The following is a 72089-nucleotide window of genomic DNA, read 5'->3' as shown; positions in this document are numbered from 1 at the left end:
AAGCAGATGCACAAGCATTTTTGCTGTAGATAAATGCAGTTTGGCTGCTGCTGAATGTAAAATACAGAAGACAACTTTTTTCTTCTTATTCTTCGTCATGCTTGATGATCTTGCAGCAGTTTGGGATGTTAATGAAGTAGCAAACTCATGGAAATTAATGTTTTACCTAGTTCATTTCCAGGATGTGACTGTATGGGTTAGAATCAAGTATTCCTGTTGAATCCCTATTGTCTGAAGGATACTATTGCTATAAGCTGAGAAAAGATGCAGGAATAATAATTCTCCACATTTAGGATATAAGAAAATTTTGGGAAGGGTGTGGAGAGGTTCTATACTAAAGACCAGTAACTAGCAGTTATCATCATTATAAAAAGAAATAATAACAATAATAATTTTCTTTGCTTTCCCTGCTTTCCTTGCTTTTACAGCTCCATTGTACACATTGTTCCCTAGCACTCTTCTGAGGATGGTTCAAGATCTCACAGTTTTCTAGACTTTTGAAAGAAAAGTGGATAAATCATTCTAGCACCATAAAAACCTATGGAGAAGACAATTTCCTTTCCCATTCCCAGAAATTTCATGTGCAGACTACACCGGGAATAGATACTTTGAGGAACTGCTGACATCTTGGTGTTTGAATTTACTATAGATATTCACAGTATCTGGAGTAAAATATAATCTTTCTCACTCTCTTCACTGTAACTATTGGATCTATAACTAAAAAGTGGTTAAGCCATAGTAGCTTTCTTCTTCTCTGGCATTTATACTATGGGACATCCCAAGCAGAGGCAGGATTTGGCTTGTTTCAACATTTGAAATGCAAGAAATTCATTGTGTGCTGTAGTAGTGGGAAATTTTAAAAGTAGGTATAAATCCAGAGATGCAGCCTATGACATGATGAAATACTCAAGAACTATTTAAGGCTGACTTTTCTGATACATAGCAAAAAGGGGATTAAAGATTTGGTCTGTTCTTTGTTATTGTTGAAGAGACACTAAAGAGAAAGCAAACTTAGAGCCAGACTGTAGCCTACACTGGCAATTACGGGGATTGTTTTTATATTGTTTGCAAGTGTTTATGTTTGAACCCCAAATTAAGTCTTGAGGTGAGGGGCTTTCATTGACTCTCTTGTTGTCTGATGAGGCTGTCCAGCATCTAGTGCATCAAGAACTCAGCTTTCCCCCTGCGTGACTGGTGGCAATATGCTGGAAGAAAGGTACAAGCCGGCAGAGGCAGAGTGCTTCTGTGTGCAGAAAAAGAGTGTGGTAACATGCAGTTCTCTGAAAGGCTGTATAAATCTGACCATATTTTTAATTTCTTAGCAGCCCTTGCAAGGGGAGCAGCATCAGAATCTGAATAGAGGACACTGCCCTGTCTTCCTGTGAAAAGCTTTGCCAGTGCCACCCACAGTCCCTCCGAAAATCAGCTCTGAATCACTCATCTTGCCAAAAGCATCCTTTTCTCTGCAATAGTCCAAACGTTCCCTCTCTCTCTCCTTGTCATTAAGTGAACATTACAAGCCCATTCAGCACTTTCTATTGTTCCCAGAAGCACATTTCTACTACCGAGTTATACAGCAGCAGAAGTACAAGTAGCCACATGTTCATCAACCATCTTAATTTACACTGCCTCCAAAAATAGCACATTTCTGAAAGCTCATCAGTTTCTAAAACAAATTACACATCACTTCTGACTTATATCAAAATTGAAGCAAAGCTCAGCAGGACTCATCAATTCTCAGCAAAGACTAAATAGCATAGTGAGAGTTCTAATCCCTGTCTAAAGGGTTTTTTAAAATATGCATATGAACACCTTGAACTAACATATTTCATCATCAGTAACTAAAGGCAAACTGCAGTTGTCAAAATCAGAGAACAAAGAACATCTTTGTGATAGATAAATGTTTTGTGATAAATTTGCCACTAGTACATATTATATCTGTCTTATCTTTCTGATATTTCAGGCCAAACTGTACCATATAGGAGCTTAGCTCCATTGTCATTCTTTATGCCCCTTCAAGTGTCAGGAGAAATCTGTCCTGCTGCTCTGGGATACGGAGAATTTTTAAGTTTCTCGAAATAAAATGAAAAAGAGGGAAAGAGGAAAAGAGCTCTCTCGTGGTCTTTGTGCATGTATTGCAAAGAAGAATCTGCAATTTGGATTCAAGATACTGCCTGTCAGAATCAGATGCAACTAGAAGCAAAGTTCAGTAGCTCTTCCAAACATTACCTACTCTGCATTTTCTCTTTTAAAAAAAATCTACCTTAAAGCATCAGTGGAACAAAAAGATATAGAGCACACATATTTAAAATCGTGTCTCCACAGAGTCAGCATCCATTCCCCATTGTCTATACTTTGACATTAGAGGTCTCTATTTTCCTTCAGTTTTAGAGTTACCTTTAGACTCTTCAAACACTGATAGAGGAGGCTGAGAAGAGGAAATTTCTGCCTGTTGGAGATGTTCCAACCAGACTCAGTCATAGGAACAAAGGATACCCCTTCTAATGTCCTTCATCTCTTTCCCGGAATCTGGTGCTTGATCTTCCAAAAAGGATGTTTTTGTCTTCAACTATACCCCTGAATGATGCTACTCCAAGGCACAAGCCATTGGGTACAATTTGGATTAGCATTTAAGGTTACAGTAATTTGGTGATTACACCTATATCTGTGAAGTGTCATTCTAAGATGGTGGGAAAACCTTCCATCTAACATCTAACCATTTCTGCCCCAAATTTACGTTTTTAAGCCCATATTCTATAGGCAGATCTGAAAGTCAAGGCAGGAGGATATATGCATGCGCATGCCTCTATAGGCACACACAGACTGGATGTAACCCCTCTTATCTGAGATGATCTGTTAAATTAAAGATTGTAGTTTTGTTCTATATGATTAGGTTCATAAAAGAAAAGGCTAAGAAGTAGCTACAGTTCATTTGGGTGAGACAAAATCACTGCACTTTGGTCCAGGATTGTGTAACCAATTTACATTGATTGCGCAACCAATTTACATTGATTGCGCAACTTATATTTCACAGATGTAAGCTGCTCTAAAACCCCCGAAGTCAAAAGAAATCTTTCCATTGACTTTAGTGGCTTTGAATCCAGTTCACACTCTGCAGTACAATCTGTATTTCCCCCTCAGATCAATAAAGTGCAAACCAAAATATTCAGTATGTAATGTAATCCATCCTGCTCCAGCTCTGTAGCAGACAAATGAGATGCCCTTTATTGAAGCTCACAACGAATAAATGAGACTTTCTGCAAGTTTTATATGTTCATCAATGTTCATTACTTCTCAATTGATTTTCTAAGGTCTGAAATGTTCTTCTACCTGCATGTAATATATGCCCTTAGTTTAGTTTCTTTGACTGCAATTGAAAGTCTCCTGGTTCTGATTCCAGGCTGAAAGTTCCCTATTTTTTATGACTTGAAGATGAAATAATGCTAACTGCATCCTTCACTAAAGAAGGGTAGATACCTTATAACTTATCAAGAATTTATAGGCCAATGAATGAATTTACAGGCCAATGAATGAATTTACTGAATTGATTATCTCTAGCAATGAAAAATTTCAAATTAATATTACAGAATATACACAGAAAACAAAACTTGAATCCAAAATTAAGGCTGCATTTTAGAAATCCCTTTCTGTGAATTATGAGCATTGAATCAGGGAATAAAAATGGCAGCACTATGAGACACACAGATAATTTAAATTATCTTGACATTTCAAAGCCAAACATTCAGGATGGCTATCTGACTTGTGCTCTTCAGACCAACGTTTAGTCACAAGAATTATTAATTAATTGTTTTGAAAGATAAGCTAGTTTCCACATTTTCATCCACTGTATAGTTTGTGTCACTAATGCATCAGGATATCAGTAAAGAAAATGACACGTTTCCATATGAAGTATGTGAATCTTTCGGGAGGGTATGTGGTAGCCTGCAGACAGTCAAGACACTCACCACAGGTCTCCAACAGCTGTTCCTGCCACAAGTTGAAATATCTGCAGGCATCTTACAAAATCCCAATGCTGCTGCTTGCTGAGGGTTGTGTTTCAGCCAGTTGCCCTCCTGGAGGTGCAAAAATTTTGCTTGAGGGACCTACCTGCAAAACACTGGGCTCCTCGCCCAGCTGCATGGTGCTGCTCCTGGTTCTGGCTGTGACAAAGCTCAAACCTTTAAGACACTAGGGATGTGATTTCACACTGACTTCAGGCCTTGACTCATCCTAAACAGGAGCCCTGCTGAAATCTAATGACTGTGGGTTTCATCCTCTCTGGGATTAGGTGCCACGATGTCCTGAGTGCACAGCAGCACAGATGCGAAAATGTGGGCACACGAGAAGGTGACTGAACACGTGGCCACTGCTTGATGGGAACTGACCCTTTGTCAGCAAATGAAGATTTAAGCTGATCACGGGACTAGAAGCAAGAAAGATGTTGCAAGGTTGAGCCAAAGCCACTGGGAGCAATGCAGAGGCTGGAGGTACTGCTCAAATGGAATTTAAGCAATTGCTGCAGAATTACTAGGGGAGTCTCCTGGGCCTGTTAGGAGTTCAGACTATATTAGAATAGATGATTGTTGCTTTAGACTCTGATTTTTGAGTTTTAACATTTTCCAGGGCCTCTGATTCATCTGGCCTGGAGAGCAGATATTATTTGGGACTGGCAACAGCTGCCGTGAAGGGAATATCTGCTCTCTTCAGTAAGGGGTCGCAATACAGAGACTGAGAACTGGAGAACTTTGACTGGAAACTCCACAGCATAGAGGGACTGGAAATTTTCAGGGGCTCGCCTTTGCTGTCAGCTCAGTGTTAGCACACTGGAGTCCTAGTCACGGTTGGAATTCCTAGCTGTGATGAATATACAAGTAACTATAAAATATGTGTGATAATACAATGCATTAGCTGCAGCAATGCAGCTGGTGCCAGTTCTCCCCTGCCTGCTTGCTGGTCTCTTGCTGAAATGGTCTGGGCTGAGAATACTCACTTCCCAATCCCTTTATTGTGTACTGCATCTCTTCAATGACTCAATTTCTCATGCAGTCCTGGAAAAATAGTGTATTAGAGCAACCGAGGTTGTGGACATGGGTATGGTGAGCAGGAGCAGGAAGCCAGAGGTAAAGGGAGAACTATACGTCATTACACCCTTGGAAACAAAATCTGCCTCAAGAAATCAAGGAAGACCAGAGGCCCATTTTGTATATTTTCTCTTTCAGCCTGAAAGCAATTTTTCTCTCCGGATGGTAACTAATTAATACCAAGTAAATACCAATAAATGTAGCTAAAATGCTTTTTGGAGCAGTCAATCCACACGCAAATCCCCCTTTTCTCTTCATCTAACACTGCTCTGCTTAGAGAGCAAACCTCACTACAATCTTAATTATGAAGCTTTGACTGGAAACTCCACAGTATAGAGGGACTGGAAATTTTCAGGGGCTCGCCTTTGCTGTTGGCTCAGTGCTAGCACACTGGAGTCCTAGTCACGGTTGGAATTCCTAGCTGTGATGAATATACAAGTAACTATAAAAATATTAATTTCAGTAATAATGGTACCCTTATTCTGATTGACCTCAATCCAAGAATACAAGTCCCAAAGATACCAGAGGAAAATTTAAATGCTCTTTTTAAAACAGTGCTGTATTGTCCCTAAAATAGACTCACACAGATACTGAAAATACATTAATGTGGCATAATGGTCAACAGTTTGTAGCATTGCTTTGTGAATAATTTTAGCTATACTGCTGACTCCTAAAAGTGAAACCGAATTAGTTTTAATTTTACTTCATTTTGCTTGGAAAGATTTTTCAATATAAGGTTTGGAATTTTTCTCTTTTTTTCTTTTTTTTTGTTTAAAGCACTGCTGTTTCAGATTTTGCTGGCAAATAGTGCTGAACTCATTCAGTCTGTTTGCCTGAGTTAAGGTCACTGCAGCTTTAGTTTTACAAAGAACACCATTTTTCTATTTCTCTGTTAATCTTGGCCTGAAAAGACCACACATTACCCTTCCCAATTGAACAGTTTAGCCTTTGTTCCTTTGTTTGGGTTATACTATTAATCTGCTAGGTCGATAGCAAAAATGTGTGAACTGCTAGTGTGCCAGATGATTGACAGGCAATTAGCAGCTTCCAGAGAACCATGCTTTGAATTCTGCAGATATGTGACTGCGTTGGGAGGCAGAGGCTGCTGATCTGACTTTTTGTAAACTTTTGCTGCAGTACTAAAAATGGGAACTTTAAAAGAACTAGTGTAACTGTTCTCAGGAGCTTCAGCTGCTGGAGATGCACAAAATTGAATCAGAGGTGTGAAGAGCTTTACTGTAAGCAAATAACTAACCTGTATATATTCAGATCTCTCAGAAAATAAGGTTTGCAAAGCAGCAACAGCTTTAAACTTTACCTGATGAGCAAGAACACTTCCTCACTGAAATACAAATTTGAGAAAATATTCTTCTCCAATCGCCAGTTTCTGTGGAGATGTGTAGCCCATGAATAATGAAACTTTCAGCTTGCTAGTTTTTTGTGAAGTTCTCATTTTTTCTCTCTGTTCTTAATTTTTTACTAGAATGGCCACCTACTTCGTCCTCTGTTAAGCTGTGCTAAATAGTAATAGTGTGAACAGCATCCTAGAATGGTGTCCCTATACTCTCCATTGATATATATTCTGATTTTTTAAGTTTATACATTGAAAGCCTGTGTGTGTGTTTGATGGTTTTCCATTTCTCTGTATATAAAATAAGTCTAAGATATGAGAGTTACGTATCCTTCCCTGCCAACATTATAATATATTTTACTTCCTGGGAAGATTTTGCCTGTGCAGAAAGCTTCATCATCTTCAGTGTGTGACTGTAGGTCAGTTATTACAGACACACATGTGCACCAGAGCACTGCTCACTTCATGACAATTTCTACATTTTTTAAAGAGGTTGGGGCTTGGTCAGCCACCACCAGGGTAGCTGATTACAGCTTTACTTATTTACGTTTTATGCACAGAAATCTTGACAGTCTCAAGCAGGGAAAAAATCAGATACTTCTTAGCTCACAGTTGCTTTGACAGCATGAGAGCAGCTGGTCAAAGCCCTTCAGTAGTAGCGGTGCTGGACTTCACAGCCCTCTGGTTTGGAGAATCGGTGCCCACAGACACACACAGGTTTGAGTATAACTGCAGGGAGAGAGGGAGAATTTGTAAGAAAATTGAAACGGCTCCCTCCCAGCCCGCCCTTCCCATGTCTGCTGTAAAGTCTTCTTTTGTATAGACACAAAACAGTCAAAATCTTAGAGGTTTAGCTTTTGTCCAAGAGACTCAAGAATCGCAAGCGACAAATAGCATCAAATGCACTTTGTCAGGATGAAGGCATGAGTTGAGTGTAGTCTGGATTTGCACCTTTGGTTCCTAAGAGAACTGGCATTTTAAAACCTGAGGCCTAAACCACCATGTTCTCACACTCTTACGGCTTTAAAAACAGCCATAAAAATAAGCGTGTTAGAATTACAAGATGTTTGGTAGGGAGTATAATGGCATTGCACTTCAGTCAGGTAAGGGTTGTTTCAAATAAATGGAGTGCAATCTGTTCACATTTAGCTGCTCAGCTTCTCTTTGCCTGTTCCTTCTGCAAGTTGCATGATCTTTTATGTTAAAATGTCCATGTGTTAAAAAATTCAGAATAATTCTGTAGTTTTTCTTTTAATCCAACAGCTGCAAAGCTCTTCAGATGTTCTGCAGTGAAAATAATTTTCTCCAGCTAGGGCTTCTTATTTTGTTACATGAATCTCTTTTGGCTTCCCCTAAAGCAAATTTATTGATGTAATAATTTAAGTTGCTTCCAATTAGGCCTTGGAAATTAGGTATTCTAAATATTTCTATTAGAAATTCTTGATATTAGTTTAACAAGTACTTTGTTATACAGCTTTACAGCAGGCATACTTACTTCAAAAGATGATAACCAGGACAAATCCTGAAATAAATGTTTCTTTTCTTGTAGCATCAAGGGAAGAAATGGGAACAGACAGAAACAAAGTTTGTGTGTGTAGGAAAGAGGGGCCATATTTCTCAGTTGCTATTCATTTAACTTTTTCTCAGACATTCTCGTTACTGAGCTGTCAGCTGATAGAGCTGAAATTAGTCGTCCCCCCCCGAGTCCTGTTATTCCAAAATAAGTATAATGTTCAGCCTTGCTTTCCTATTCTCTTAACTTCCATGTGGCTCAAACATTTTAGCTTTCTTTTTCCTATTGGTGAGAAAAATAGATGAGCAGTTGAAAGGGAAAAAAAGAAACCAAAACCTAAACCAGACATAGCAGCTAAGAAATTATTTTTAAAAAGTTGAAGTTTCACAACCTGAATACATTTAAGTATTTTAAGTAATTCTAATATTATAAAATTCTCTGAGAAAAACCATGACTTGTTCTCAATGAAAAGAATTTAAGATAATGGTTCTGATTCTGCCTCCTGTGATAGCTCTTAGAACAGCAACCTGGAGACAAAGGTAAGTATTTAGGCCCACAGCAGCTCTGAGTCACTCAGAAAATATTCCTCTTATTTAGGAAGGCATTTATGAATCCATTCATCATTGTTATATACCAAGGCTTGTCTGCTACTGCAGAAATTCTTTTGTACCCTGCTGTATCGTTACGATTTATCTCAGTTACAGCTAGTTTCATATTCACCAAGGCACACAGCTGTCTGCATCTAATCTTGAACTGTGGCAGGACTGAGGACCACCCCAAATCCCACCATGTCCTGCGCAGCTTAAGTTGCATTGCACAGTGAGCCACACCTCCCTTCATGACAGGGTTTTAGTTATGGTGCACAGTACAGTACACAGAGATGCTCAGAAGGTACGTAGTGACCAAAGGTACCTACAAGAGCAAGAGCAGCACGGGAAGCTTACATTCGGTGGGAATGTGTTCAGGGCTTGAGCTGACAAAAGCCTCCAAACCTGCTTTGCAGTCCAGCACCTCTCAGGGAGTTGAAACTAAGTCTACAGGTCTTTTGGGTCTCCTGTAGTATTTGTCACCCTTGAAGCTTGTCTCTGGGTCTGTTTCTTCTGCAGGAGGGAAAGTCACTTACTTCTCCCAGGTGTCTCTCATCTTGACATGGGACAACGGGCTCCCTGTTTACCGCTTACGCATGCTCTCTCTCTCTTTGTTCGTTTTACCCTGAACTACAAAACCTTATCCACTTCAAGCATGCCTGGTCAACCCCAGGAAAGGGCAGTCTCCTTTCAGAAGAGGATTGGATCCCATCCAGAGCACAAAAGGTAAACAGACAACTCCTCTCCCTGCTGCCCTGTTGTACAACCTCTTCAGTGTGACATAACATGCACAGTACTACTACAGTAACCACGATCAGATACGCAAAGCAGTTCTGATGCCTGTTCCAATACTCACACTTACGTGTTTCAGGCATATCACTCTTCAACATCTTTGACAGAAAAGTGCCAAATTATTATCTTCACTCTCATAGGTGAGGGGGAGAAGGCTGCAAGGCAGAGGATCTGCAAGGCAGTCAGGAACCGAATTCAACTAAGATACCATTCCTGAAACACAGAAGTCACCATTCATCTGTCCTAGGATACGCTGCTTCCACCAAGATGAACCCATCATCAGTGATAACATGCCCGACTCCTGTCCGCCATGAACACCTGCTGTTTAGCTGTGTGCATTTAGATATTCTCTTGCAGTGGCAGGCCTAACATTCATTCATTTCTGTATTAAACCTTATAGTTCAATAGTATATCATCATGGGTCTGAAAAAGCAAAAGAAAATGGACTGAGAAAGGAAGGCAGAAGTAAAATAAGCAATAGCAGATAGCAGATACTGTTGAATATACCTTTTGCTATTTTGCTATTACAATTCAAACTCAGTTGAATGCCTGTATTTCACTCACTAACAATCCATACACTCCTCATAGAAATTATGAGTTTCTATACACCAATCAAACCAGTCGCTCTAAGAGTAGCCAGTGGCCTACTGGATCGCAGACCCATCTGTTAGGGGTTATTGTGGGGGAACTATGTACAAACCATGCTCTTAATGAGACACAACTACTGTTTTCCACCTGGTTGCCTGCATCCAGTGTTTCTCCTAACAAATAAAAAAAACTTGGTGTAAGTATTAACTGAATAAAAGAAAAATCACAAAACTCAGCCTTCCTATATGTTGCAATGCTTGTTACATCAAATTCCAGACACTTGGCTTTTTTGGATACCTGGAAGATTTAAAGTCCTCTTTGAAGTTACTGCCTGTTGGAAAAGCCCGAGTACTGCTTTCCTCCAAAAGAGTTTCAGGAAGTCACTAACACAGCAGAAAAATCTTCCGTATCTCCAAAATCCCACTGGACCTATACATTTAACACAAAACACTTTGACTTGGGAAGTACTCCTTCAAGGTACAAAAACAAGCAACCTGTCCACCAACAAAACACCAAAATATCAACTTAAAAGAAGATTTTGTGAAGTCCCAAGAGTTTTGCTTTGGCTATGTTTGCCCAAGTTGGTATGCTGGAGTTTTCAGCTTCACTTGCAGACCTCAAACCATTTGTTTCCACCAAGTGCTCTTTGGCTTGCTCACATTCAAACTGCGTTTTCGCAGGAACAAACTTGGGCTCCTACACCATCTTCCACTCATTTTCTCTTGTTCACAACGTGCTGTACATCCAGCCACAGTTCATCTGGTTCAGCAGCAGAGTGCAGGCCTACTTTTATGGTGGATACCAAACATGTTGTGAGATGCCGCTCAAGACTGTCAAGTCTGCTGAGATGTCCTTGGTACACCGAGGGCATGCCAGCTCATGCCAGGCCAGTGCTTCTATCATTCAGCATGTTTGGATAGACAAGGTTTGAGTAAAGCACCCTCACCCTATACTTAATTTCTTCCCCTGGTGAGCCAGTGGGCCCCTCTGACCTTGTGCCAAAACGTAGGCACACAGATGACCTAAATATTTGGGCATTAAGCCCAGGTCAAACCCTTGGGCAATATGGCCCCTAAAGCCACACCCACTACCACCAGAATTTTCATGCAGATTTCAACAAATATGCCTTTCATCACCTCTGGCTTGCTCCCTCACCCTCCAGTGGCTGTGGGTTCATAGTTCCCTATGAACTTCCTCCCTCGTTCTACTTGCAGTTTAAAAGAAAACAAATCTTCAGACATGCCCTGTCCTTCCCCCCACTCCCTGCTGCCCATCATACTCACTTCCTGCTCTGAATGCCATTACCTGATTTCCACTCTGTGCACCCCACCCTTGTGCCTGTACTCGCTCATTGCAATAGTCCGCTGAAGCCAAGGCTTCTGCCCTCCATTCTCCTACCATTTTTTGCTGGCAGCCTCTGCTTCACAGTGCTGCCTGCTCACTGAGAGGTACCCAGCGATGCAGAGGATGACAGTACATTATCAAACAGTAGAAACAACACAGTATCACATCTTCAGTGTTTTAAACACGCTTTTCCATTTTTGCAACACCATGTTTGAGGTTCAAAACCAGTATCTGGTTTTTTCAGGGTGAAAAATAACCTGGCTTTCAGAATCAAAATGTTAAAAAGTATTAGTTATTGGATATGTGAAAAAGAAATGTGTATATAATGAATAAATTTTCCCACTGAACAAGGTGCTCAGTATAGATTCCCATTTCAACACATGGCCTTGTTATTTACCACATTAAAAGCAATTTGGTTTTCTGATGTTACAATAATCGCATTTTTTATAAAGGCGTTATGGGCTGTGTGACACCCAGACCTACCCTGTGCTATTTATTCTATGGCCAGGTGAGATGGAGGGGTTACATCAGCAAGATCCTGCATCTCTCCCTCTCTCTCTCCCCCCGTATATTTTGATAAGATTCTTTTAGTATGGTAACTGAATACCAGGCATCTTCATTAGCCTAAGCATACTACTCCTTCTCAGCCTGCCCAACAGAAAACCAGGCCGGTTTCAGCTGCGTACATATATATTCCACTCAGAGCAAAACAGGCACATTTGGTTAGTGTAACAATTTTTTTTATTTCAGTTACTTTTTCACATATAACTTTATGTAAGCTACAAAAATTGTGAAATGCAGAAATGACATTAAAACTGCAAACTTAAAAGTCTTGATAAAAAAACCACGTGTCTTTCCCTGCTAACAATGACCATTCAAAACGAACCATATTTTGATGGATTCATTTAATAAACATACCACACACTTCTCAAAAATAAATAAAGAACAACATCAGAAAAACCATCAACAACATGAAGCATTTAGTTTTCTTTTTTTTTTTTCCTTTAAAGACAGAAATGAAATTTCTAGGCACAGTTTTAGGCATTATAGAGGACACAGAGGCAATAGGTTAGTGTGCACTGCTCTGTACAAAAATACAGTCTGAATAAATTACATTGCTAGCCATAAGATTAGACTTCACTTACCAGTCAGTTCATTGCATGTTTAATAATATACAGTTACATGCTAATCCATATATATAATTTATATTTCAAACACATAGGTCTCTCTCTATTTGTTTTTAAAATTTACAAAAGCTAAACGAAGTTGTGCAAGAAATCCAGAAGAGGTGCTAGGTACTTGTCAGCACCGGACGGTATACTTTAAGCTTAAAAAATACAAATAACTAGCCCTGCTTGCAAGTTTGCTATATATATTCATATATATTTGGAAGAAAAACAATGTATTTGTTGTGTAAGAGAATCATCCTGCCAGTGAGATAAAGCCAAACAACTGAAATAATGGTGGCATGACACAAGTACAACATACAAAATGATTAATTTGTGGTACGTACACGCAAGACACAGATATGTACGCTTTTCGTGGCTAGAAAAAAAAAAATCAGCATAATGTATTTACTTGTAGTTCAGTGCTGAGAAACAGAATGCTTGCCAAAATTGGCAACAGTAAGGGGGAAAAAAAGAAATGTAGCAACATAAGCTAAAGGTAGGTATCTAAACCCATATACTAGATGTCCAAACGCAAAGGACCTGAGGAGTTTGAGAGGTGTGTCCTAATAGATTGCTTTATCTTCAAGAAAAGCAGGTGTTGAGACTGAAAATGAGATCTCTGACTCAAATATGAATGAAGAACCTTGTCTTTGGGCATTCACGTTTGTAGATTTTTTGCCTGATGTCCTTCATATTAAGAGCTGGGTGACATTCAGAGTGCGTGCCATTAATTTGCATATGCCTTAGGCCTGACAGTAGCTTTCACTCAAACTCTACATAAAGAAAAAAATACTTCAAAAGTTAGTAGATACGATATGGGTTCAGCACTGTACCTTCCTGTCAGCATAGGCGAAGTGCCATGCAATGTCAGCACCAAAACACTGTCCTCCTAGAAATGTACAGAAATCTTCTCACAGTGAGCTTCTCTACGTTAACCTAATTCCCATGCCAAACTACAATGTTCTCCATGCTGCTAAATAAAAGCAGAGCTACACAGCTGTTCAGAAAGATACACAGTTAACTATATACTGACTATCCACCTTAAGTCAGTCTCAGGGAAAAAAGCAGAGTTACAAACGCTCTCTGGAGCCAGTGGAACAAGTGGACATCATTTTTCCTCCCCCCCTTTTCGTTCTCCAGGCATTGCCACACAATCTCTTCCAAGCCAAGCTATCATTTTACTCAGTCTAATCTAATTAGTCACCCCTGGTCCTGGAAAGACTGCTGATACGGAATACTCTGCCATGGCAGTAAAGATTTAACTCCACAGAGAGCCCCAGAGTTTTATAAACCATCTCCGTATGTCAGCAACTTTCACAACCACCTCCTAAGGGCAGCCCTGTGGCCCCACAGCCATTGCAGAACCTCTGCGCCCTGCCAACGGTAGCACAAGCATTAACACTGTAGGTGCGGTCTAACATCCAGTAATTCAGCAGTCTTTTCTGTGGAACCAGCAAAAGCATTTGTGTAGAGGTGGATGTGTAACCCCAGAATAATCTGCTTTTGCAGAGGTCCACATAGAATATATTTTAAATTTTTCCATTAAAAAAAATAGTTATTTCTAAAGATTAGAATTGTATAAAAATATGTTCATAATTAATTGAAAATATCCAAATAAGCAGATCGTAATCAAAAATAAAAGTGATGCGGATTAAATTCATGTGAAAGTTCTCCCTATTTTATCTTGGGTTTCATTTCATGTGCACAGTCTCTGGATGTTTTAAGTGGGAAACATACTAAGCAAGGAGTAATTAGATGTACATAATCAGCAGCCACTCCATTATAAACTCAGCTTTTAAAAACAAGAGTTTACCTCCTGAAGTGCTAATGTTTTAATATGGACATGACAGGGTCTGAGCTGTATTCTTGATCATCAGAGACGCTCGCAATCTAACTACATTTTTAAAAAATGGCAGTTTTTTCTTTGCAACAGCCTTAGAAAACAATTTTTAGTAAGTACTAGATTACACATGGAATCGCAAGTAGCTATTTTGCTCAGTTCTACCTTAACTTGATGTGAACTTTTAAGCATTTCCCGTAACACGGAGTCTGTACAAGGGCATATACAGAAGACAAACCATTTTATGTTTATTTTGTAACACCAACCAAAATTGGGGGTATCAATCCAAGACTCTCAAGAATGTGTACGAAGCTAGTATTTTAACCACTGCATCACAGCTCATATTACAATTTTAAGACAAATTGTCTCTCTCCCTCTGCATTTATATTTGTACTATAGATATTCATTTATACTAACAAATACCTCTCAAAAATATAACTGAACTTGTTCCATATGCATTCTTTTCATGACGATGTTCGGAAGTTAAATGGGTACTTAGGAAAACCGCAATTCATTCATGCATTTTAGATGCCTCAAGGACAGATGAGGTCTTTTTCTACTCCCCCTTATCTCCACCCTCCCAGCAAAATACTCAGAGCTGAGACAACTTCCAGCTACAGAGTCAGAAGCACACGTCTCCAGGTTTGGACTTCCTTCAACAATCTGCTGCAGCTGGCACTGTGATGTCGATTACCAATTCATGAAATCCTGTGTGGTTGGTGGCTTGGGTTTTTTGGGATTTTTTTTATTATTATTCTTCTCCCAGAAGACTGTTGAATGCAGATATTAGACAAGTCATTAACCAGTTACATTCACTGCCCTCAACACAGCCACTTGCAACTAATTCCTTACGAGCTTTTTTGAGTAAGTAACACAGCCTATTGTACAAGATGCCACTGCCTGCTTATCAGACATTTGAATCCTCTATGATACAGGGAAACTTCTAAATGGATCCTATACCAGCTGCTCCCCTGAAGGCAATAGCAGATGCTGGCGTTGCATTCTCATTCCAACTAGTTTTCTCACAATGATCGCTGTCATGTAGATCCTTTTGATTGTTGTCAGGAAAAATGAAGCTTATGTATCAGCAGGTTGCAGCATCTGCCTATGTGAGATCAGCAATCCTAGTGTTTGCAGTTCTTTTAAATGGTTGTAAAAGCTGGTTATAGTGTTCACACCCAAAAGGCAAAGGCTATTTTATCAACAGAGCAGACTGTTTGGTGCTCCACAAGTGTTCTAAAAAAACTGTGAGTTAGAAAAGATGGGGTAATCCTTTTGTTATTTTCCTTTTCATTAAATGATTCTAGTAATAGTCTTCATAGTTCTTAGGGTTCAGGCAATAAAGAATGGCACCCCCAAATGAAAATATAGTTGCACCCCAAGCCAGGCCATAGCCCCAGTTGAACTCATGGTATATTTTCAAGCTGACCGTTTCGATGAACTTGATTGGGTAAAGGACTAAGCTGCACACCTGAAGAACAACTGAAAGAGAAAAAAACCCAAATGTCAGAAGAAACCTTAATTCATTTCCATAGACCAAGAAAAACATCACATAACCGAAATTTACATATAAAATGCTCTTGGTGCATTTTTAGCTTGTAAGTACTGCTCTTTTTGAAAAAAATCATCACCTTCATTTCATCCACAGAGAACAGAGCAGTTCTTCCATATTCCCTCGTTGATGAACAAATGTTATTGCTACGTTGTGACGATGATCCTTCAAATGGCCAAGAAATAAACAGTGAAAGCATTCTTTTCCCAACTCTTTTCTGTCTCTCCTTTGTATTTTAGTTTGCAGTCATTATTCCTTCCATAATAACAAAACTAAGATCACTTGTTCTATAGCTATTATAAACAAGCCAAAACAAGAAGAATAAACGAATTTTAAGAAATATAGCTCAGAACCAAATCATTTACTTAGCCTAGAAATAATTCATTGTAGTAGGTGATACATATTTATGTTCAGTAGAGACTCATTGAATTACATATTTCATATGCATTACTGTGTGCTGTAATCAGAATTAATGATACTTTTACACAGAATACCAAGGAATCTATAAAGTTTGATCAGTCACTAAAACTTCCAGCTGGCAAAACATTGTCTTGTATTAAGAATTTAGGGGGTGGGTCAGACATGCTTCCTGATGGAGAAAAGCTAGTAAGACAGATCAAATCCAAGGCAGTAAAAAGCTTAAAAATTATTACTTTCTACAGCACTGTCTCTGAGAGCGCCAGATCTCCTGCAACCTCATCCACACGTCTACGGCGGAATTCAGCAAACCTGTTAATTATTGTGCTACATCAAAAAAACCCCACATACAGTAACCTGGAAAGGAAAATACACAGATGAAGAAGCCCAATTTTCATGAGAAGATTTCAGTTTCATCAGCATCCATTCTGTTTTAAATTCAAGCACACTGTTAACAGAAAATTGGGACAACAGTTTCCAAAGTATGCAGGTGAAAATTACACTTGGTTTGAAGACAAGAACAAGCTGTATGACGTAGTGATTCTTCAGGCCTCTAGTTCTGCCACCCACAAGAGACTAAACATCACAGGAATGTACAAAACATCCTTTTTGCCCCTCAAATATATGATATGGCCTTATTGCCATAGTGCTCCCTTCCAGCATTTAACACTAGCAATTTTTAAAGACTTCAGCACATGACTGCCTCTGCAAACTGCCCCAGCCCCCTGGTTACAGTCAGGGTGGGCACATCCACACAGTTAAAGCACATGCTTAAGTATTTGCAGGCCTGAGACACACCATGATGAAAGTTCAATGGTATGCAATGTAATGCAATAATAACTACTTTGTTTAACATTGACTGGGTCATGTTTTACATTTATTAGGTATTTATTAGGTATAGTAAGAACACTACTTAGAGAATTATTATAAAGTCAACGCCAATATAAAATGCCAGTGGATAATAGAAAGGAAGACTATTTTGGATGACAGAAGCCCTTCTGAAATTACGCTGAGAAATTACAAGAAAATATAATAACGTTAATTATATTCTCCTACTGCTTGAACACTTCACACACTCAAAATACGTCATTTGCTTTTTCAGTCCCACACACCCTCTTTAGTTGTCAAACTGGCACCTTTCATTAGCCCTGGAGACTAATGCTCTCCTGTCCTCTGGATGGGGACTGGTATGGGGAAATTATTTCCAATGTTCATTACACACCCTTGGTGATAACACTTTACAAAACACGCATTGGAAATTTCTTCCCCCCCTACCCGTCCACTTAGCCTACAGACTAGTCTTTGGACCCTTACTTGAGACTGACAATCTGAATAATGTTTGGATAGTGGATTTTCTGATGTGGATACCAAAATCCACAGGATTTTTTAAATCCTAAAGTTATTGAAGTGTTACTTTGTGTTATTCCATTTTAATATAATTTTTGTCTGCCAGCTCACAAAATACTGTGCAACAGTGGAGAAATTTTGACAGGGTACACTAGGGGAAACGCCTACACTTATGAAAAGATTATGCATTCCAATTCTGTATAATGAGAGCATCATTACACCCAAAAATACCTCAACATATGCTTAGCTTTCAGACACATCTTTAAGACCATTCAAAGTCAAAAAGGGTTTCCTAAGCTGAATGGATATAAGCAAGTTCTTCAGTGGCTTCTCAAACTGGGGCTGCAGCATCTCTGCTGAGTCAATACAGGAATTACTCTGTGTGTGTGTGCATCTATGTCTGTGTGAAGTTCTAAGCAAGGAAGCTCTCCACCTTCCTGCAATCTAACATATGAAGTACGCTGAATTTTAATCTACAGATTGGACTTGTCAAAACAAAACAAAAAAGTGATTCCATTGGAAGAGGAACATGTGGCTAAAGGAGCAACACCCACAACAGGTATTTTAGACATTTGTATAGTGAGGGTTCATGCTTTTGCTACTACTGGTCTAGCTAGCCTATTGTAAAACTCAAAGGAAGTGCTGGAACCAACTGGCCAGCGGAAAGAACCACACTGCATAACGCTGCCGTCGCTTTGCACTGGTTTTGCCTCCTGTCATCGTTTCCCCCTGCAGACTGGGAAGGGACCTGTGTAGGCTTGAAACAACAGTTAGTGAAGTTACGAAAAATGACCGGTATGACCCCAAAAGATGTTAAAACCAATGCTTGCAACTACTGATCTGTTTCCAATGAATTTAAAGGAACTCCACGCTACATTGACTTGCATATGGGAAGTATGTGTACTACCTTTCTTCAGAAGGCTAGTCTTTTCCCGTAGAAAAAAAAGGCTGCAAAAGAAATCTAAAAGAGAAAAAACAAATTCCACTTTAAAATGCTACTCAAAACCCCCCTAGTCATCTCAAACTAGACTATTCACTTCAAGTTTAGACCCATTTTTATGACTAGCACTATATGATTGCAAGACAATTGCACAGGAACACTGGTTTTATTCCATTTACATGAAAATATATGCAATTATATGTACTCACTATATTAAACACACAGAAATCACAACAAATGCTTTAAAACTAGGAAAATATAGTTTCAGTCATCTTTTTAACTTGTTCAAATGTTTGACTATAACAGTTTGCTGTCCAAAATAACCCTTATGGTGTGGCTTTCTAATTGGTCTGTATTTATGAAAACGGTGGTGCTGGCTAGTAAGTTCTGTATTTCTGTTCTCTACACCATTCCTCCTGCTCATTCACATGACTAAAGTACTTCATTAATAACCAACGGGTGTTGCAGTTTCAAAGATTAACACGCATGCAACTGCTGTCTAGGAAGTTGTTTGTACTTAATACAACATGTGCAATTAACTGGGAAGCAGCGTGAAGGAAAAGGGGGTCCGTGCTGATTTTTAAAATATTTCTAGCTCAAGAACAGACCACCCTGCTACACAGGCAGACCAGGAATCTCAGCAGGAGGACGAGAGGGCCAAACAGGGAGTTTCTCAATGAACGTGCGAGAAAGGAGCACACAAGAGCAGGAAACAAGGACAGACAATGACAGGGGAGTATAAAAGCACTGTTTTGATACTTAGATACAAAAGGAAGTTTGAAGCCCAGCTGGAGCCTGACATTAAGCTAGGAAATGACAAAAAGGATAATAAAGAAGAATTTGCACAGGTGCATTAGTTGCAAAATGAAGTTCAGAAAACATACTTATACACGGACAGGAAAGCTAGTCTAGTGACAGATGATGCACCTGCACTCAGCACTGGTGAGGCCGCACCTGGAATACTGTGTCCAGTTTTGGGCCCCTCAATACAAGAAAGACATTGAGGCACTGGAGCGTGTCCAAAGAAGGGCAATGAAGCTGGTGAAGGGTCTGGAGCACAGGCCTTATGAGGAGTGGTTGAGGGAACTGCGGTTGTTTAGTCTGGAGAAGAGGAGGCTGATGGGAGACCTCATTGCTCTCTACAACTACCTGGAAGGAGGTTGTAGTGAGGTGGGTGTTGGTCTCTTCTCCCAAGTAGATAATGATAGGACAAGAGGAAATGGGCTCAAGCTGTGTCAGGGGAGGTTTAGATTGGATATTAGGAAAAATTTCTTCACGGAAAGGGTAGTCAAGCATTGGAACAGGCTGCCCAGAGAGATGGTGGAGTCACCATCCCTGGAAAAGTTCAACAAACGGGTAGACGTGGCACTTTGGGACACGGTTTATTGGGCATGGTGGTGTTGGGTTGATGATTGGACTGATGATCTTAGAGGTTCTTTCCAATCTTAATGATTCCTAGTTTTTACTTTCATTATAAATGATCCAGCCACCAAGCCAGGAAACATGAAATTGCTACTCTACCCTTAATTGTTTTAGTGGCAGACTTGGTAATGTTAGGTTAATGGTTGGACTGAGTGATCTTAAAGGTCTTTTCCAACCTAAATGATTCCATGATTCTATGACGCTTTCTCCAAAACCTCTAAGTGACATGGTTTGGGAGGGTGTCAGCAGTGTAGGAACAAGTTAGGGATGACTTAAAATGGCATCCGTATCTATGGGGACAGATGGGATTGACTTGGGTCAATCCCAAGGTGATGAGAGTTGGCCAATGTGATCATGAGCCCTCTATCATCTATGAAAAATCACAGTGACCAGGAGATATTCAGATGACTGGGAAAAGGTTGATGTTATGTCCATCTTTAAAAAGGCTAGAAGTGAAAACTCCACAGAATTATAGGTTGGTCAGCCTCAACTCAATCCCTGGAAACATTATGGAGTACATCCTCTTGGAATCCACCTCCAAGCACACACAGAACAAAGTGGCAATCAGTACTGAACATGGATTCACCAACTAAGGACAAGGGTCCAGAGAGCTGCCAAGACAATAGAATCCTGGAGCAAATCATCCTTAAGAGAAGGATGAGGGAACTCGGTTTATTTAGACTCATGAAGAGGTGACTAAGGAGCAATTTCAAACCAGCCTACAGTTACCTGAAAATGTAGCTGCAACCATGATAGAAAAAAAAAACCTCTTCTTTGTAGTGCCAGGCAACCTAAGATAATGGCAATGGACACAAATCTCAGTTTCAGAGATTCAGGATGGACATCAGGAAAGAAAAAGATATGAGGGTAGTATGGCACCAGGACAACATGCCTGGAGAGGTTGTGGAATCTTCATCCTTCAGGTTCTTCAAGACTGGTCCAAAGCTGCAGCTGATTGACCTAGCGTTAGCGATGGTCCTGCCTCAACAAGAAGGTTGGATTATATGACCTATAGAGTATTTTGGCATCCAGAGGGACCTGGACAAGCTCGAGAAGCGGGCCCATGTGAACCTCAGGAGGTTCAACAAGGCCAAGTGCAGGGTCCTGCACCTGGATTGGTGCAACCCCCAGTATCACTACAGGATAGGAGATGAAGGGATTGAGAGCAGCCCCACAGAGAAGGACTTGGGGGTACTGCTGGATGAAAAGCTGGACATGAGCTGGAAATGTGCGCTCACAGCCCAAAAGGCCAACCATATCCTGGACTACATAAAAAGAAGCGTGGCCAGGAGGTCGAGGGAGGAGATGCTGCTCCTCTACTCTGCTCTGGTGAGACCCCACCTGCAGAACCACGTCCAGCTCTGGAGCCCTCAGCACAGGAAAGACGTGGACCTGTTGGAGCGGGTCCAGAGGAGGGCCACAAAAATGATCTGAGGGCTGGAACATCTCTCCTCTGAAGAAAGGCTGAGAGAGCTGGGCTTGTTCAGCCTGGAGAAGAGAAGGCTCTGGGGAGACCTTATTGTGGCCTTTCAGTACTTAAAGAGGGCTTATAAAAAGATGGGGACAATCTTTTGAGCAGGGCCTGTTGCAATAGGACAAGGGGTAATGGTTTTAAACTAAAAGAGGGTAGATTTAACCTAAGAAAATTTTTTCACAATGAGGGTTGTGAAACACTGGAACAGGTTTCCCAGGGAGGTGGTAGATGCCTCATCCCTGGAAACATTCAAGGTCAGGTTGGACGGGGCTCCGAGCAACCTGATCTAGTTGAAGATGTCCCCAGTCATTGCAGGGGGTTGGACTAGATGACCTTTAAAGGTCCCTTCCAACCCAAACCATTCTGTGATTCTATGATCTTTCCTATCAATATTTCTTTGATGCCATGACTATTTTTGCTGCCCTGTAGCAACTTGCACTACATCCTACTGAAATCAGTCCTACTCTTTCAGACTATTCCATCAATTTCTCAAAATCAAATTCTGTCCTCCAATGTATCTGCAATTTTTTCTAGCTTCACTGTAAAATTTGACAAGTAGACTTTTAGTCTATCTTTCACATCATTATGAAAATAGGTAATAGCACTGAACTCAGGATGCAATCCAGATGGACTGTGCTCTGACTCTCTGTCAGAGCAGATACATCCTCTAAGTATTCTCCAAATATTATCTGCTGTCATTTCTTTTACTCTCACCTATAATACTTTTCACTTAGCCACAGCTTCCCTAGCTTACATGTGAAAGCATCCTGTGAAATGTGTTAAAAGCTTACTAACCTCAACAGGTTATTCTTCTAAACATTGTTAAAACATAGCCCCAGAAGGCAAACATCTTTTAAATTACCTTTTTTGTTTGCTTTTATGGACTTTCAACAATTACACTTTCTCTTTCTATTGCTAAATTAAGACTCAGTTAGCACTCACTTATCTGGTAACCATAACGTGAGACTCCTACACTGAGAAGTTTGTGAGCTTGTACTTTGAGGATGTAGCTTTCAGGGCCAGTTTGGTTCATGAGCACTAAGACACCCCACCAAGTACGTAAACTAGTGACCTCTACCAGACCAAAAATGCTGGGAAGAGCTGCATGAGCCAAGGTGGCTCCATGCAAGAGTGTCCTGCAACTGCCTCTCTGTATGCTCCATGTTTTTGCATTAACTGAGGTATTCCTGTTCCTCTCCCCATTACACAGAGCTGACAGTATATATTTTAAACATATTCACAGCTGTTGATCACTTGCTGGCTTATTCTCAGTACCTAGGTTGAATTATTTTTGTCCCTTTGCTTTCTCATCTCTTGCAGTCCTAATCAGTCAATCTTCTTCCTCACCTATAGAATCACTAACTGAAACATGAAGCTGAGAAAAAAAGAAAAAAATAAATCAAAATAAATCAAGACTAGAAGAAAAAAAATGCCTGGAACCAACTGTTTAGACTCTAAAGTGCCTGGAAACCACATTTTCTCCTTTCTCCCACACAGTGACGTTTTCTACCTGACACCCACACAGATCATTAAATGTCTCTGGGCAATTCATCCTGTGTCCTTCCAGAGGCAGCTGGTAGACTCCTAAATGGAGTCATGCAGAATATTTGATCTTGTCCGCAGATTAACAGGTCAAGGCAGTGTTTATCCTCAAAGATCTTCTGTGAAATCCACAGATGAAGGTTTGAATCCATGGACAGCTGCATAAGGCACAAACTCCACTGTGCTGCAATCTTAACTTTCCGCTCTTCAGTAGGAGACTTTTCCCATAATTCTTTCAAGATACACCAGTCCATACTCACCTCTAAAAATAGCTGACATGAAAGATAATATCTGTAGGAAATGACACTAACTATGTCAGCATCAAATCCCAAAAGGATTCTCCTCAGATTTGCCATATAAGAATGAAGCCTCGGCCTCATCATCTCTCTTCTCATATGCTTCAGGTCATGGCTATTTAAAATGCATGTGCATATACACACACAGAGGCAAAGGAAAGAGGTGAACACTGCTCATGAGCTAAAGCACCAATGCATTTTTCTTTTTTGACACAAGTAAGCATTAAACCTCCCTTCCCCCCCAACTTTTGCAGTAAAGACTAGAACTAATCTTATGCAGAAGAAAAGAGATTAAGCTTTAAGCCAAACAGCAGGATTTGGGGAATACTTTTCCTTTGTTTTATTTTTAGTGCAAACTTAACTATATACTAAATGAGCAATATGGCCAGATAGGCAGTGTATGGCTGAACAATTACTAGGTTACTACACAATGTTATGAGAAATTAGGTCAAAATCCAAATCAGAAACCACTACAGAAATTCAATAATCCCATTTCCAAAGTTAATTGCCCAGCATGCTTTATAATCTCAGAATTAATACTAGATTTTAAAATAATGGCACCAGCGCCTTTATTCAATCAACCAAGCGAGTAATGCAACACACAGAACAAAAACGTACGATTTCTGCTCAGGGAATCTGATCCTAGGTTGCATTCATTTCCTAAAAGCAGATGAAATATAACCTACCAGTGCCTCTTGAGCAAATAAAGGTGCACCTTGAAGTGCTGCGGCTCAGTCAAGGTATCATTAACAGCAGGGGGCAGCAGGAGCCTTCCCCGGAGCTTTGTTTCATTCCCGAATACCCTGCAAATTCTGCGCTCTTATCTTTTCATATCCTTGTAAGTGGCTTTTTTTTAATACACCCCGAAGACTAGGCTCTGTCATCCTCTTCATTATGGGCTATCAGAAGGGGCTTAAGCTGCTGGCTCCAATGCAGATATGAGTGACAGGATAAACGCAAACCATGCTTGGCGACTCTCAGGAGAAACAGAAACATCCGTGCTGACTAAGCCCCGAAACACCAGAATGTACAAAAGGAGATGATTTGATATTGTAATTATACCTCACTGGACCAGTCTTATGGACAATTCAGATTCACAGGTCTCCCTTAAGATTTTGTGGTAGTGTATATAAACTGTTCCATTTTCATGTTTTTAAAACCAAACAGGGACTACACTGTGACAGCTTGTTAAATTAATAACTAAGTAAGCAAGCTGACACAATGAAATTAATTCCTCATGGCACAGGGGCATATATAAACACCTTGCAACATAATCCTATTTATTTTCACACATAGGGCTTCAAGGGTTCACATCTGAGCATTAGTTTTCCTGTTTTAAAATTGTAAAAGGAAGAACATTAAAATAACAGAAATGGCTTTGCATGAAAAATAAAAACGGGGACATCAAGCAACACAAAGTCACAGACTAAAAATGGTACTTTGAGATTTATCCTCTGTAGTTTCCCCTGCTGCATGTACTTCACAAAACAATAAATATCATGCAAATAAATAATTGTTTATGAACCAATAATAGCGCAACTGCAAAAATGATTAATGCTGTGCAGAAACAGTATCCTGAAAAACCTCACCGGAGTTAACGTTGAAGTAAACCAAATGCCTCTGAATTAGTATGCAGAACAAGGCATGTCTTCCTTCACAAACATGAAGCTGCTCTCACGAAATTTTCATAATGCTGCCAGTAAACTGCTTACCTGCAGCAAAGAGCATGACTGCAACTGGTCTGTAGAACCGCCTCCGAGATCCCACGCAGATAGAGATCAACCCAACCAGGAAAGCTATGAGAATGATGGCAGCACCACCCAACAGCAAAGCAAGAGTTGCTATCTGCCAGTCTAAGGGGAAAAAAAGAGAGGAAAAAAATAGTAATACAATTCAGTAAAACAAGCCCATAGGGTTGACAGAAACAGCAGAACGTGAGGAACGCAGAACCTGCACCAAAGCTGGGGTAAATAAACAACTGTGCTTTGGATTTCTTTTCTCCTAATTAGTGAAACACCTTTATACAACAAATGCAACTCAGGAGCAAAGTGCTGCAACATCCCAGATTTTTCAAGTGTTAGTTGGCCTCGTTGGGATTTTGGCTTGAGTAAGACTGAATAATTTGGTCCCCTGTTTTTTGTCCAATTTAGAATGAGAAATCGAGGCTGGGTCAGGATTAGCTAGTGGGTGTTAGCTGACCCCCAGTCTATCGTAACTTTCTCACAAAAGAGAATGAAAATCAAATCTCTGCTTGAGCTGATTAGGGTGACATAGGAAGGGAAATGCATGGAGGCTCATCATATATACCTGTCACTTGGGAAGTACCAAGGCCACATAATATGAATAACAAAACTAAGGTAAAGGAAGGAGATGCTCAAAGGAATTAAAAAAAAAAAACAAACAAAAAACGCAGTTACAAACCACATCCTTGCAGGCTTAAATCACATAAAACAAAATCCATTTGCAAGCTGATGGCCATCATGGGTCTATACAACATCCAAGATCTAACTTAAGAGCTTCTGTAGGATTTTAAAAAGGCACGGGCTTTGTGCTGTTGCTCTTTGGAGAAGAGTGTATAAGACCTCATCTCTCTCCAATAATGGGCATCCAGAAAAAGAACCTGATCACTATTTACTGTTTATCACTACTATTTAGTAGTTCAAGGAAGATGATCTAAAATCAGCTTGTGGGAAAAGGACGTATGATCCAATGCATCTCTCATTACTTCGAAAATACTAGAACTCATATGATATTCAGAATAAAATGTCCAAATGCATTACATAATTCAAAGAAAATAAGATTATTTCCAAAATAATTTTAGGGATCTTACTGTTATTAAAATAAGAACAACCACCAAAATCCACATTCAGTTTTTGGAAAGAGCAAAATTCAGTATTTTAAAAACCAGTACATCCCATTTCAAGAGGGATCTAATCTGCTGAAGATACTGACAGTGCGGCTGTGAGGTTTGGGTATGGAAGGCTAGCAGCTATTATCACCAAAAAGCCTTCACATATTGTATGAAGAAGGATGAAGGAGATTAAAAGAAGAAAGTGAACAGAAGATCTATAAAAGCATTGCTAAAAAAGAAAGTTATTTTAAAGGTGTGTTTGTGCAAGTACACAAATTTATTTTCATTCAAAATCCCAGGAATGCTGTTTACTAATACTTTAATTACGAAGTCCTCAACCTTCCAAGCTCTTTCACTCCTTGTTTTCCTATTGGACCAAAACCCAAGGCTGGGAACAATCTCTCATTCTCCTACCTTCAGCATGCAATCTCCAAAGTCAGTTTGCTGCGTGTCCCACCACTTTACTATCATTGGAATGGAAATACAATTTTAGTTATGGATGGGAATGTTATGAAGAGTGGTTTTTAATGTTGACATGATCCTTCAGAAACACCAACTGGTTAGGGTACTGATGATTTAGAGAGTATTCTTCCAATATCAGAGTGCATTACAGATATAAAATACAGAAATAAACAAACAGAATGGACCACTTTGGAACAACATGAAAGGAATCCTTGCGCTAGAAAATTACACAGATACAAAGACTAGACACATAAATCCATATCGCCCCAAAGTTAAAAGCCATACCAAATTGATTAAATAAATCAGCGCCACATAGGAAAACTCAGAAACTAAGACTTTTGAAAGCCACTACAAATAATAAAATATTAAATGTTATCTTCGCATTGATTAGACGCAAAAGTCTAATGCAAACGAAAGGTGTGCAACATTGGAGTAGCAACTAAATGGAAAAAAAAGTTGAGTATCCTACTGCTTTCCAAAACCACATTGGCAAGACCACCAAACAAGTGAAAACAACTAAGGCAAAGATGATATAAGCCTGGGGTTAGAATATAGTTTAACTTCCAGGACAGATATATCTGTGGATTTTGGAAAGGTTAAAAAATAAACAAACTACCTTACTATAGTACTGACGTGGGAGGTAAAAGGACAAATCAGTGTTGGAAGACACCTACACTCCCAACTGAAAATGAACTGACTTTAGTTAAACAAAATTAATTTCTTCAGTAAAAGAACCTACTCAGTAATGTTGACAGTAGGACAAAACTGAGGCTCTTTCTGTTCCTCACTACTAGCTGAGGATCAGGTATTGAATGCTGTGCTCTGGGACACAATGTCTGGAATTGCCCCTTTATTTTAGCTCCAGCCTCCATTCACAGGAGCATACAATGCTACCAGACCTTACCTTGAGCTGCAGCTGAGAGGGATTCTGGTTAAAAGAATATCATGAAAGTCAGACATTAGTGCACAAATAATACTGGACTGAATTTTTCTATATTGCCTGCGACAGAAATTACATGTTTCAATTTCCTTGTCATCTCAGAAAAACCTTAACTTTCAATTCTGAAAGCTATTTGATCAGGTGACAAAATAAGACTTATGTTGGATTAAGGAAGTAAAACCTTCTGCATAGGCCTTCTACTTAACAGCAATTATTTTTTAAGAAAAAATCCAGGCCACTGGACTTTATACAAAAGAAAAGAAACATCCAAAGAAAATTGAATCACTGCTTCCGAAGGAAGAACACCCTGTAAGTTAGATAGCTACAACAATATAACCACATACAGCAAACACAGTTTCCTACAATAAAAATCTGTAGTTTTCCTCAGACTACCCAGGAGTGAGTTATAACACACAGCATCAAAATGGGAACAGCAGATTGCTCTGTTACATAGTGTTACTGGTACACAGAACATAAACATCATAAGCCTACTTTAGAGTATCCAAAATATGCTTGCACCATTTCTAGGCATGCACCAATCTTACAAATAAGTTACTATACTAATTTCAGGAGCCTCAGCAGTTCAGTGAGAATGTTTGTTCTCATAGAGATAGGAACATGCATAAACATGAGCAAAATGGGACCTTATAGAGATAATTATTAGTTTCATGGATTCAAAACACAATTTGGTTACACTTTAAGAATGCACATCAGTATTTTTCACTGTACATCACTACAGTTTATTTACACCACACATTCACTATCTAAGAAAAATGTTAGGAACTAGTAAAATTGCACTCCCACAAATCTTAATAAACTTTTAAATTTTAAAAACCACTGTCATCTCACAGTCATGCCCAAATTAAGTTGCTTCGTTGGTCTACTGTAGGGTCAAAAGAAAGCATAACTAGAATTTTTCAGTGTTCCATCATTTTAGCAATATGTTAAGAATTACACTGATAATGCCACCAATCCCATCCAAACAACCAGAATTAAGGCATTTTTGACCATCGTTAAGTAACTCGAGACAGATTTCTTAAGAAAAGCCTCACTTAATGTATACTATTTTTAGGTCTGAAAATCCAAACATGTTTTTGTACTGCACAAGAAGCATCACAATGTCTATAACTATGGGAAATATACACTGCAATTGTGACAGTGATTCTAGTGTTTGCTAATATTTATTATAACAATCTGCCTATTAGTTTAGGGATGGGGATTTCGATATTTGGAAATATATATAAATATGAACCTACGCACTTAACACATTTTCAAAACATATATGGTGTAAAATTTATTAAAATTACCACCTTCGGTAAAAAAAAAAATAAACAAACCCCCAAACTATGATGATGTTTCTTTTCAGTTAATTCCTCATGCATAAGTCAGTGCCTTTTTGTAAGGACAGTTTGGTCTCACTGCTCTTTGGAAATTCTGCCTGTTTCTTAATGAAGTACAGTGTTAACTGCACATTGAAATGCATGACTCTCCTCCCTTCTTCCCCCCAAATGAAATGACTTAAAGTTTTAAGCTGTATATTCATTTTTAATTAAGAGCAGCTCTAGCTGCTCTATTTCTTGGGCAAAATAATATTTCAGTACTAGGATAAAATCAGGAAAAGCCATAAAAGAAGAAGAAAACATCTCAAAGTTCTGAAATGTTTATTTTAATAACTAGGTCATTTTTTAACATGAGAACGAGCAACACAAAAGGCTAGCATTGTCATAGATTTTATGTTTTCAGCAAGTTCTGCAAAAATTAAATATTTTATCTACATGGTATTCTACAGTAAAAGAAGTGGTGGACATAAAAACATATTGTGGAATATGTGAAACATTTGTGCATAGGGCTCTTTTAGGTAATGCAAATTAACTGAATTAAGAAACAATCAAATATTCCTTTCTTTCATACAATGGTTCTCCACCAAGTCCTCTCCTCAGAGGCTGAAGTAAGAACATGCATGCAGGTGTTACATGATGAAGGTAATGACTGACCTTCTTCTAGCACTAAACAAAACCTTGGTAAGAAACAACACACAACAACGCTCTTAGGTAAGTTTTTCTGATTCATTGCAAAGCTGCCACTTAATCACGTACCTGCCCCCAGCCAAAATATTCTTAGAAATTGTAATATAGCATTTAAATTCAAGAATAATGAATTTGAAAGAACGTGTCAAGTAAAGCACAGAAAGTTGAGGCACCCACGCATAAGAAATTAAATCTAACCCACTGAATGTCATAACAATCAACTAAGATAAATAAGATAGCTAGAGATATTCCTAATTGCTTCATATTCAAAACTATTTCTAAGTTTATAAACACTCATCAACTTAGTCATCAAATAGGCAACAAAAGTTTAAAAAGTGTAGTGATTATATAAAAAGACAAAGGCAGAGTCTAGTTTCTGAAAGTACATTTGTTGCACGATCAGTAACATTTCCTCTTTCTCCAGCACGATCAGATGCACACACTCCTGTGGAAGGCCAAGCTCCATTGAATTCAGTGGAAATACCAAGAGAAGTACTGCAGTCGCCATTAAATTCTCACATAGAATTATTCCACAAAGAAGTCAGCCCTTTGGAACCTCACCTGAGCCAAAATTATGTTTTTTTAAGAAGTTGCTCAGATGAATTTTGCTCTGGCTGAACAGGATATTGGCTAAAGCTGGGAAGCCCAGTGTCCATAAGTTACTTTGTCCATACTCCTCTGCTCTTCTACAGCCAGCACCACACTTACAGTCTTTTGAAACTCCACAGCATACACTTCTGCATGCTGCAGAGAGAAGCGCTTTCTGGCAGTATCTATACCAAGCCTTCAGTAAGTTACTCTGGACACAGCTTGCCACAGTGCAGCCGTGTACAAAAATCGCAATAAATAAATATTTTCTGCTCGTCAGTTTGTATAGTATGCTTATTACTGCTAGTTGCTGCACAGACACACTCTGGCTTCTACATTTTCTTTTTATTTTATGGATTGAGAATAAGATTTTTCTAAAGTATGAAAATGACTTGTGCATGTGGATCCCCAAGTCACACAGACACTTGAAAAGCGTTACCAGAGCTGTGGGAACCAGCCAGCTGTGGCTGAATGCATAATTTCCTTAAGAGAGAACTCAAACACTCTACACCAAAGCTTTCTTCTGAAAGCCGTGAATTTGAACACAAAAAATAACTACGTGAGGTCACAAATACTTTAAAAAGAAGCTGTTTTCTGTGGAAGAGACAAAACAATTTTCTGCTTCTTCTCCAACAGGAGACTTATGTACTGAGCTATTCCCTAAGAAGTCGGTCTTCATCCACACACAGAAGCACACGGGACAAAGCCCCGACAACCCAAGTCTTGCACAATACAGGTGGGCTTAACAGGGAGGCTTTCTCATAGCTCTAATTCACCAGGATTTTGACAACACACAAACAGAATTTTGAGCATTTGATGCTGGGTGCCAAAATCCCTAAGTGCCTCCTAAGGATAATTCAGAGGCTCCACATAAGGCACCAGTCACTTCCCATTTACTGTACAAGATGCTTGTAAGATGATTTAGTGTTCCTGATGCCGAGTGAAGAGTCATTTAGAGCCAGTCAAAGAAAAAGAGAACAAGCACAGAGACATGTCTAAAAAACAGCTAACTGGGGCAAACCCAGGTCCGCCTGCGTCTTGCCAAGACACAGAACGTTAACGGCTAATGGTGGCAGCTGACTAATGAAGGAGGAAAGGCAAGCGCCTCCTTAGCTGCAACATACCAGGGGCTAGAGGGCTTCTCAGAAACTGCAAGGTCTTTGCTTCCCAGCTCCAGCCTTGAACCTCTGCTCTCAGTTCCCAGAAGAACTTCTTAACCACTAGGGTAGACTGAAACCATTCTTTTCTTCCATTTGCTAGACCCAAGCTGGAAAAAGATAAACATGAGAACTATGGGGTCTGTGAACAAATAGGTAGGAGGGAATCCAAATCTGAGTCTTGCTTTGAAGTGCCTCTTACCTAACTGGTCCCTTCCAACTTTCCAGTGCTGTTTACACGCCTTTCCACTGACATACAAAAATATTTGAGTGTTACCGTAAGGCAGCCCAGACTCAGGGGTCTCTCAGCATTGAGGGAAAAGTCTGTGTAGTCACCTACAGAGTTGCATCCCTCTCGCTCAGGCTCCTCCTATGGCTTTCCTTTTCTCCACAAAATAACCATGATCAGAAACGAAGAGGCCAGCTCCATTCCAGGCAAGATAACAGTCTGCTGGCAGGATGCTCCAGGCAGCCGGTGCTCTACCACCTACCCTCCTCAGCCTGGGAAGGACGTCCTTGCTAGGTCGGGGGACTCATTAAGCAGCCACAGTGCAGACTCCACTCACCTTCCAATGGTGTTGTGTCTTAACCCGCAGGCAGCTAAATACCACACACCCGTTCGCTTACTCCCCCGCAGTGGGATGGGGAAGAGAATCAGAAAAAAAGTAAAACTCATGGGTTCAGATAAAGACAATTTAATAGGACAGAGAAGGAAGGGAAAATAATAATGATAAAAGAATATACAAAACAAGTGATGCACAACGCAATTGCTTACCAGCCACTGACCGATGGCCAGCCAGTTCCCAAGCAGTGGCTGCACCCTCCCTGGGCAACTGCCCCAGTTTTTTGTTCAGCATGATGTCATATGGTATGGAATATCCTTTGGTCACTTAGAGTCAGCTGTCCTTGTTGTGTCCCCTCCCAGCTTCTTGTGCACCACCAGCCTCCTTACCGGCAGGGCAGTATGAGAACCTGAAAAGTCCTTAGTATAAGCACTGCTCGGCAACAACTAAAACATCAGTGTGTTATCAACATTATTCTCATTCTAAAACCAAGACACATTATTATACCAGCTTCTAGGAAGAAAATTAACTCTATCCCAGCCGACACCAGGACAAATGCCAAGTACAGCTCTCCTGCCTTCTACCCGAAGACGCCACTGAGCATGCGGGGGACAGTCTGGCTCCCAGAGAAGCAAGCAGCACGCAAAGAAGAACTGGTCTCAGTTTCTCAGGACGATCTCTATGGCAGTCTCGCATAAGATATGGACTGCATTAATCTGCCCAATGTCTCTGTTTCAGCTGCCATGTTCATCAGACTATGTGTGGCCCTGAGACTGCTGGACTCAAACTTTTTGTGTGCTTCAACGCCACTGCAAGTTTTATCTCCCATCTCTACAAGAGATAGGACTGAACAACAAAAGCAATAAAAATATGGTAAGCAGCTCTGCTGTTGTGCAAAGGAGACAGATTTTGCAAGACAAGACGATGGCCTAATGCCTGGGGGGGGTACAGATGTATGAGCAACTTGAAACATAGCAGGTGCTTGCTCATCTACCCACGACACATATCTCTCCTAAAGATTAAAGCTTACATTCCTTATTTATACAAAATATATACACTTTGGGGGGGGGGGGGGGGGGGGGTTTGAACAGCTGCTCTCTGAGCCGTGGCCTGCCTGTATTTCTAAAATCAGAGTAAAATCCTTTAAATGAAGTGCATCTTCAAATAAAGAGTTAAGTGCTGCCATTATGTAGATCTTTATTTTATTATTTAAAGGCAACATGCATTGCACATCACTTTTGCCAACAGAGGAATTCAAGACAAGCACAGCATTACAAAAAGTCATGTAATCTATAATTCATTCACAGAATAGTACAGCATGTACTCAGGCATTTCTTCCATTGGATACATGGCATTCTTCTGAGATTAGCTCACTACTATGCCATTTTATTAATTGGATATTCATTCATTCAAGAGAAAAACAAAACACACACCCACAACTCCTAGAACCTCACAAAAACCTGGAAATCTTAGAATTATGTCATTAGGAGAGAAGTGTGGGAGATGTGTTATACAAGCTTTTCAAGAAAAGCTCACCTTTTCTGACCTCTTCTGTATATGCTACTACATTTTAGCAATCTGAAGAAGGAAGAAGTACGCTTTGCGTTGGAACAGGAATGTAATTATTTCCCACAGTTACCGATGTTCTTCAAGCAAACTGGCAATCTTCTACAATTTTCAAAACTCATTCCATTGTTCCTTGAGAAAAACAATTAGCATTTAAAATAGTTCAAGGAGTACTTCCCATCAAAATGATGGCCTTTATATTACAGAAATGGAACAAGTAAAAACACATAAAGCAATACCACTGGATAGACTTTACACCTCCTCCTGCATGTTACCTTGAATCTTGTGTGATCATCTTTGGCCACAAAGGTTACTCTCTACGTGATGCTAAATATAAAGTCTCATAAAATATTTAAACCACTTATATTATCCCTAACACAAGGAACATCTTTTAACTTACTGGTGCAAGACTTTTTTATTAAATAAAGAAGACTTAAAGCAACAGGATACATTACTGATTTTAAAAATCACAATGAACAACAGCAGTAACAATAACCCACTAAAGCTAGAAATCATCTTTTTTTTTTTACAGAGTATTATCAATGACAAGGCGTATGGTGCTCTTGATCTGATCAGATAAACTCACACAAACTTCACACGCTACACACGAATATGCTGTAACCACATCTCTTAGCTGGTTGGACAAGGGTGGCTGAAATGGTAGCCTCCATCACACTATAAGGTCCAGACTACTGAACAGGAGTCTTAGATCTGCTGCTCCCACAGAGCATGGCCTGCAGAAGTCTGAGGCTAAAATAGCTGGTCCATTTGTAAAAGAAGGAGCATACCTTAAAATATTCTATCTGGGGCTACTGTGAGTGGTAGTTAACAAGTTCAAGGCATTTTGAACACATTGAAGGAGCCAGGTAGACATCAGGCACAAATACAGTACCAGTCATCAAAGAATCACAGAGTAATTTTGGTTGGGAAGGACCTCTAGAAGTCATCCAGGCCAGCTCCCCATGGAAAGCAGGGCCAATCTCCAAGTCAGACTCAACTTCAAAGTTAGATCAGCTTGCTCAGGGTCTTAGGCGGTGAGTTTGAAGTAGTATGGCTTTTGATTTTATATCCACCTTCAGATAATGTGTTGGGGACAATTATTAAAGACCGTAACATGCAAACCAACACACTACAGTTTTCAAAACCAGAATGAATGTTTTATGAATCACTCCTTACATTGTATGAGCCACTGTCTTCAGTCTTAGTAAAATTATACTTGTTCTTATTATGTTATTCTATAGCAAACTATCAGCCTTGCTGAGGTTTTTACAAATATGTCTCAACATCAACTCTGAGCAATGATCCAGATCTTTTAATGAGGAAGCTGCTTTTGAGATAGCAATTTCCCCTTGGAACAACCCCTTAGATTGAAAACAAGCAGATACCATCCAAGACTACTGAGCCATGTTAATTCAGATATCTGCATCTAATGTATAATTAAGGTTAAACCCCTTCAAGTGCTACCAAATGAGCAGCCTCTGATTTTTTTTATTTTAAGAACAAATTAGAACAGAATTATAAGCACAAAACTAGACTGAAGTTGTTTTACTGCACTATGCTCTGTTAAGCTTACCTTTATGGTTTGTTCACCACTAAGTTTAAACATGTACAGAGACCCTGTTGCACTTAGTTCCTTGAGATTGTTTTGTCTTTCAAACATTCATGGACAGTTATTACAGTATAATGATCTTACAGAAAACTGAACATTACATAAACAAATACAGAGGTTGAGAAGTAACAGTCATATGCCTCCCATAAACAAGAATGAATACAGTTAACCAGTATGAAACCACTCAAACGTATTTTTATATACGCTATTTTCACATTAAACTGAACTGCTGTGAAGGAGCCATTGTTTTCTATGAATAGCATACACATGTACTGAAGCCAAAATGCACAGTGTTTACCTGCAGATCAGATTCTGTGGAACCATTTATGTCTTCTACATCATATTTGCATATCTTTGATTTAAAGAACTATAATGGCTGCAGTCTATTGCATAAATTCAAATTTACTGTTATTAATTCTGCAAGAAGACGACAACTACCTGTACAGGTACAGACACGCCACGCAGTTGTACATAAGATGCATTTAATTTTAGGCAGTTGCTATGGTAGAAATATTCATACATAACTCCTGATAAATCTGCAAATGAGCCATCAAAAATCAGAGATAATCCACTTCAAATGAGGTCTAAAAAAATTTTTGTTTAAAGACACCAAAGGAACACTCCAAACTCTGTAAGGTGGTTTTTTGGGTTTTGTTTTTTTGGGGTTTTTTTGGGTTTTTTTGTTTGTTTTTTTTTTTTTTTTAGTTTAGCGCAAATTTAAAATACAGCTGACTTAAAGACTACTTGTGCATTAGCCAAGTTAAGCTTTGATCGTAGAAAATAATTTTATGCCCAGACAGCTGGTGAAACTGTAAAGCAGCATTGCTGGATCTCAAGATTTTATCACGAAGCTTTCCATACTGGCAACTTTTTTAGTTTTCCAGCTCCTGAAGTTGCTATTACTGGGAATTTTAGAATTTCATCAAGGTAAAAGGGAGACGAGGGATATGCAAGAATACCTTTCTAGCTCCTGTCTAGCTTTTGCAGTTACAGGAAAAAAATCGAACAGGTGATTTACATAGACCCTGAAGACTCAAAAAAAAGAAAATCAGATTAAGACGAGATATTTTATAATCTTCAGATTTCTAAAAATTAATTTGACTCCCTATTTTACACACTTGAACCAGCAATATTGTGAAGCACTTACACAACTTTAAAAGCAGCATGAGAGCAAAGGATTGCTTGCAAGCTATAAAAAAAACAGCCCTCAAAACAGTGAATGAATGAATGCAAGAACACATACTCCAAGCACTAGCAATGCTGAAGGAAAATCGTGAAGGATTATTTCCTGCTATAACAGCCAATGTAATCATGCTCTGTACATTTCCTTCTGCTCTCCACTACTAAGTTGCCCTTTTGATAACAGTCAGGGGTCCTACATCTAATTACAACAAAGGTTTTTAATTAAACCTCGAATATGCTTTAACAGCTTCTAGCATGAGCTTGCCCTTGATGGTGCCACTTGAGGTGCTCTCCTTCAAGGGATGATGAGGTAAATCTCTTAAAACCATGGGTGAAGATGCCTTTTTCCTGTGTGTACTACTGCTTTTCACAGCTAGCCAGCTACAAAGCTGCTTGCACTGGTATCAAGCTCAAAGAGCTTTCCCTGTGGGAGCTCTCCACCATCTCCAAAATATACCACTTGCTAGATTCTTGATGTAGGAGGAAAGTGCACTTCAAATATTAAGGCAAGCACACAAAATGATCTCGAACACGAGCCCAGTCCAACTTGGTGAACTTACTGCGAGCCTTCCCATTGACTTTAACGGGAATTGTAACACACTAGCAGAAGGCGAAGGGTGAACAGTACAGTTTCTCGTATTTCAGGTCTCCTCAGAGTACAGCATTGTGTGCCAAACATGAGGAAAATGAAGGGTTTATTCCAGTCACCTCAAATAAAACAACCATTCACTTCTTCCCCAGTAGCTTGTGAAACCTGGCTCCACTAGACTGGAAAGTATCTAAGGGAAATGAGTAAAGCTCATTCAAGGAACTTGAATAAAACTGGACAGGCAGGAATTTTTGCACAGGGTAGAAGAAAGCACCAGGAGAGGGCAAATTTTCAGCACACAGCATCCAACAAAACTACATTTCATTCCTTCCCATCCTCACCCATTCATCTTCCACCTTCCCATAAACAGACAGGTGACCAATTAAGCAACAAGAGAGATTAGTGTCCTTTTTTTTAATGTCCCACTTTTGCGTGCGTGCATGTATACACACATGCGTGGCAGGGAAATGGATTGAGGGGGGAGCCCAATAAAGTGTGTGCGGAGGTGGGGGGGGATTTGAAGCAGGTTTTCATTCAAGCCATCTGAAAAGTCTTTCTGCAATCAAGGGGATACTATTTCAGGAGACAGGGAGAAGGGGCAAAGGATTCACGTTGCTAAGGAGACACGTAGAAGCTGACATTCCTACATAAATTTCCATTTATACTGGGGAAGGAAAAGAAAGCTCTCCAAAGTTTGTGTAGATACCCTGGTAACTGATTGAAACCGACATTTCTTTACAATTCGTTTTGGCATTATGTGATTTAAAACAAAACTCCAAGCACCCTCACATATTACTCCACACAATGACAGAAAAAAATCAGCACAGGAACCTGTGCAATTTCTACTCAAGCAGAGATCAGTTATATCCCAGAACCTATACAAGGACTTCAGAGAAGCGAGGAAAAAGGAAAGCGTCTAGAACATAAAGGCAGCCCCTTGCCTTTCTTCCCAAAACAAACATCTTGTCCCTGTATGATTTACCCAGCCAGAGAGCACAGCGATCCAAATGGATGATTTGGCAATGCAAGCGTGCTGTGTGGGGAGGACAGGGAAGGGGATGGAAACAGGGCGGGGGGGCAGGAGGGGGAAAGAGGCTGGCTTCATTTGCCTGTGTTTCTGCTGGGACTCCAGAAGTTGCTATCAGGCATAAAGTAAATAAAACAACCCATGAAACCTAAACAATTATGGTACTACAAAAGAATTCCCTAAAAAATATTCAACAGGCAGCTTGTTTATATCATTCACAACCCATTTTTTCAGTACTCCAAGCAATAGCGAAATGACATTAAAAACCAAAGCAAAACAAAAAACCCCAGCTATGGCCAACGACCTAGAAAGCTGCAGAACCAATGAGCATCAAGAAACCAAAACACGGAGTGTGGCAAGAAGGCAAAGGAGTATGAAAGACGACGGGAAGATCAGTACTCGCTCGGGAAAGACACACACAAGCACAGCCAGGGGGACGGAGAGAGCCAGAGTCCAGGCACGCTCACTCGGGACCAAAAAAAAAAAAAAAAAAAAAATTGGTTTTGGTGAGGAAGCCCCAACTTTACAAGACTAGTGACTTCAGGGGATGGGGGCATTATAAGGTACCTGATCCCCAACAGCTTCTCACTGTGTTGAGAACAACTGCCACACGGAAAAATAAGCAAAACTAGTCCAAACTCGGGTTGTTTTGTGAAAACACAGTGGAAGGCAGACACGAAATCGGTCAGCCCTTTCGCTCAGAGAAGCCAACCTCCCATCTCTCCCGCAGCCTAGAGCCCCTCGCAGGCAGAGGGACGAGCCGAGCACCGACCGCCAGCGCTGCCCCTCCAGCACACGCTCTTTGCGGGGACCGCCGCCGCCTTCGCCCCAACCCGCAAGCCGGGGAGATGCGGGGTCGGCGCCGCGCAGCCCGGCAAGGGCAAGCACCGGGACCGGGGAAGGCAGGGAGGCGGATGAGGAGGACGGCGATGGAGGAAGGCGGCTCGGGAACGGGAGGGGTGCGGAGGGCGGGAGGACAAAGGCGCCGGGGACTTTTCCCGGCGGCGGCCGGAGCGGGGAGCTGGGGCGGCAGCGGGCGAGGCGAGGAGCCCGGAGCGGGAGCGGGGGATGGCGGGGCACGGCCCCGGGCACTGCTCCGCTCCGGCGGAGGCTGGCCCCGCGAAGGGGCTGGGACACGGTCCCGGAGGAGACAAGGGTGCAGGAGAGGCAGCTCGGGGGGCGCTGGCAGGGCAGCCAGGGCACGGGGGTGGGGGGTGAAGTCTCAGCGCCCGGGGTGCGGCCGGGGGAGCGGGAGGCGGCCGGGGCGGGAAGGGAGGCAGAAGGGGACGAAGGAGGGACGGGGCAGGGGCCAGGCAGGAGGCGGCTGCGGGGTCGGGGTGCCGTCGACGGAAAGGGGGGGGGGGAGCGGAGCCGGGGGGGCCGGGGCGAGCCCCGGGGCAGCCGTATGAGCCGTATCTCACCGCTGTGCAGCGTCGACTCGCAGAGCCAGCTGTCCAAGTTGCCGGGCTTGCGGCAGGACTCCCAGAGGGACAGGTAGTACTGGTGGTCCGCCGTCACCCAGGCGGGGCTCAGCACGGCTCCCAGGTCCAGGCACAGCGCCAGGAAGATGCACACCAGCCCCACCAGCTTCAGCGGGGTCAGCACCGAGACGCGCACCTCCTCCATGCCGCTGCCGGCCGAAGCCATGGAGCCCGGGGGGAAGGAGGAGGAGGAGGAGGGAGGACGCGCTGCCGCCGGCCCCGAGGGGAACGGGAGCGAGAGCCCAGCTCCGCGCAGAAGGGGCGGGAGGAGGGAGAAGCAGCGCGACCAGCGCTGACTAACGGCGGGGAGAGGCTTCCGCAGGCGGCGGGCAGCGCCGCTCCCGCCCTCCCTCGCCGCGCTCCCGCCCCAGTGTATCAGGTGCAGCAGCTCCCCCTACGCCCCCCGCTGCCCACCGGCCCGGCCCGGCCCGACGCGCTCCTCCCCCTGCCCGCCCCTGCCGGGGGAGGCGGCGGCGGCGGCGGCGGCGGCAGGGCCGGCCGGGCCAGGGCTCCGCCGGGGAAGGGGCGGGAGCCGCCGCGCCGTGTGCGCGGGGGCCGGGAGCGGGGCAAGGGTCCGGCCCCCGCCGGCTCAGCTCCGCCCCGCCCCGCCGGGGCGAAGTTTTGGGAACTTTGCCCCCCGCCGCAGGCGGCGCTGGGAGCCGCTCGCCCCCCTCCGCCGCCCCCGGAGGCCTGAGCGGGCGCGCCGTAAGGCCGGGCGTCACGCGTGGAATCGGGGGTGCCCCGGGCGGGCCGGGCCGGGCCGCGCCGCGCCGCGGGGGCTGTGCAACCCCGGCCCCGCCGTAACGCGGCGCTCCGGCGGGGGGGCGGGAGGCACGAAAGGCTGCCTCGGGTGGGGGCTTAGCGGTGCCTGACCTTGACTCCTTGTCTGAAGTGCCCTTTAAATCACCAGTTATTAGGGGAAGGTTTGAAAAATAATTCGGCATTTCATTGTTCGTGCGCGGACGTACTTGCAATTCCCGCTTTGTCTCCCGTCAGCGGCGTTTCTGATCCCGAATTAAATCTTGAGGAAGGATGAGTACTTTGCCCGGTTTTCATTTCATCTCTGTTTATTTTGTTTAATTAGCACTACGGTGCTGAGAATGTCAAGGGCAAATGTTTTGCTTAGTTATTAAACATGGGTACTAGTATAATTCACTGTGTAAAGCAGCTCTCCCTCATGAGATAGAAACACAGACAGGAAGATAGAGTATAATGTCCATTAAGGATTATTAAAAATAAAAGGAGGAAGATTCAACCCGCAGATTTGAAAGCAAATGCTGCTACTTACATTTGAGGCAGAACTATAAAATGGGAAGAGAGAATTCAACCAGCAAAGCCGTCATCTAGTGAAGAAACAGAAAAAATCCATCCCATAAGTGCTAATTATTATATCCCTATTAATATTATTTAGCTTTTTTTTTCCCAAAAAAAACTTCAGTTTTCTAAGATCTCCAGCTTTCTTCTAACTATAGGAATGTTCTCATTAATTTCAAAAGGTGCAGGACTAAATCCTAATGGTTTACACAACTTCCCTCCAAGTTTCATTTCACTCTGTTAATAGTCCTTTAAGGCAGAAACAGAAAAAGAATATTATTTACATTACAAGCTCCTCGGAGCACAAACAGCTTTGCTCTTACAGCTGTTTCTAGGAGTTAGTGTATGAGGTCTAGTCCTGGTTTCGCACTGGCATTACGTTAGAGAACACTTAACATGTATTGTAACAATTTCTCCTTTTCTAAACTATTTAGGTGCCTCCTCTTGTTAAAAACACAACAACCAAAGCTCAGTGCCCTGGTACCGTAATAGGTGTATCAGAGTGCATATACAAACTGTGTGATGTTAGCAGAAGTTAGGTGTATTCCTAAGGGCTCTAAGCCATAGGTATTTGTGAATTAACTAACTCCAGTCTGTCATTAATCCTGAAGAAGAAATGCATTTTCTTGACCTGTTACTGTGAGAACTTGAAAGGAAATTAGGTGTTTGGGTTTGGGTTTTTTTTGGGGGGGGTTTAATGTGTGGTATTACTTCAGTAGGTATGTACCAGACATTAATATGTTAGCCAGTTAGTTTGTCTGAGTCACGTTTCTATTGCCTTCCAACTGCAAAATGTCAATTATTGGAAGAACATAGCAAATATAATTTTAAAAAATTAGAAAGGATTTAAAAACTGATAAGAGCATAGGCGTGTCAAGCTAAACACACTGTCAAAACTGTATGAAATGCAGAATCATGATTCTGTTCTAGTATTTCATAAAAAGGAGGAGAAAATGTCAACAGTTTACTAGTATATATGACAACTTGGGATATTATATACAGAAATAGCACTGGTGCTTATAGTTAATGTAGGCAGTACTTTCTGTACAAGACTCCATTTGTTCTTACTTTATTAAACCTTTGCTGTTTGGGCTGGAGTTGCCTCTGGAAGATAACTGCCTCAGATTGATTTTTTTTTTTTTAAAGTTCCAGCTAAAGTTCGGTCATATGTAGTCTGAAAAATACATATTTTTACTGTCTACAAAAAAAAAAACCAACCCAACTTCAACAGGTTTCTCACTGAGAAGCAGAAAGTTGACATACAGCAGCCCCCGCCCCAAACACAACCCCAACCACAACCTGCACACCGCGCTGCAGTTCGCTATGCCCAAGAGAGATGTGTTTGCATCTTAAATTCTCCAAGGATTTCATCCGTAGTGAGCGTGCTGCATCCATTACAGCTTCTGTGTCTGAATGAATGGTGTGTCAGCAAATGGATGCTTGGGCATGCTCCAGCCTCCGCCTTTTGGCCATCCGCTGTGCCTGAAAGCACCTGGGAGAGCCCGCTGTGGGAATGGAGACGTCCCCCCGCCTCAGAGATGTTCTGCTCCAGTTGCACAGGAGAAACAGCACAAGTGGTGGGACCGCGTGGTCCTAAGGCACCAGCAGACATCAAAGGTTCAAGGGTTAGGAAGGCAGCCAAGGCTTCACAGAGGGCAAGGAAGGCTGGAAAGAAGGATGCAGAGACAGTGTAAATGTACAAGCAAAGATTAAGTGAATAGAGGCAAAATGGGAAAAGACAGCAAGGAAAAACTGAAACAGCAGAGTTCATAACAAAGTAACAAGCACCATTGCCTCGGAAATTTGTCTTTGACTTAAGGAGTGCTGTGACCATCTTTTTTCCTTTAGTGAATGGATATGAAATCAACTGGAAAAGTCTCTGCCCTGCCTCCCTGGGGGGTGGGTCCACAGAAGGAACAGCTACTGAAACTATTAGTTCAAGTGATAAGGATCTCCTCTGTGTCACTATGAAGCTCTGACCTTTGCTGATGATATAAGTGGCAGTCAGTGTAATTTCACACAATGTGCATTTCCTCTGCACAAATTAACCATTTTTTAAGTGTCTGAATGACTTACCTGGATTCAGGTTTGGAGTTCATGTTGACAAATGACATAAATTACAAGGATGTTTTTAATATGCAAGGTATTACAAGCCTGTAAAATATTCCCGAATATCAGATGCAAAGCACCCAAATTTCTCTTACTATCAGTGGGCAGTTTTGACGATTCTTGATCAGTCTGTCCATTAAATCCCTCTTAGGAAACAGAAAAAAAAAATGTACCATCTCCAAATTTGACAGAGATGTTCATTACTGTTTGTGAGACCCCATATGCTAAAGTCACAAAGACCATAGAAGTATCCCAACAGAATTAATACTGTTGTATTCAATAAAAAGTCAGTATGGAGGTAAAATGCAATAAATAAAGAGTAAAGCTTCTAAGAAGTACTGACTGCCTGCTTCATTTCCTTGGAGAAGCAGGGATCCTTTAGAAACATAGCTCATACTCATGTGTTGTTAGTATGCCACCATTAACATTACTCAGTACATATGTAGAAACAGCTGAATTAAATCAGTCTTAAATCTCATCATCTCCAGAATTCCTAAGTGCTACACTTTGAAACAACAATATCTTTTAAAATACAATATATTGTTCTACATATAATTTAAAATAGAATAATTCTGATTTAAAGCATTTCCAATGTGTAGTATTTTTTAAGATAAACATTGTAGTAGTTAATTTCCAAAATGACACCCCATTTCTCAACAGAAATATTTTTTCTTAGGGTATCACCACAGCATCAGCATTTACCCTTTCTCTGTTGTTTTTTCTCCAGTTTGTGTTTTGACTATTACAATTTGGGTTTTTTTTTCCTTTCTCTCTGACTTCTCTATTTTTCTTTTGGCACTCTTTCTCTCTGGTACATTGTACAGCTACATCCATAGGCCGTAGAATCAAAGAATAATTTAGTCTGGAAGGGGACCTTCAGATGTCATCTGTTCCAACCCACCACTCAAAACCAGGTCTAATCAGCTCAGGTTGCTCAAGGCTGTGTCCGCTCAAGGCTTGAACATCTCCAAGGATGGAGATCCTACAGCCTCTCTGGGCCCTGGTGCCACAGTGTTTGAATGCCTTCCTGGTAAAAAAGCTTTTGCTAATATCTAATCAGGATTTACTGTGTTCCAACTTTTCCTTATCACTTCGTGTCCCATCACCACGCACCTCTGCGAAGAGTCTGGCACCATCATTTTTGTGTCCTCTAGTCAAGAAGTAACAAGTTCTCTTGAGCCTTCACTTCTCTGGACTGAACAAACCCATCTCTTAACGTCTTCTCATACATCGAGTGCTCTGACCGTCCTCATTGCCCTGTTCAGGACTCATTCTAGTATGTCAATATCTTTCCTGTACTGGGGAGCCAAAATTCTGGACAGAGCACTCCAGAAATGGTCTTGCAAGTGCTGAATAGAGGTGGAGGATCACCCTCCAGGACCTGTTGGCTATGTTACTGCTAAGACAGCCCAGGATGCTGCTGGCTGCCTTTGCTGCAAGTGTGCACTGCTGGCTCTTGTGCAGTTTGCTGCCCACCTTGACCACCAGGTCTTTTTGTGCAGACCTGCTTCCTAGTTGGTCACCCCCCAGTCTGTACTGGTGCATGGGATAATCCCCCCCAGGTGCAAGATTTGCATTTGCATTCGTGAACTTTGTGAGGTTCCTGCCAGACCATTACTCCAGCCTGAGCAGGTCCTTCAGAATCACAGTCCTGCCCTTCAGTGCATTGGCTGCTCCCCCTCCAGCTCAGTGTTGTCTGCAAATTTGCAGAGAGTACTCCTCATGCTGTCCTAAGTTACAGCTGCAACAACTGTATACCTAGTCAAGGGTCCTTCCAAGTCAAAGACCTGAAGAGATTGACCTTAACGTGATAGACAGTGCATAAGGAAAACTGAGACAAACCTTTTCCCCCTTCAGTCACGAACAAGACTCTTACATGAGAGCAGTAACAAGCAGTTGGAGCCCAGTCCCATATATACCAAGCTGCCTTATACCTCTGTTGTCAATTCTTTGCAGAGTCAATAGGAAGAGCTGTGCGGCAGAGGTCTCCTGAGAAGGTTCCAGCCCTGCAACCTTTAAACAAGTATCCATGCAAGCAAGATGTTGATTTCTGTGGGACTTCTTCCATTATGCATAGTATCTTAGGACTAGACCCTGCGATAATAGCAGTAGTACTGAGGCAGCAGTTCAGCTACCTTTCCCTGAAGTGGATTAGGGTCTGAATTATGCATGGGTTGAGGTCACTGCTGCTAGCATGCTTGGTTTTAAATTAGATTCTAAAGCCAAATAGCATCGAAACTGGGAAGTACATCACCACCTGTCATGGTTGAACCCAGCCAGCAACTAAAGCACCACACAGCCACTTGCTCGCTCGACCTGTCCCAGTGGGATGGGGGAGAGAATCGGAAGGGCAAAAGTAAGAAAACTCATGGGTTGGGATAAGAACAGTTTAATGTTTGATATAAATAAAATAAAATTAATAATAATATTATTAACAATAATAAATTGTTATGAAAAGGAAAATAAGAAAAAAGAGAGAAACAAAACCCAGGAAAAACAAGTGATGCAACCACTCACCACCTGCCAACCAATGCCCAGCCAGTCCCCAAGCAGTGATTGCTGCCCCCCAGCTTATATGATGAGCATGACATCACATGGTATGGAATATCCCTTTGACCAGTTTGGGTCAGCTGTCCTGGCCGTGCCCCCTCCCAGTTTCTTGTGCACCTGGCAGAGTGTGGGCGGCTGAACAGTCCTTGACTGGTGTAAGCAGTACTTAGCAACAACTAAACCATCGGTGTGTTATCACATTATTCTTATGCTAAATCCAAACCACAGCTCTATAGCAGCTACTAGGAGGAAAATTAACTCTATCACAGCTGAAACCAGGACACTGCCTAAGAACTACTGCATTTTCCTTAACCACTGCAAACCTGTCACTATGCAGCAGAAGAAAACCTTTGGTTTCTCAGTAGTGGTTTAGTACTGGCTGTGCCACAAAGTACACAGTCACTGAGAAAAAACCGAGACAGACACTGAAAAAGCATGGGAAAAGTTTATCCTCAGTAGGAACAGAATATAGTGTTATTTCCACACAAGAAAACAAAATGTCATTTGAAGACTGTGATGAAGCTGAATATGGCATTAAAGAAAATAAAAAAGGTAAGTAGAAACTACTCTTTTCAACAGGTGGTAGATATACCAAGGGATAATGTATGGTTAAGCTAGTGACACACAGAAAATTCATTGTGACTGATTTATCCAAAACTAAGACGATGAGCATCATTACTGCAAATTTTAATATCCTTTTTTTCTGCAGAGGCTGGGATTGTAAAAATGTTATCTCCTGATATATTGTCACCTCATATGGTCAAATGAGCTACTGCGAAACCTCCCAGACATCATATCTGAGAAAGTGTATTTGTTCTGCTTGCTGATGCCTGTTGGAATTTCTTTCACAATGTTTTGAATCTTTCCCCAAATCGTTGTCATTTGTACATCTGACTGAGTGCATTTCCTCACTCATATATTTTAACACTTCTCATATGCCCTCGAGCATCAACAGAAATGCATTTTTCATTGGCTGGATTCATGTTGCTGTTTTTTTCATTGCATTTGTAACGTGACATTAGTTTTTGTTTTGTTTTGTGTGGTTTTTTTCTCCTGGTACTCCACTTAAAATGGCAAAGTATTTAGAGAGAGCAAGCTGGTTCATTTTATTCTGCTGTATTAAAAGGATGCCTCTAACTGCAATGTTAGAGCTAATTTAATTAAAATTAATGACAAAAATCAGCATTTGAAAAAAGGGATATATGAGAATTTACAAAACACAGCAAGAAGTCAGGATCTACGCTATATCTATGCACCCTGATTACTTTAGTTAACGTGAAGGTCACCTAGAAAGCCATTCCTACCCAGTGTCCATAGTGTGGATCTAGCTCCCCTGCTAGTGGGAAGGAGAGCCAAGGCTGGAAGTTTTGCTGCTGTTCCAGGTGTGAGACCAATGCCAGGTCTCTGCTCCCTCAGGCCTTTACCTTCCTGTGGTTCATTTGGCATGACAAATACCCGTCACAAGACGTCCCCCAGCAGTCCTGCAGTTCCCTCTTCCTAAACTCCAGCCCTTTCCTCTCCTTACATTTCCTCTCTTTCTCTGTTGCCCTTAAGTAAAAATGCAGATGAGGAAGGGTAGCTAATGACTGTTGAGGACAATCCTGGAGGCTAATTCTAAATATCCCCTTCCCTGCCCCTCACTGCCCCCCCCCCCCCCCCCCCCTTAGTAGTCTAGCTAGGCTATAGTTTTGTTATTATATGAGAGAATTACAGTCGTACTCTTTGCACTGCCTTCAAGCAAATCGTTCAGATCTTTCTCCTGAATGAGGGAAAGGACAGTCTCCGGGGTGTTTTTTTGGATACCCTGGGAATCTATAACATGTGTTTTAGACCCATCCTATTTCTGGTAGTCTCCTATCAGATTAACTTCGTGCATGTTTAACATTTAAGAAGAAGAAAATTGAGACCTAGCAGTTCCCTTTCCTACTGCTCCCTCCTCCACATTGTACACTCACCACTTGTTTTTAGCCAAGAATTGGTGCTCTACAGCTCCAGTTGCTATGTTGTTCGTATTAAGACTGCCAGTGAAAGATTTTCATTTGGTTTCTCTCAGTCATATAAGAAGTAGTAAAAATAAAAGTAAAGGGAAGTTTGCAGTCAGAAATACAGCCAAGAAAGGCTTGCAGTGAGCAGTCTTAAGAACTTAAAATAAATTCTAAAGAGACTCAAATACAAAGCTTCAGCAAATAGGGCAAATTTTTAGAAGACTGAGAAAACAGTGGATGTTAATTAGGACATTTCTCTAGATCTGTTTTTAAGAGTTTTGTTCATCAAAATCCTTCATTTTCATAAAGGAACAATACACACAAAATCAAGTTTCAATATTACTTTAAAACCAGAAAAATGAATTTAAATTTGAGCCAAAAAATCAGTTTGAGACGGGGAAAAAAAAAATCTCATGGAAGATGACTGTGACACTTTCTTTTAACATGTACATCTCTCTGCTAGCTGTTAAAGTACATTGCTCAATCCCCTAGTCCACTTAATCTGGGCAATGAAAATCCACTGGTAACATCACTAAAAATACAGTGAGTCACTTTTCCTAAGTCTGTTCCTAAGACAGTCCTGTGTTTCTTCCTGGATGTCTCCACATTAAGAAATATGCAGAATGAAGGAGGCTGTCATGATTTATTGAGAGATGTCAAGGCACCTTTGTTGTCTTCAAGATCCTTGCTCACTTGATGTAAAACATTCGTTATGAAACAAGGGACCAAAGAGCTCGTGAAGAATGTGAAATTAGTGGAAACACTAGTACAGTTCAACTTACAAAAATTAAATTTGTCATTCAAAAGACAAAAATAGCTCACACCGATGTCCAGTGTATTAAATCTACCTTCACTGGAGCACAAAGCATGTACCAGTCAATTACTGATTGAGAGAAAAGCCCTATGTCAAATACAGTACATGATAGATTGAAGAAAAATCACTTTGACTAGCATGAAAATTAAACCCAGTCCCAGATTCTTTGCATACCCCAAACTCTTATTGATTTGAGTAGATGAATACATTAGGAATGCAGACAAGGTGCAGAACAAGCACTGGTAATAAATATCCCATACCTTTTGGAGTGTCATTTCATTCCCCTTTCTCCCTTTCTTCCCCTTGAAACATTTGTGTTGTGCTATAGCTTTTTAAAAATCAATAAATAAAAAAATTCAAGTTCCTTTTCAATTTCAGGAGCACAGGGGTGTGCTGAGATTTTCCCTTTTCTTTTATCACTTACAGAAACATTATGTAATCCCCACAGCTTTATATCCTTCTTGGGACCACAGTGGGATGACAGCCAACTGCTGGCACCAGCGCTGCTGGTTTTGCCCTGCTGCTGGAGTCTTGGCTGTAGGCAGCGTATGCAGAGGCGCACTAAGAACAGATGTCTGTGGTACGCTGCACATGTTGAGGTGAACCATTACAGACCTTTTGCACTGTGCATCCCTCCGTCTCCAAAATGTGGGTTAGAAACTGCCTATCTGTTTTGAGTAGGATTTAGCTGTTTGAAGAGTTCCATCAACGTGAAGAATGAAGGAACTGATTCACAAATGGATGCAGCCTGAAGGTACAAGGAGCATTAGGAAGCGGTGGAGCCGTGTGCTGGGTGCTTGCCCTTGCATGAAGACAGCTGCAGGTTGGCAGTGCAGGTCTGCGGTCTGAGAAGAACAGATTCCTTGGCTGCGCTGTCTGGCTCTTTAAAAATGGCATTTGGTATCCAAAAACTGGCTAGAAACAGTGGCACTATACCAAAACCAAATTAATTCCCAGCACTGTGAAAGAGGGGCGTGAGACAGGAGTTGGTTGGAAGAGTTTGTTCTTCTTTTTAGCCTACATCAACTTGTATCCACTACCCTGCCTCCCCCCTGCAATAGTGTGCCTGACAGGGAAGTTCTCTGTGTGAATGTCAATGATTTTACAGCAGTCTTGGGTCAGCCTCTCATCTATAGCAATACACTTCACATCATTGTTTTGGGAGAGTGCAGTGACATAAAGGTATCCTGATACAAAAGAAAATAATGTCTGGCCTCGTTTGTGCTTAATAGCACCAATTCCCACTCTGGAAGTTTTCACATACTTTAGGTTAGACATGTCTTCAGTGCCCTGGCAGACAGAGGCAGATGTTTCCCTCTTTGCGCTCCATCTGGCAGAGAACAGGGCTGGAACCAGCCTCACAGGCTGCCAGAAGAAAGTTAGCAGAAAGCACAAACTTTTAAACACTGCAGCATTTGGCCTGACTATTACCAATGAAAACAGAAATTAATTTCAAAGTATTTACCCATAATTCTCCACTCCTTACTATTTTAAGTGAGTTACTCCATTTTGTTGTCTACAACCACCCAAAGTTTGAAATTTATGGGTTTTTTTGGTTTGGTTTTGTTTTGGTTTGGTTTGGTTTTTTTTTTTTTTTAAGTTTCAGCTTTATGGAAATTGTGTGACATCCTTGAGGGTTGGGATCAGATCCAAACTGTCTGTGCCATAATTATTTTCAAACGTTGCTGAATTGTGTGACAACTTTAGTTTAACGCCAGTATTTCTGTTTAGCACATAAGCATCAGATGGTGCTGTGTATGAACAAGTGTACGTGGACATGATAAACTAGCATCCCCATATTGACTTGGAGTGACTCCATGTCCCTGGCTTCAAAACTATGCAAATTAAGGTTTGTCATATGAATTTGTCTCCTCTTCCCACTCTGAGAAAGAAGCAAGAAGAATGTGAATTTCAAAATGTAGTAACAAAATGTGTTGTTTTTTTCAAATTGATTTCTTAATTAAAATTAAGGAATTCTGTGGCAAGAATAGTACTTCCCGGTGGGGGGAGGACACAAAGGACTGTTGTGAGAATTAGAAATAGCCATGCACTTTGGAGACAATAATTTCTGTCAAGTATTCAGTGGCCTTCCTATCTCAAAGCACTTTAAAATGATGACTCTGACTTCCACTCTATGCATTGGTTTATTTCTTGTATTAATGAGCCATATGCATTTGTTCTTGCTTTTGGTGTCTGTTGCATTTGCATTTGGGAACTTTAAAAGACAATGTAATGTGTAGCAGGAGTTTAATAAGGTTTTCTGAAAGCTCCTGGATGAGGCTGACCTTTCATACTTAGGAGGCTGGGAACTCTGCCTTTTCCTTCCTTCAGGACTGTATGTGTGAAAGTACAGAGAAACTAAAAAAAACAAAAATACCAACCAAGAGCCTTCCAAATCCCTTTGCACTGCTAGCTATGAGGAAAGCTTATGAAAAGCTGAGGAAGTAATAGAGAGAAATGCAATGTAAAATTAAGGCGGCTGGAGTGGAAGCTGAAGAAGGGTGAGGATTAAATGTCAAGGATCCCAAACAGAAATTATAAAAAATAAAAAAAAATAGAACACCAGGAATACCTGCAAAATGATGAAAAGAATGATTATGTACAAGGAGGTATTCAGAATGTGCAAGAAGCAGCAGCAAGTTTGAACTGCTAAACTGAAACTGCGGAAATGTCAATGGAATACAATGGAATTGGTAATCCCTATGACAATGTTAAGAGTAATCAGTTGTGGAAACTCAGATACACTCATGTGTTACTGAATTCAAAGGTTTGGATACCTGACAGTCTGTGTGCTATCTGTGACTGACATGGAAAAGATGCATTACACATAAAGACACAAAAAATTGGTGCTCATTTAATAGGCATATTGTATTAAAAAAGTAACATTTAAAGGAGAATGGAAAGAGCAAAAGAAAACACATGGAGTTTATTTTTGATGCAGTCCATAGTGTGATCAAATTGTGAGTGTAGGGCTTTAAGAATAATATAGGCTAGGGCAGATAATAGATGCAAGGCATCCTAAGTTGTCAGAGCGAAGTCTAATACTAGTGAAAGCTATAACTCAATTCAAAGCATAAAAAAAAATCCATAAAAAAGCAGCACTAGAATGTATATGCTAGCATCAGAGGAGATACTGCATCCAATAACACCGATACTGTAAATATGAGAATGACAAAACTGAGAGAAGCAATGGGACTAAGCTCATACCATGACAATGAAAAGCCATAAAGTGGGAGGGCAAAGAATATTTATAAGAAGACAGACATCGAAAACTGCAAAAGATATGGGAAGATACCAATCTACAGTTTAAATAATATATATGTTGAGCAAAAGAGGCAGAATGAAGGAGATGAAATATCATGCAATAATGCATCCAGGTCACCTAGAAACCCACTGAAGAGTCTTGAATAAAATGCTGTTACTGGGGGATTATTCCATATTTCTTGAGGTGGTATCAGCAATAAAGAAGGATGACAAAACTGAGTCTACATTTAAGTAAAGGTGATTAAATTTGGTTTTAAATATAAAATTACAATGGGAACAGCTGTTACCACTATTAAAAATACCAGCCCACAAGGAAGAAAATATGCAAAAACCCAGTGTGGCTATTCACTAGCCCATTAACACATTCAGGGTTTTTTTGGTCAAGCTTTCAGAACACTAGGCAATGTGGCATTGTCTACAGGATTATCAGCCATATAAATTCTTCACATATCCACCAAAGAATCTAAAAGACAGTATAAAGCAAACTATCCAGGTGATATATTTGCAAATCTTTAAAGGCTCTGAAAGAGGAAGTACAAAACAGAGGTGATGCTACCAGCACTGTCTTTGCTTTAAACTTCCTTGATGTTTAGAATAAAGGTGCTTAGAATAGCATTTTAGTACTAAGAAACTAAATATCTTTAAAAATATTTAATTAAAAATTGAAAATTATTATTTTAATGCATTTGCATAGCTGAGGTCTTAAAAAAAAGGTAAAAATGTATGTTGGATTAAAATGAAATTATAAAATTCAAGGGTCTTCAGGTCCTTGGAAGATAATTTAGTATTGAAAGACATTGATAGAATAAGGGACAGGAAGGAACTCATTCCAAAAATAGGAAGTTTCTTTCTTGGGGGAACAACAGCGATGGACTATTTCCAGTAACTTCTTATCTTATGAGAATGAGACCAAGAAATAAGGACCAACCTCTTACCAGCAGAATCATCACACTGTTCGAAGCAGCCAAAGATGACAGAAAGGGACCAGAATAGTAGGAAGTGAGGAATATTAGTATTAGCATTCTGTATATGTTGCATATGCCAAATTTCTGGAAGGCACATTTAGGCTCCCTTTCATATGCTGAAGAGATCAATGTAATGAATACTTGATTACCTTTTGGAGGGACTATGAAGTCTAAATGACATTTTTACCCATCTTTTATCTCAAGCTCGTATGGTTTCTGACAATAGCCATCTAGAAGATGATGAATTGATAGATTCCAAAATACTGTAATTGAAACATTATACATTTTATATAGCCAGAAAAGAGGATAATGCCGCAGAAACATTTAATTAGGATTATTTTATATTACATTAACAACTTGGTTGATTAATTATGAGTTTTTACATTTCATAAAATGAGACTGCTATATTATCCATATTCTGCTATATTGTCCATTTTATCACTGTCACAGAAATACAGCGACAATATCCAATGGTGATTTGTTGGTCCAAAGTCTTTCCACAGCATATCATGATGCACTATTCCTAAGAGCTGGATGTTGACTCTGGTCTAAAAAGAGACTTGCAAAATTCCTCAGTAATTAGGTATTTCTTCTCCTGACTGTATACTCTAAGAAGCTTGTGTTTGTTATTTACTGCTACCTGCATACTGAATAATTACACTCAATAAATTGTTTCCTGCTATGCCTTTCTCAGATGGTTGGATAATATTAGTCACAGCAGAAGGTACCTTCATCCTTTTAAAAAGGCAATCTATTTTTTCCAGAAACATAGGCATTCATTTAGAGGAGGGAACTGCCTGATAATCTATTTTGAGTTGCGGTGGTTTTTTAATCACCTTTTCACATACCTGTTGGTTGTGGAGAATAGTGTAAATAAAGGGAGATTTTCTTATTTCAAAGTTTTACTTTGCCTTCAAACATATGTATGCACGCACATATAAAACACATACAACATATATGTAATATGCTCAAATATAATCTGCCAATAAATACATATGTATACCACACATATTTTAAGTGGAGGAAGAAAAGAGTAACTGTCAGAAATTCGTATCCTTCTGTCTTGGTAAAGCCCCAGATGTATGCATAATGCAGAAATAATATGAGTAGCATTTATTCCCACTGTTTGCTTCAATTTACTTTATTGTGGTGCAGAATCAAACATTTAATTTAAACGCGGGTAAAAATTAGTCTCTGCACTCGAGCAGGGAGGTTCTAACATAGCAACATGCATCCAGCAGCAGGACCTGCTGAAGGCTCCTCTTTAACTATATGTCAAATTTTTGGTAATTGCATTCACAGGCAATGAGATTTCGTATAACCCTATTAACCTTGATATAGCTCAGGATAAATAAATCAGAAGACATGGGTCTGTATATAAATGGCAAAACTTTTCACGATTAACTATAAATTTTATAACTTTGTGTATTAACATGGAACTCCTGAAACAAGTAAGATTAGATAACTTAGGCACTTTGAAATGCCTAAGCTTACTTTGAAATGAAAGTAAACTTTAGTTTTCTTGCAAGTGGGATTATCATTGGCTTGCTACTATCCCTGCTCATGTTAAAGGTGTGTGATGAAAAACATATCCCATGGGGCAAGCTGAGAGAGACTTCAGTGCCTTAAATGAATCATTATTAATATATCTTCTTGTGAACACCTTGGTACTCTAGTCCCACTCAGATAAATTTAGCCACATGAAGTACAACTATTAGCAGGAATCCTGGTATTGCTCTTCTCTCAGACTTTGTCTGTCAGCCAAACTTCTTTTATAAAAGTTGATCTAATAGTTTTAGACTTGAGCATTGTGCATATATTGCTATCAAATGGTTACAGTAAAGAAATAGATTACAGTGTTTAGCTATGAAATTTGGCATAGAAAAGATGAATTGTCATTTATGTTAAGCATCAGTCTCTGGAACAGTTATTTCTCTCAGACCAGAGTACTTTTTAAATATTTTCCCCATGTTAGAATTCAGTAAGTCAAAGATATAACACGAAGTACTTTGATCAAAGGTAAAGAGGGTTGCAATATTGGCTCATCAGCACTTGTTTCTTTAATGACAATAATTTTGTGCAAATAAGAGGGTGTGCATATGTTTTTATGTACCCGTGGTAGTTACATATACTAGCAATGGTAGGCTTATTGATATATCTTGTCAAGGTTTATAATGTACTACATTTTTTAGCAGCTTCACACATCTGCCATTTAATTAAAACAATCACTTACCAGAGGAATATTTCATTCTTTCATCCCCCAATGTTAATGATCCCTTCAGACATTTACCTTGTCTAAAACCAAGGCTGGGCGATGCTATACTCATCTTCAGTACTGTGCAGTTGGTTTGGGTTTTTTCTTTTAGGTTGACAGGACACCTGACACCTGCAGCTCATCTGGGTTCTTTTATCCAGGTGGCATCAATCCACCCTGCAACTATATGTATGCTTAATGCCTCTGGAAGCAAATTCATTCCTGGTCTCCAGCTAGGCCTGAGTGTGGGAGGTCTCTGGGTATCTCACTTTAAAATCATTTGGTTGGGTGTCAAATACGCATTCATATAGTTGAAGAGACTTAAAAGTATTACTTATTTAAATTCTTTCTTGTAGATAGGTAGAATTAGACTCAAGGTAATTAGGGGCCTAAGTCTGTTCAAGCTAATTTTAATGGCAAAACCCCAATTAACGTCACTGGAAAGAATGCAAAGTCCTGGTGGCTTTGCTAGTGCCTGTGTTTACACACACAGGAATTGCTTCATCCATCACTGACACTCAGCTGTCAGCCTGTCTAGAATAGGCAACATCACCAATAAAATGTCATTTTATTATTTGCCTTTCAGAACAATCCCCAGACTTCTTGCTGGATTTGTGGTTGCTGTTTTATTTTCAGTGTTATAATGTCCTTAATTGTACATCTTCCAATTTGGGGTATGCTGCTTTCTCTGGAAAAAATAAAATAAAATTAATCTCTTCTGGAAAAAGAATGCTATTTTCTTTCAGTGGATACAAATAAATACAAATAAAGTAACCATGTCTGATTATGTGAATCCTAACACTGGCAGATAAGGACTCATTCAGTTCCTTGTAGAATGAGGATAAACATTGTCAAAAGATTTGCTCTGAGCGTCGTCTGCATGTTGGGGTTCTCCTTAAAGCACAGAAGAAACAATTCTCCGCCATCCCTCTGAGCAGCTTTCCAATTAGGGATTTAGTCTTGTGTTGAAGACAAAGAGGAAAAAATGTCCTGAGAATGCCACTAGATGAACACATCCCCACCTAGCTGTGCCGACTGTTCCTCGGTGCCGGGGAAGATTATGGAGAGGTTCATCTTGAGCGAACTCCACAGGCAAGTACAGGTCAACCAGGGGATCAGGCCCAGCCAGCATGGGTTCACAAAAGGCAGGTCCTGCTTGACCAACCTGATCTCCTTCTATGACCTGGTGACCCGCCTGGTAGATGATGGAAAGGCTGTGGATGTCATCTACCTCGACTTTAGCAAAGCTTTTGACACCGTCTCGCATAATATCCTCCTCGGGAAGCTGGCAGCTCACGGCTTAGACAGGCATACTCTTCGCTGGGTAAAGAACTGGTTGGGTGGCCGAGCCCAGAGAGTAGTGATAAATGGTGTTAAGTCCAGTTGGCGGCCGGTCACAAGCGGTGTTCCCCAGGGCTCTGTTTTAGGGCCAGTCTTGTTCAATATCTTTATCAATGATCTGGATGAGGGGATCGAGTGCACCCTCAGTAAGTTTGCAGACGACACCAAATTGGGTGGGAGTGTCGATCTGCTCGAGGGTAGGATGGCCCTGCAGAGGGACCTGGACAGACTGGATCGATGGGCCGTGGCCAACTGTATGAGGTTCAACAAGGCCAAGTGCCGGGTCCTGCACTTCGGTCACAACAACCCCATACAATGCTATAGGCTTGGGGAAGAGTGGCTGGAAAGCTGCCTGGCTGAAAAGGACCTGGGGGTGTTAGTAGATAGCCGGCTGAACATGAGCCAGCAGTGTGCCCAGGTGGCCAAGAAGGCCAACAGCATCCTGGCTTGTATCAGGAATGCTGTGGCCAGCAGGAGCAGGGAGGTGATTGTCCCCCTGTACTCGGCGCTGGTGAGGCCGCACCTGGAATACTGTGTTCAGTTTTGGGCCCCTCACTACAAGAAAGACATTGAGGTGCTGGAGCGTGTTCAGAGGCAGGCAACGAAGCTGGTGAAGGGTCTGGAGAACAAGTCTTATGAGGAGCGGCTGAGGGAACTGGGGTTGTTTAGCCTGGAAAAGAGGAGGCTGAGGGGAGACCTTATCGCTCTCTACAACTACCTGAAAGGAGGTTGTAGTGAGGTGGGTGTTGGTCTCTTCTCCCAAGTAGCTAGCGATAGGACAAGAGGAAATGGGCTTAAGCTGCGCCAGGGGAGGTTTAGACTGGAAATTAGGAAAAATTTCTTTACGGAAAGGGTGGTCAGGCATTGGAACAGGCTGCCCAGAGAGGTGGTGGAGTCACCATCCCTGGAGGCGTTTAAAAAACGGGTAGATGTGGCACTTCGGGATATGGTTTAGTCTGGTCTACCCTTGATTAGTCTAGAGTGGGCTTGGTAGTGTAGGTTAATGGTTGGACTGGATGATCTTAAAGGTCTTTTCCAACCTAGATGATTCTATGATTCTATGATTTACAGGAGAGGCTGCAGACGCTGGTTGTCCGAGCTGCTGGCTACGGCTGCAGCCTCTGGCGAGGCTCAGGGTGTTGCATGTGTGAAGGAGGCATAAATCCACTCTGCCCTTGCTAGAGACGGCTTTTTGTTGGAAGGACAGTGCAGAGCACCCTGCAACAGCAGGGCGAGGAGATGCGCCCCTCACGTGCAAACGCCAGCACGAGGCTCTTAGGCAAGCAGAGGTGCCAGCTGTGGGGAAGCGTCCAGCGGCACACGGGTTGCGGCGTCGAACCCCTCACAGCAGCAGGCGGGACTCTCGCTCCTTGGAAAGGAAGATCCGTTTTAAAAACTCAGCTGCGGCCAAAATAAAGGGATGTTTCTCTATAGTGACTCGTCTGTTGTCTCAATTCTTGTGTTGCAACTTTTACTGCTGTTTTTTTGAATTTGAACCTTGCTGTGTAATAATTACCCTTCATCTGAAAATTAGAAAGGAGCTTTTAAGCTCTAAACCTCAGCTTCACAGGGTTAGGTATTATCACTTACTGTTCTGATGTCTATTTCAAATATTTCTTTTTTCTTTTAAACTTTCCTTCTTTGCAACCAAAGGAGACACTTTTGACTTCATTTTCTCCTCCACTAAACGAAGAGTAACACCTTTAAGATTAACTGCATGTGAGGTCAGGCAAAGCAGCCACCATTCCCGTGACTTGGACACCAGATGGTCTCTAGGAAAATGTTATGACTTATGAGCACATTTTAGTCCCAACTATAATAAGTTTAGAGAAAATAGTGTGATAGAAGCCTGGGACTTAAAAGGAGAGCCAAGTAGGGTATAAACAACCACACTGGCTGTTGACATCAGGCAATGCTTATAATCACTCACTGAGATGGGAATTTGCAATGTTCTTAAGCAGAAAACCTTAATTTCCTGCCTATCATTTAAAAGGTTTCTTGTAAAAGTTTGAACTTGCATCACAATGAAAACAAATCATAAAAGATACTTATTATTTCCTGATTTGATGTCTTATATGATTTGCTGTTTACAACACACATTTCAAAGGCACAGTTCAGGATTTGAATTAAAGGTTGGTAATACATTTTCTAATTCCTGCTTTTGTGAATTGTAATAGTTACAGGTAGCATCCAAATGGATTTGAGGGCTTATCATGGGATTTTGTGTTAATAAATCTAATTTAGTACTACATTCTTCAGTGCATATATATAACTGAGATTTCCAATATTTTGTCTGCCAGAGTATTTTGAAAGTATCTACTCAGATCTAACAAAACCCAAATGTATCCCTCACTTCAGCAGGAAATACATTATTTATAAAAGGTTGGGTCTGGTTCCTGTGTCTAATATTTTAGATTTGGCTACTCAGGAGATATTTTTTTAAGTAACTATTTAAGTTGCAGGGTTTGGGGTTTTTTTTTTTTTTTTTGGTCTCATTTGAAATGCAGCCATGGCAAAGGTGATTATCATATATTATGGAGCACTAAGTTTGCATTACTTAATTGTCTTTGAAGCTATTTACCAGTTGCTTACATCTGAAGACAAAGCTAAAGGAATAACTGCTTGCTTTCTTTTTAGAAATCAAATCAGAATTAATGGTGTAAAATTAAAAGATTAGAATTAGATAAAAGGAAACATTTCTTAGCAGAAAAGCAATTAGATAATGGAAAAATGCTTTCTACTGATGAACCTGAGTCACCTTCATTAATGGTGTTCAAAAATAAGTTAGATACATTCCTTGTGGGCTTACTGTACAGTAATGTCATGCTCCACGCAGGAGGTTGTACCGCATGATCTGAGAGATCTTCTCCAGCTGAATAATCAAAGGTTTTACAAGAAACAGAAATCATTACAGATCAATGAGTTTTCTTCATTATTGGTCAACTGGAATATAATGTTTTGTCACAAATACTATTTAAAATAATCTCAGCATCTCTGATTTGGCTAAGTAGAAACTTCTGCAGTCCTTCTACGTGAGCTCACTGCTTTCACCCAGATTCCTGACATAAATTTAGGGATCTCAAACTGTGGAATGTTTATACTACTAGTGGTACAGAGCCAATTCAGAAATGGAAAATGGCCTGACATGAAAAGCCTCACCACACTGCATGCTGCCCGCTACCATCACTGCTTCTAATGGTGAGAGTTTGCAAAAAGTCTGCAAAGAGGTTACAGTTTAAATTTAAGATACAGGAGATTCCTGTTATTAACATCTCTTGCATTGTGAAAAGTGCTAGAATATATTTGCTAATATCCCATACATTTAGAACTAAATACATATATATTTAAGGAAAAAATGGAATATTGGAGACTCAAGAAATTTTGCTATTCTTTTTGTTAACTTAGGTTCTACATTAGTGACCTAAAACCTCCCTGTTAGAAAGAATACAGAAATTACATAGAAGAATAATATTTCCTTGTGATGATATTGTCATAGGTTTTTGTGTGTTACAGTGATACAACAGAGTTACCTTTCTAAAAGCTTACATCTTCTTTTCTTTCCTCAGGCTTTTGTATCTATGAATTTTACAGCCTGGTACCATGCTTAGAAAAATGAATTGTGTGTACTAGCCTGGCTGCTTAGTCTTTTCTGCTACTTGGTAAGCAAGAATTCAAACTTAGACCTCTATGTGAACATGCAGTTTTTGTCTTCTGATCAGGGGGAATCCTTTTTGAACAGTTACTGCTGGGGCTGTATGTTTATATAAGAGAAAGTCCGGATACACTTGCAAAAATATGAACTTATTTTTTCCAGTACTTTATAAGGTAGCCATTATGTGACTTTGCATGACAACATAATTTTCTCACGTTCATTTGTTGTATATGGTACAACTCCATTAACTCTTACTGTAGATACAACACGAGTGCACAGAAAAGTAGGACATATAAACAGAGCTAAGTTTTCAGTGAAAACAGGGCTATATATTTAGCAACTCAAGAAAAAATCAGAAGCTTTGCTCAGTTTTGATTTTTAAAAGCAAGATTGTCCTCCCATTTTTATCTGCCTTTGTGACTTGCAGGAGAGTAGGAGATACAGGAGAGTATATTCTCCTATGCACAACTGTAGGCTGGGTTGTGCCAAACCAGGAAGACTTGCCCCAGCTGAAGACTGAGAAAGTCCACTGAAACTTCAAAAGCCTTTCATTTCTCCTGCTCCACTATGTAAAAAAATATTTGGTCTAAAATGCTGTATCCACTGTTCGAACTAAGTAGCCAAGCTGGCACTGCAAGAAAAGTCAAAGCAAAGTGAAAAATTGAATTTGTCCCCTGACCCCCCCCCCAAAGAAAAATTCTGGGGAAATCAGGAAAAAATTTCATCTTGGCCACCGAAGGAGACTGGGAATATCCTCATGCTGACTGCTAGCCCAGGTGGGAGTCAGGGACCTACTGCAGCTACCTGTTGAACTGATCCTTCTCCCAAGTCCTACATCCCCTACACAGGCTTCACATTCAGTCCTCTTTTTGAAGCACAATCACTGCTACTTACTGAGGGAAGACTGCTGCCCCAGGCCATGGACCGGGGTGGGGGTAGAAGCCTCTGTCTTCTTTTCTAAATCAGCCCCAGGTAAGAAGTTGCTCAAAGCAATGAAAGCGCCATCTGATAGATATTCTGTACCACCTGTGCACATACCTGCAGTTTGCTAGCCCTTGTGTTTACACAGCATAGAAAACTGCACCAAGAAGCAAAAGTAATGGTCTTCATTTGCTCATTAAACCTGGGTTTTTGTTAATGCACATATAACATTTTCATATGCAAATGTATTATTTACATGGCTGTAAGAGTGAGCTATATTATTTGATCTGTACTATACACATTGCCTTGCAATACATAGAGTTTCAGACACTTTAGCAGCTCTGCTGAATCTGTACTTGAACATGGTTGCTTCTCCTTTCTTTTCAATCTGAGGAAGATTTTAGGATAGGAATTACATATGATTTCTTCAGCTGGGGTAGCAGTTGACCCAAGGTCAGCCCTAGAGAACAGAGCCAAACAGTGCAGCCTTTAAAACCCAAAGCTTAAACCAGAATGGCTCGAAAAGCAAGCATTCCAAATAAATAAAAAAAACCAAAACAGTATAAACACAATTCCTGAGTTAAAATATATTAAGCTAGCTGTACTTTTAAGGACAAATGTGAATTACATTCTGCTAAGCATATCTAAGGATTTTTTAATTTCTTTTACACAGATTATGCTCGGGCAGGATGATAAGGTCAAACAAAAATATTATTCATATACATATATGGAAGATTAATCTCTGAATCCAAATCTTTAGCTCCATATTTAGAATATAATTGACATTTTCAGATTTTCTTCATATGCATATATACACACACACATGCATGTGTGCACATGCGCATGCACACAATTAGTACCCATAAATATTTAAGAATTTCTATATTTAGATATGGATTTGCCATATAACAACACTTTGCAAGCCATGTTTATAGAATTACATCTACAATGTAACCTGCAGAAGGACTGCTAATCAAGTAGGAAAAGAAACCATCTAATATTGGGTGATGAAAATTGCTTTAGAGTGACTGATTGTGCTAATCAATCTTCGCCAAGTAAATCACCACTAAAAGATAGTCGATAATTATAGGATCTTTCCCTGTAACTGAGTAAGAAGCAGAATAAAAATAAACTCTCACAGCAAAGCTGTCCTCTTCAGTAAACACAGCAGTTTGCTTTGCTTCCAACATGTTGGAAAGAAATTTGGATAATGTGTCCAAGTTGTCTTAGCTTTCAGAAATATAATTCTTGTGCTGATTGATCTAACAGTGGTAAAATTGGCCATTAAAACTAATGTATTCAATGATGCTCACAAGCCATCTACAAACAGGTTGCACTCTTACTAATTTCTTCATGATTCACAAAACTTTGACAGCTTTTATAAAAATGTGGCCACTTATGGCATTTTACAGTTTAAAAGATTTTTCCTTTCTCCACTGTTCACAAAATTCTCAGATAAAAGCAATTGTCAGAGGCCAGTTCCACTAGGAAACAAGTATTTTGATAAAATTATTATTATGCAGATTATGATGAATAAATATCAATCATTGAAGTGTATGCTCAGCTAAGCAAATTCACAGGCTTGAGCAACAAAGGTGTACCAAGAAAAAGAATTAATTGGATTCTCATTAAAGGTATAGGATACCAATACAGTGTAAGAACCTATACAGACCAGAGCAGAACCTCATGTGGGCAAGACAGAAGCACCGAGAGCTGTAACAGGGCAATAGTCTGAAGGAGTTGCATCCATGCTCTTTGTGAATGGTATTTGTGAGAGTTACGCATAGCTCTGGGCTTCTGTTAGACTTAAGTCTTTCACTTAGCGCAGACAAAAGTCTCTTGGCTCAGGCAGCTGGGAAGGCCTCACAGAGTCCCATCCAAGTCCATGTCCCAGCATCAGAAGTCCCAAACTTGGTCGTGGCACTTACCGTATCAGGAATGAAAGTGGAAGCAAGTTCTTACATGGCATGTCAATAGTCCAGGCTGGTGCTGTGCTTTGGCTGCTCTGTGAGCTTCCTGCAGACTTTTAATGCCAACATAAGGTTCACTTTCAACACCTTCAGCAAGTTAGGGTCCAACTAGCCAAGTCTTTGGCCATAATCTGTCAAGGTAGCTGCGATCTTGTGGGAAAAGGTAAGCTAAAGAGCCTACATCAAAGTATGCAAGAGCAGGAAATATATAATTTCAGCTGTAATATTTAGCAGAGAAATGAACTTCCAGACTAATGATGACGTTCAGGGTGCACTGCAGGAGCCTTTTTGAGAGAAGCTTTCTCACCGTCATTAAATTAATGGGGGATGGAGAAGAGTAAAAATGCCATGTTTACCCAAAGCAAAACCTCCTAAACTAGGAAGCAGCCTCCCAGTAAGGAACCTATCATGCATATCTAATTAACCAGAGGATTCTTAGATACTGCAGTGATGAGTGCCACAAAAACTCTAGGAAAGAAAAAGCTCAGAAAAACCTGCAGGCTGTATTTGCCCAACTTTATGTAAGTATTGCTACCAGATATTGTTATAGCTGTGACTTTATTATATAGTCATCCATTACAATGAAGTGGCAAAACTTCCAAAACTTATTTTCTTAAACCAGCTTCAAAGGTTGCTACCACCCATAACATTAAAATGCAGATAACATTTTTCTGGATGAATAGCTCACAGTGCACCTTTGTGTCGCTCCATTAGCACACTTCACTTATCTATCATTCCTGAAGATGACAGGAAGGTCATATATCTTATTCCCAGCTTCAGAACAAATGCTTCTCTGGCATCTTCGGACCTTTTCTGTCTCCTTTTGTAATTTGTAGCTCCTGAATTCCACCGTGAAGATACCACGTTGCTATGTGAGGGGAAATTTCAAGTAGTCCTGAGAGGTGTTTTCCACAAGTGAACTATCTGTGGTGAAAATCTTGAAGAAGATGGTCCCCTTCAGTCATTTGAACATTATGAAGTGTATTGAACATTAAAAGGCATAGCACATGTCTGATTCTTTTAGATTAAAGTGCTTTTTTAATAGGTGGGTGCAAAAATTTGTGCCAGCTTATTTCTAACAAAACTACTTCTCTGCTCTTTCAAGTGTTCATTTGTGAAGGTAAGAAAAATAAGGCACAGTTATTACTTTTTTTTTTTTTTTTTTTTTTTTTTTTTGTACTGGAGTTTAAAGCCTGTACTTTCCCTTCAAAAAATAGTAGAATTTCCCATTTCTGTTCAGCCTGGGATATGAGCCGTGATGCCTATTCCCCTTTGTCCTTGTGGAAAAGCCAAACATCATGTTTAAAAGCACTACTAGTGTTGACGAGACTTTTTTTTTTCCATATTGCATTCTCAACTGTCATCGGATACAAGATCCTGGTTACTGCTTTTGGATGACAGCACTGACACTTTCTTGGAGGCACCTGTTCTGCTCTTGAGTTTCCATTGCTGCTTACTGTCCTTTGTCAAAGCTGCTGCTGAAAACTAGGTCTGCAGAAAAGATCTTTTGCCAGCAATTTATAGCTAGCTTACAGCTCAGATTTGATTTTTCCCACTGGGCCCTTTTTTTCCTCCTTCAGCTAGCCTTTGACAGTGCCTTAAAGACCAAATTTCATCCTTCAAAGCCAAAACAATTTACATTTTTAGAGATCAAAACCCACAGTCTCTGAAGGCACTTCTCTCAGTGTATACAATAATAAGTGGTACATTTCCACCTGTGACAATCAATTACATACCCTTGTCAATTATCAAGCTCATCCTGCTGATATTGGCAACTAAGTCAAAAAGACCATTAAACTAGGCATAATTGGATGCATTAAAATTAAAATTGTTAATGTCCAACAGATGGTTGCTGTTGACTTGTTGTTATTATTTACCCACCAAAGAAGTACACGAAAAGAGCTTTAAGCGTCTGCTTGACACAAAACAGAGATGAAAGAAATGCATAGCTAAGTCTGGGCCTTCCAAACCTAAGTGTAACTTCACATACTTCTCCACGTGCTTCAATTTATTTAGTTGGTCAGATTTTAACTCCAAGTCTCCGACATTTTGTTGTATCTTCTGTCATATCCTTATATGACTGCATAAGATATAATCTCAGGTAGATTTTGTGCTCCCCATCTACAGATCTTGTAGGGCCAACAGGCAGCTTTCCTTGCAGACAATAAAACAATCACTGCAAAGCAGCCTAAAACATTTCCTTTCGCAAGGGTCGAGCAAAACCTGGAGTGTCCTTAATGAGATCAAGAGACAAAGATCTGTCTCTCTTATGGCTGCTGAGAATAGTAATCATCCAGGCACTAAAACAATCTTCTAGTTTTTACATTATGCATCAGATTCAATAAGATACAATATTTTGTTTCATGAAAGATAACTGTATTGCAACTGAGTTCTTTTGGTCTTTGTCAGAGACCGGCCTTGGTCTTCCCTGCTCTCAGATTGCATTCTGTTTTCTCAATACAAGCACATAATTCCCACTAAAAATTTTCTTATTCTGCCTTTGAATGTTCCCTTTTCCCTTAATATACCGATGGATGACAAGAATTCAAATGCTGCAAATGTGGCAATTAATAAGTATTCCATCTCTATTTAAAATCACAGTTAAGTACCTAATTTTACAATATCTGTATTTGAATATATGGAATAAAAATTGATTTGCAAATTGAAAAGCTAAGTAAGATCTGAAATATCTTCATCTTTTCCATTCAAATTAAGAATCCAAAGTTAGACTCCCATCTTCCTATTTAAAAGGAGAAGCAAGAGGTTTTCAAAATCAGTGGTTTACTAGAATTTTCTGTTAAATTGAACAAGGCTTTACACATTCATAAGACTCTAGCAACTTCTGTAGATAGATACCAGTGCTTGTGAAATGAAGAGAGCTGGATACCTGACAAAGAACTCTAACTCCTGCAGAGCTAGGAGCTTTTGCACAATACCCTCTCAACATGACCATTCTCAGAACTGACAGTTGAAAGACCATGTGGTCCACACCCCACATGAGGTTTATGTCAAGTGATTTCAGCTGAAGAAAATCTTTAGCTGCCTTATGACCTTCTGGTCCCCATCTCCATACAATAGCAAAGCTTCTCCAAGCATGCCATGCATAGTGTGTTTGCAAAATGGTGGTGGTGTGCTGAGAACATACAAGTTCCCACACCGTAGCCAGGGAGCAGGTGGCGTGTTCCTAATAGTAGCACCATGTGCCAATTCCAGTGTACACACTGTATGTTCACCATCACAGGTTTAGTTGGATTTGCATAACATGGTCCTTCAGCCAGGGATTCCTGCAGCTGTTACTGAACTATCCTGAAATTTGCTTCCAACTGTTTTTCCACTTAAAAGATATGTCTTTTAATCTGCTTTAATCTAGCTGGATTGTGCAATGCTTCCGTCCAATCTTAGGATGGAGTGTTTCTGCAGTGCAGCCATTGCAAGAGGCTGCTCTTCTCTTGGCAACGATGAAGCCTTCAGGTATATGTCAGGAGAAGGGAGACCTTTGATTTCAGTGTGAACATATATCTGGAGAGCTTCCCCAGCTCATGCTTTCCATATAAGACAGGTGACGAAAACATTGATGCCATTATGACTTGAGTTGATTTTCTAAGAGACTAAGGTATTGCCACAGAATTTTTTTCTTCTGATGAAGATGCTGTGAGTAGTGAATATGCTGTAGTACAAAAGATATCTCTACTGGTATGGCTCATTAGTGTTCTCCCAACAGCGGTTTTTGCTGAAATCCAGCAGATGCAAGTGGACCTCCTAGGCTGTGTAGCTCAGGCAGTGAGGGGAGCCTGTCAGACAGACCCACCCAGGCGCACTCACTAATATACCACTGGGTGATATATTTCTTCTGACCAACAGAAATTCTCCAAGCTCACACCAGCTTGAATAGTATAAAAGCACCTTTTAATGCAACATGTGCCCTCCTATATAACAAACCAGGGATAAAACTGAGACTGTTCAGGACACAAAACTGAGCTAACCCAAATCAACATAAGAAAGCTAAGGCTTCTGAACCCGGGATGTAGGACATGCACATGAGTTTTGGACTGAGCGTGTCAGTGATCTAAAAAACACATTCTTCAATGCTTTATATTAGCGACTGGTTAGGAGAACATCAGACACATTTCAACTTCCCATTTGACTAGAAGAAACCTCACTTTCCTACTTTGCATACTGCCGTAAGTCAGTCATGAGGGGTCAGAGTGCGGGGTTGCTAGCCCTGTGTCCCTCAGGTGTCAGAGAAAGAGGATGACTTTACAATCTAACAATGCTCTCATCTGTTATTTGGGAGTCCGGCACCAACAGCGGGTGCAGTGCTCAGCTGATGTATGATGCTGTAAAGTGAAGTGCAAGCAGAGTTACTCCTTAACTACCATTTACTAATGAACAGGATGATTTACAGAGCAGCTCTGCCAACTGGTCTTCAAGCTTCACCACTCACTGCCACTGTGTGTAGCTCAGAGTGTCACAGGCCACCGCAGTGTTAGCCGTCTCGGCCTTGGGAGCAGGGAAAAATGAAATCTTGACACACTGTGCATGGGCTTAAAGGGGAAAAGGAGAGTCCTCTGTTTTCTACTGCGTGTGAGAACAACAGCATGGGCAGGACTCATTTGAGTCCTGGGTGGGTGGTGGAAAGGGGAGAGCGTGGTCAGAGGCTTGGCTCCAGCACTGGCCAGCAACCTGCGGGGAGCTCAGTGTCTATGTCAGGAAGGGACCCGGTGCCAAGATGCAGACTTGCAAACTTTTCTTCTTCTATGAGTCTGGGCAGGGGCATGGATCAAAGGACAGCGCAATTACAGTTCAGTCTCCACTTTTTCCCTACAAGCAGCCATTTCTTGAGGGCATAATATTGTTACCATCCAGCCCACAGGTTAGTTCAAAGGGGAGATGGTGCCCAGAGAGGTAACAGCACTATGCCACGGCATGTGGCAGCCAGCAATCATGTTTTAAGTTTCCCATACATTCTACTGCACAACTAAGCTAAATGAAAAAAATAAAGGTTTAAAAAATACTGAAATATTTTCAACAATGAACACTAAGACTCCAGTTCAAAAATGCAGCATGCAGCATTTTTTTTTTGGTAACAAGTAAGCCTAAAACTTTGTACTCAGGTATGAAATGCTAAAACTCTTACGGAGAACATACAAATAGGCCTCAGCATAAGGCAAACCCCATTGAAGTCATGATATGTATGAAGTTCTGCTAAAGTAAATGGGTGCAGAATATGCACTTGTTCATTGCTGCACCAGGGCTGAATTTCAAACTAGAGTTTCACTCATTTTTTTTTATGTTTAGGACAGCTTATATGGAAGCTGATAATTTTTCTTTTTATGAAGAAAATGATAGATTTAAAAAATATATCCAATATCGAAAGTATGCTATGCTGGCAACAAAATCTAATGTGATGTTGACCTAACCACAGCTGGCTTTTATAGATCTAGACATCTCAATATGGCTTTTGCCTAGTGCATTCTACTCTTCCGAATCCATAGCTTCTGTTGTGCTGTCTCTTCTGCCTTTCTTATTGTGCTTTTCCTCTGCAGTCTAAAAGAAATCAAGATATCCATCCACCAACAATTTACTATGCTTCTATGTAGATATATTTGTATTCTAATCAAAATATGGAGAAATGTGTGATATTTTTACAGCTTCCAGAAATATAATCAGAATTTGGAAGAGTGAGAGATAAGTGATGTGTTAAACAAGTTAATGTTTTTTTACAGTGAATGTCTGATTTTGCTGGTCTTCACTGTTATCTGTCCTTTGGAGGTCACTGAAACACTGAACAGTGATGTAAGCCTTTTTTCCTTTAAACCTTTTAAATACTTAGGCAGCTTAATATCTTATTTACATTTTTAATTCCAAAGCTTATAGAAATGGTATTAACAGTAACAAGTACAGAAAGTAATTAATAGCTCCACTAAGTTCATCCAAACACAGCTTTTGAGAAGTTGTAATAAACTATTCTACAACCAGTATGAAGTTATTTAGAGCATGGATTTCACCTACCTTGAAGCTGTTATTTGAATGCTAGAGGTCTCTTCTGTATCCACTGAATTATCACTGCAAATTTACCAAAAATAGTGCCAAAAGTGGAAGACCACAATTTACAGTGGTCAAAATATCAGACTTGATAGACAGAGCCTAAAAGCTTACAGCCCCTTTGCTTTCAGCAATATATCCTACAAGGGTGGTACATCTTGTGCATATCATGCATTCAGGTAAAAGCAAACAAGCAAACAAACAAAAAACCCAAAAACCAGTCCTTCCTCCAAACAACACACAATATATTTCAGTTTTGTAAATACCGAGGATTGTATGGCTACTATTTCAATTTTCAGGCTTCTAAGAAACAGAACAGCCTTCTCTATGAATAATGCCTCCCTTAAACATACAGATTTTTACAGGTACTAATTAAAAGCCAATAAGATTAGAGGTCTGAACCAAGCACCTCAGACTGAAGTACAGAAATCAAATTTTTGAAAAAGATCTTTATTACTATTGTAGTAATTTTTATCTACGGATCAGAGCATTTCCCAGCCTGAAGGTTCTCACAGTCTGTACCTGTAAGTAACTCTCTGTCGACTTGAACATATTTTAAACAAAATAGGAATATGAGATTTTGCTATGTTTTGTATAATGACTGGATATGTTTTGTCAAAACTATCAATACTGGCATATATATATATTAAAATTAAACAAGTAATAGGGAGATAAGCCAACAAAATTATTTTGGAACACTTCAATCCTCTGTGGAAATGGATTAGGACACAGTACAAGAGATGACACCACAGCATAAATAGTTTTGTCGTTACAGGATTAAAAAATATTGTCTTTCACTCTCTGTAACAAGATGAATAATAATACATTAGCTACAGCCATCAATAACTAACATGACCATTTCACTAAACTTGCATGCTAAATGTGTTGAAAAGCAATATGCTTATTAAAGAGAAAGTAAAAAAATAAAAAAAAAAGGAAAAAAGGTTAAAGAGAGAAAGAGAGGTCCAGCCAGTAAACAGTGCTGCAGGGCAGATATCAGTGCATGGGAAGATGACAGCAACAGCCTGCAGTGAGGTACACTTGAAATATGCTTTTGTAATAATTTGTGTACTTGTAGTTTTTAACATTCATATCTCCTTTAATAGGGTAGGAATAACTTTCTTAAAGCTTCTTAATAATATCAGAACTGAATACAACCCCAAATTATTCACATCTAACACACAATAAATTGGCCAGTATTCTACTTGCTTTAGTGGAAAACATGAAGACCAGGTTCCAATTTTTTGAGTTAGGATACATACAAATAATCCCTTGCCACCTCTCATTTAGGAAGCAAAGCTCCTTTATACAGCCTAATTCAGCCAAAGCCCTTAAATGCATGTTTAATTTTCAGTGCATGTAATTCCAGTAGGGAGTAAACACATACTTAAATAAGTTGAAAAACTACTGGCCAGTTAATGCCTTAAAAAAAAAAAGGTTGGTTGATCATTCATATCTTCCCCCCACTCCAAAAGCAGCTGAAAATATGCAAGTAATGTTCACCTTAACTTCACTTATTACTAATAACAAAAGCAAGAAACAAACAAAAACTAACACTCCCCTTTCAATCTAGTTTCTCAGCTAACTACTAGAGGCAAAAGCTAATGTTCTGTAAACTAGGTGTTATCCTGTGTAATGGCTGGCTTCATGCAGGTTATTGCTATTATAAACCATACTCAACTGTTTAGAAAATCAATAGCATATTAAACAACAAAAAAACAAAACAAAAGAACTGTGGTATGTCTGGAACAGCTCCCTTGGCAAATTTGCTGTCTGCTGACACTTAATGACTGATTTTCCCATACACAAAAGGTGGGACTCGCTATACTTCCTTTACAGTTGAAAGTCGACTACTTGTATTTCTAAGTTTTATGTTTTCCTGCTATCAACTTACCATTAGACACACTTTGAGGTCATATTTTTTTAGGTAGCAGAATCAGTTTGGAGTCACTCAGTTTAGGATAATTGCAGAAGATTACAATAGCAGAGACTGATATTTCATATGTGAAACATTTTTCCCATGACAGAAATCTGTCCAAAGCCAATACAAATGGAGAAAAATGTTGGCAGCAATCTAATGGTTAATCAAAATTCCATGTACATATTTAGTGCAACATTTAGAAAGAGTACAGAGCTGGGTGAGTTACTAATTATCATGGGGTTTTGGGGATTTGCATTTTCTTTCCTCGTACTGTGTCAGTAATGCGCTATTCATTTTGCTTCTAAGTTAGGTTGAAGTGTAGTCTAAAAGCTATTGCATGTCCTGCCTTCCGTGTTAAAAAATTTATGAGAACTATATTTCACCATCTATCAGTGTGCCTTTTTATCTAGTCAGATAACAGGAAGCTCGGTACATGGGAACTTGTCTCTGTTTCTTCCCTCTGTCCTTTTAACCACTTGGAAAACACAGTATAGGCATTAGGGAAGTGTGAAGCACGTGCAGCTGGCTTTCATCGACAGGGTGAAATCTTGGCACTTCTAAAAAATATTAAGCCTTCAGTCAACAGGTAAAACTATTTTATTCTACTGGTTCATAAAAGACGGACTGCTCCTCTAACAAGGGACGGTGATAGTACAGTATATATACCCTTACTGGGGCTATTATTTATGACTGCTCTTTCTATGGGCTGTGTCAGAGCTGTCAGTTGTGGAAATGCAGACTGGAAAAATATATGGTAACAATGGTTTCAGTGTGACAATACTAACCATGTTTTGTCAGGGTACCTTGGATCCCTCATCTTTAAAAGGAAATAATAGAATTCCTTTCCTGTCACTAGATGAGTCACCAGAGGTATTCATGATTAGATGAAATTAAAACCATTTTTCTCTTGCAGTTAACCTGTTAAATTAATGAGGTCATGGCTATATAACTGTCTTTAAATCATGAATAGAACTAACTAGTTAAAAAGGAAACATATTTCATGTCTACATCTTATGATAAGCTGATCTATAGGTATATCTCTGTATTTCTACATGTAGTAAATGTGTGCATGTATACAAAAAAAAAGCGCTTTCAGCATGGTATAGCTTACCTGTGTTTCCTGCACAAGTTTTGATTTCTGCCTTTAATAAAAGGTGACAATAAAATTGGTCTGATTCAGCTGGAATTGCAACATTCTCCTCAACACGGCAGTCTCTGAGGCACATTTGCTCACTTGCTCATTTGAGAAGATTCACACAGGAGCTTGTGACTGCAGCTGATCAAAGAGGCAGGCATCTAAACAAAACACGCTGTGAGTTTCTGAATGCTCTGGACTGAAACATCTCACTCTGAATCAGGGGTGCTTTCAGCATGTACACCACTGTAAGTAGAAATGGCTACCACACAGGGAGAGGGAGGGAAGAATCTAACAGGGAATCTGCCTGGGTCTCAAAACCTCTGAATTCACACCTGAGCAAGACAACTTCTTGAGCAACAAGTGTCTGGGAGGCCAGGAGTGACGCTTGTCATCCCCCATGGCTTCACAGCACTGCACACACCAGTCTGTTGTCCCGTGATGAAGAAGTGGTCAGTTTTCATCATGGCACCTACAGCTGTGATGCAGCCCGCTCGTTTCTCACCCCGTGTAGCTAGAGGGGTTGCTTGCAGGTGGTATGGAAGCATTTAG

At 40.4% G+C, this 72089-nt stretch overlaps 1 protein-coding gene across 1 annotated transcript; it reads right to left on the bottom strand.

The window, feature by feature from the left end:
* Positions 1-15568: 15568 nt before the first annotated feature.
* On the bottom strand, positions 15569-39463 carry TMEM47 (transmembrane protein 47). The gene is made up of 3 exons (XM_075727749.1): positions 39238-39463; positions 24968-25108; positions 15569-15747 (listed from the first exon to the last, which is right to left on the bottom strand). The coding sequence occupies exons 1-3, from the start codon at positions 39461-39463 to the stop codon at positions 15569-15571; spliced, it is 546 nt and encodes a 181-aa protein (XP_075583864.1).
* Between the last annotated feature and the right edge of the window lie 32626 nt (positions 39464-72089).

The sequence above is a fragment of the Pelecanus crispus genome, chromosome 1, assembly GCF_030463565.1.
Source record: "Pelecanus crispus isolate bPelCri1 chromosome 1, bPelCri1.pri, whole genome shotgun sequence".
NCBI lineage: Eukaryota > Metazoa > Chordata > Aves > Pelecaniformes > Pelecanidae > Pelecanus > Pelecanus crispus.
Note: the sequence above shows the minus strand (reverse complement) of the source record. Positions and strands in the feature narration are given on the sequence as shown.

What these genes read in the sequence shown, in the direction of transcription:
- TMEM47 (XM_075727749.1), bottom strand. Translation starts at nt 39,463, where the DNA reads ATGGCTTCGGCCGGCAGCGGCATGGAGGAGGTGCGCGTCTCGGTGCTG. An exon ending in CGAGTCGACGCTGCACAGCG is followed by an intron (nt 25,109 to 39,237) that starts GTGAGATACGGC and finishes TTTTCCCCTTAG; the next exon opens with ACTGGCAGATAGCAACTCTT. An exon ending in AGTCATGCTCTTTGCTGCAG is followed by an intron (nt 15,748 to 24,967) that starts GTAAGCAGTTTA and finishes TTTCTCTTTCAG; the next exon opens with TTGTTCTTCAGGTGTGCAGC.